The sequence below is a fragment of the Mustelus asterias genome, chromosome 3 (assembly GCF_964213995.1).
Source record: "Mustelus asterias chromosome 3, sMusAst1.hap1.1, whole genome shotgun sequence".
In the NCBI taxonomy this organism is placed as follows: domain Eukaryota; kingdom Metazoa; phylum Chordata; class Chondrichthyes; order Carcharhiniformes; family Triakidae; genus Mustelus; species Mustelus asterias.
This window is the reverse complement of record NC_135803.1, coordinates 101,976,057-102,048,145: the sequence shown is the minus strand read 5'-3', so window position 1 is coordinate 102,048,145 and position 72,089 is coordinate 101,976,057.

Sequence of the window (72,089 nt, the reverse complement as noted above, 5' to 3'; positions counted from 1 at the left end):
CCCCAACCCTAACCCCAACAGTAACAAGAGTAACATATGTACAAGTACCCATAGTGGTAACCATCTATGGTTCACCACCGTACCTAACCATACTATACCTATGTTTGACAAAGCTTTCTTCATTCAGCCCCTGTAGTGTACCTCTCCCCTATCCTGTCATCCTCATTTTCTCCTTGCCCCACATCAATGTTAACTGAAACCGTTGCTCCAGTTAATTGATTGACACAAAAGTTTTACCTTTAAATCAAATCACGTCTTTATTAAGGAAACTGTAAAACAAATCCTTAAATACTTATGAGTGCTATAAGACTGATTCTCTTACACTGTATCACAAGAAAATGGTTCTGTTCCCCTATAAATCTACTATATTAAGTTTACAAATATCAGTTTTAACTACTTATACTTATCTAATGGACCGGCAGGGGTGTGCTGGCAAGGCATGGAGAGGGGTCAGACTTCATCAAGCTTAAAGCTTGAGGTTTCCTCCTCTTGCTTCTGTTTTTCTTTTTCTAATTCTATTCTTCAAAACTCCAATATTTATCTCCTGACCTTGGCTGAAAAACATGTATTCTGACACATAGGCACTGGCCATAGATATATCATTCAAATTGGTTTATTGCACACTGCCTGACCTTAGAGAGTTGTCCTCAGTCTTTCTGACTCCATTTCGTACTTGGTTCCTGTCCATATAATCATTTGGAATGAGCCTATTATTGAGGATGCGTGTTACAGCTTCTCCCCTGAAAACAACCATTATCCAGAAACTTGTTGACTTTATTACTTATCGTAAAACCAAAGACATTTGCTGCAAGTAAGTGCAGATCACTTTTTCTTGCAGCCACACACTCACAGCCTGGAGTCACAACCTTTTTTTCTGAAGTTTGCCATATTTCCCATCAGGCCATAGTAGTGTCCTTTCTTTGCTTGGCCATTTTGTATTAGACTATAACTCGTCACTACACCAATATCCAATGACATCACTAAGCAAGTCAGCCCATAATAGTGATGCATGTTTAAACAATGTTCGAAATGGACTGTTCAATCTCACACTTAATAGCGTCCTTCCAGCCAGCAGTCAGAGGAGACATCCATCACATCGTTTGAGGAAGTTCTTCAGGTTCAGGTTCCAAAGTTGAAAGTCTGGTGTTGAGTCCACTGGACCACCCGATCCTGTTGAAGAATAACCTGTCAAGTATCAAAACACATCAAACAGAAAATTCGAATGAACAACTTAATAATGGCAATAAAATGCAACAGATTATAAAATATTGAGTAAATATATCAATGTTTGCAGATTGTCTAACCCGAGATCAGTAAATTAAGAATGCAACCAGTTACAAATATTTCTCACTTTTAAAGCTGTAGTTCAAGGTTTAATCTTAATTATAGGATATAATTAAGTTAGCTGAGAGAGTAAGTGTAAACTGGAATATGGATTGCAGCACTACTAATGTTATTTTGAGCAGGTGTAAATGGTGCGAGTCATTGAACATTATAAAAACTAACAGTGGAGAAATTGCTTCCTTTCAAAACAGATGGATGTCTGATCTCAATAAATTTTAACTCAGTATATTGCGACCTCTGTGATCTTTAGCTGACATTTCACTAATCCATCACATTGCTGAACTATAGCCTGGAATTCACCGGCTGCTCACGTTGGTGGAGTTCTCTGGTCCTGCCAGTGGTGCACCGCCTGCCACGGCTGTCCCGACAGTGTTGGTGGCTTCAATGGGAATTTTCATTGACAGTGGCAGGACCAGAGCTTCCCGCCACAAGCGAATGGTGCACTGCCTCCTGCTGCTGAGAAAAATGCTGAGGGGAGGCCAGAGAATCTCACCCAGGGTATGAATTTTCCTAAGGCACAGTAAGAAGTCTCACAACACCAGGTTAAAATCCAATAGGTTTATTTGGTAGCATGAGCTTTGAAGTGTGTCCTGATGAAGGGGCAACACTCCGAAAGCTCGTGCTACCAAATAAACCTGTTGGACTTTAACCTGGTGTTGTGATACTTCTTACTGTGCCCATCCCAGTCCAATGCTGGCATCTCCACCTCATGGCTTTTCTTAAGGCAATAGCGAAAATTATATTTTTTTATAAACTATATCATAGATTAAAATATGATTTTTATTTTGGCATATTTCCAGCATGTTTGTTGCGTGATTCAAAACCTCTGTCTTTATTTACAGGACTTTAACATATTACCAGTTAAATGGAGGTGGCTGTCTTTCTACTAGACAGGAGCTACAGAAAAAGGCTATTGTATTTTTACCAATTAATTAGAATAGAATTATTTTGATGGTTAATGAATGAATCATAGAATCCCTGCAGTGCAGAAGGAGGCCATTCGGACCATCGAGTCTGCACCGAACACAATCCCACCCCAGTCCTATCCCCATAACCCTACTTATTTACGTTACTAACCTCCTGATACTAAGGGGCAATTTAGCATGGCCAATCAACCCAACCTGCACATCTTTGGAATGAAGTGTGCTATCAGATTATCAAATATTGAAACAAGCAACTAATTTAGTATAACAAGATACAAACTTGAGTATTGCTGAAAAAAGGCACATATTGTCAAAACCTTTTATCTTGCACTCATCAGGACAAATCACAAGAATCCCAAAAGTAAAGGGAACAACAATTTATACTGCATGAGAAGATAGTGCTGATTGGTTGGTGAGTGGATTCTGATTGACAGAGGCATTGTCATGGAGAATGTATTAATTAACTGTCAAGTTTAGTTTAAATTCAAACCAGGCAGGTTGATTGTGATTTGTCAAGGCATTGCCATGGGGAATGAACCAGAGAATGGTTGTCCTTGCTGAAAAAAATGCAAAGTGTGTACATGTTCTTTCTGTCTGCAGAGGATTGGGCTATGTTCATTAATATATGCAGATTCTAGCAGATATAAGGGAACCACATTGTGAGCCTGACTGAAATTGGTCATCTGTGTAATTCTTAGCACACTCAGGATTGTTTAACAAATGTTTTACAATCACCGAATTACATCTAGAACCACATCATGAGCAGGTCAAAGTATCGACATTGTCAAAACTGCCTGCTGGAAGGAGCTGTAAGTATATGCTATGAAAGAGTTAGCCCAATTTGTGTAAAGTGCAAGTTTCATTATGGTATTCATTATAATGATGCTTTCAGCTTCAGTTTATATTTTTATCAATAAATATTTCCAAACAGTAGTTTGCTTTATATTTGCCTTGCAAGTGGTGACAACATCCTATCAATGGAAAAGAAAAATCACAGCACTCTTCACTGGCTCAGTTCATAGGATGTGGTCCTGCCTATCAGCTGGGCGATCCTGCCTCTGCCAGCCTTGGAAGTCATGACTGGTTTTTATGATTGGAAGACAATTGCCTGAGGTTGTGGCTTCCCTTGCCAGGAAAGAGAATGTCACTCTTCCAATAGCTGCTGGCCAATCAGATGCCCTGGTAGTTCTCCAGACCCAGCAACGACACTGAGAGTGGTGGCTATTGCTGGGGCTGCAATCAGTCCCTGAGCAGGAGCAGCGCTGGAGGCCAAGGTTCAAAGTAAATGGGGTGGCCTCTTCTGGGTCAGCCACGCAAACCCAGGCAAAGGGGTATTGGGGGGTTGGTGGCGATCGGGAGATCTGAGGGTGCAGTTCAAGTAGTTTTGATCCTTTTCGCTTGGGGTAAGCCCTCCATGGTGCACAGAGCGCCTGAACAGCAGGCACCCACCCGCTACACATATGAGCCTACAGGCAGGCTGACAGGGGATACCATGCAGCCTCACATGGGCACTCCCCACTGGCAATGCAACGAGTACTTAAGGGTCTCAATTGGCCCAACACAGGTGGACTGCCCAAAAACTACCTTGCCACTGGTAAAATATCAGTGGAAGCAGGCAGACAACAGGCATGGCACCCCATGCTATCCTGCCAGAATTGACACCCCCTGTCTGCTAGCCTATTCCAAGGAAAATGTCAAATTTTAGCCAATGTTTCAGTCATGATAGATTATTTTATCATTTGTAATGGGTTAGCCTGACAGAAATGATGCTTTTATCCAGACTTCTATGTCCAATAGGATTTGCTGGTTTTTACTGGATAAATAATGAATTAGGATTTGGGCTTTTGATATGCTACCAATTCCATTCTAAATGATTAGTGACATAGGAACAGGATTAGTCCATTCAGCCGATTGAGTCTGTTAAATTAGATCACGACTGATCAGGATCTTAACTTTATTTGTTCCATTCACCCTTTATAAACTGTGGATCCGTAGATGGGCTCCTGACTTCAACCTTGGCTGTAGGAAGGGTTTACAATGGATTTTAGTTGGTGAGGAGAAAATTGTCCAGTTCACTTGTTTTTATCACAGCTAGGTAAAGTAAAGTAAAGTTTATTTATTAGTCACAAGTAAGGCTTCCATTAACACTGCAATGAAGTTACTGTGAAATTCCCCTAGTTGCCACACTCCGGTGTCTGTTCGGGTCAATGCACCTAACCAGCATGTCTTTCAGACTGTGGGAGGAAACAGGAGCACTCAGAGGAAACCCACACAGACACGGGGAGAACGTGCAAACTCCACACAGACAGTGACCCAAGCCGGTAATCGAACCCGGATCCCTGGAGCTGTGAGGCAGTAGTGCTAACCACTGTGCCACCGTGCCGTCCCACAGTGTGTGGAGATAGCAGGAAGATGATGTTGGCTATGGCAGCAACAGCTATCTCACCCTTACTCCTCCAACCTTTTGTATCAGTAAACATCTAAACCTTCAAACCATAGGATAGAACCATAGAATCCCGACAGTGTAGAAGGAGGCCATTTGGCCCATCGCGTCTGCACCATCTCTCTGAAGAAGCATCTAACCCACATATCCCTTCCTCCCATCCCTGCATTCATGTGGCCCATTTCGGAATCGAGAATACAATTTCTAAATTTGTGAATGGTACTAAATTTGGTGGGGATGGGGGGAATGGTTGATGAGGACTCACAAATTGCAGGCAGGCATTAAATAAACTTGCAGAATGGACAAATAAATGGCAAACAAAATTCAACACTGATAAATGTCAGATAGTACATTCTGGTAGGAAGAATAGGGAGGTAACTTACTCCATTGGAAGGTGCAAGTCTATTTGGGGTGGGTGAACAAAGGGAACTCATGGCAGTATTTTCCAGCCGCGCTTACCCCAGGGCCGGAAATTCCCACCTGAGGTCAACGGACCATTGCATGGTCCACCCTGCCCACTACGATTCTCATGGTGACAGGATGGGAAAATTTCACCCTCAGGGTACTTCAAGCACTTAACTATGTGCAGTTCTCATCACAGTATTACTGAAAGGATATAGCGACACTGGGGAGGGTGCAGAGGAGATATGCAAGGATGATACCAGAAATGTGTACCTATATACATATACCAGGACAAGGTTTGCCTCTTCTCTCTTGAAGAAAGGCTGACGAGTGACCTAATAGAGGTCTTTAAATTATGTAAGGTTTTGATAGAGTAGATACAGAGAGAATATTTTCTCTTGTGGGGAAGAGTATAACCGAGAAATCCAATAGTGAATTATCATGAAATCCATTATTTTGTCCCTGTGTGCTCTGTAAGTGAGCAAATGTGAGAACTGGAACATTCAGGGCACAGGATATTCCAATACTTGTTACTTTTGATCCACTTAGTACCAAGTACGGGACTCTATTGGAGGGTTTTGATAGGCTATCCAGATCAGATCAGTTTAGGAGTCAGCAAGTTTTAGTCAGAGAGAGCTAGTCAGAGAGGGAGAAGAAGCCACATGCTACTAAAGTGCTGCTGTTAGCTTTGGAGCTGGGTTGATAGGCTCCAACTAGTGAGGGGTCTGGAGAAGACTGGGAGAGCTGAACAGGCAGCTGAATGTCATTTACTCCATGCTGCAAATGATGGGACAAATGTAACACTCTGGAGGAGTGGTGTTCCACTCAGCATGGTGAGCTGGAGTTGTGCCGGTGAGTCGGCACTGCAGTGCAGACTCAGGAATCCAGGAGAACATAGTCTTAGGGGATAAAATTGAATCTCTTGGAGATGAACAGTTATTGAGGCAGTCTGAGTCAGAGCAGCTTTGAGGGAATTCACAGGGTAGATCTTCAAAGTAGAGACTTGAACTCCCTTGTGAGGGAGATAGAGTTTTAATGAGACTGTGTGACAAATAGTGTTCACTGACATCTGGGTGGGTTGCTGAGGAATCTGTGGGATTTGTCTTGGTCACATCTGCCATCAATTGTGAAGTGTAATGTGCTTGAACACAGTTTGTCTGTCAATTCACATATAGTTAATTCTGAACATTAGTTACAAGACAGATATTGTAAGGTGTTTTGCTTTTCTGATTTTGTATAGTAAAACATAGAATCCTACATAGAATCCGAGAATCCTACAGTGTAGAAGGAAGCAATTCGGCCCATCGAGCCTGCACGGACCACAATCCCACCCAGGTCCTATCCCCATCACCCCATGCATTTACCCTAGCTAGTCCCCTGACACTAAGGGGCAATTTAGCATGGCCAATCCACCTAACGTGCAGATCTTTGTAAAGTGGGAGGAAACCAGAGCACCCAGAGGAAACCCACACAGACACGGGCAGTACGTGCAAACTCCGCACAGTCAGTGACTGATGCGCGATATAACTCACGAGGCTAGAGATGCTCGAGGAAATAAAGGCTTTTATTGACTACTACAATAGAGCTACCATATATAATACACGATCCCAGACTGAAGGGTCCCAGACAGAGCAGTGACCTTTATACCTCTCCCAGGAGGCGGAGCCCGACTGGGATGTACCATAAGAACTATATTACAGGTAGAACAGCCCAACCCTAACCCCAACAGTAACATGTAGAACAGCCCAACCCTAACCCCAACAGTAACATATATACAGACTCATAGTACTGGCCAGACCCTGGCTCAGCACTACCTGGTGGGAACCAACGATGGTTCATCACATTCACCCCTCCTTTGAAAACAAAGGCCGGCGGGGTACAAAACACAGAACAATTGTTCATCAGTCTATAAGTTCAGACGGTCTGGGGGACCGCACCGTCGTTGTGACCTCCTCAACACCGGTGATGACACCGGCGTAGGCACTCGCGGTGGCGTTCTCCCCAAGGCAGTGTCCAACGGCTCCTCCAATGTCTCACGGGCCGGTAGACCCCGAGGTGGTGACAATCCGCTGAACTCGGGCACGCCTTGAAGTGGCGACCATCTCCTGGACTCAGGCAAGCTGTACACGGGAGTAAAAGGGTTAAGTGATGGTCCCGATGCTGCCCGTGCCATGTCAGGAGGGGAAACAATAGTTGGGGGGTCTCTAACAGGAGGTATGGGAGCGACAGGGGTTTCCAAGCCCCCTGCTAACGCCAGGTCTCGAATCGAGACCGTGTCCTCTCGCCTGTCAGGGTATGCCACATAGGCATACTGAGGGTTGGCGTGGAGGAGATGGAGCTGTTCAACCAAAGGGTCGGACTTGCGGGTCCTAACATGTCGCCGCAGGAGGACAGGTCCTGAGTACGTCAACCAAGACGGTAATGAGGTCCCAGAGGAAGACTTCCGAGGGAAGAAAACAGTCTCTCATGGGAAGTAGCGTTGGTTGCCATACACAGGAGTGAGCGTATGGAGTGGAGCGCATCAGGGAGCACCTCTTGCCAACGGGAGACTGGAAGGCCTTTAGACTTCAACGCCAGTAAGACAGCCTTCCAGACTGTAGCATTCTCACGTTCAACCTGTCCGTTACCCCTAGGGTTGGAGCTCGTGGTTCTACTAGAGGCAATCCCATATGAGAGCAGGTATTGCCTCAAGTCATCGCTCATGAACGACGAGCCCCTATCGCTGTGGATGTAACAGGGGTAACCGAACAGGGTGAAAAGATCACGAAATGCCTTGATAACCGTGGCAGCGGTCATATCAGAACAGGGATTGACAAAAGGGAATCGTGAGTACTCATCAACCACATTGAGGAAGTACACATTCCGATCTGTCGAGGGAAGGGGGCCCTTAAAATCCACACTCAGTCTTTCGAAGGGACGAGTGGCCTTGACGAGTTGTGCCCTGTCAGGTCGGTAAAAGTGCGGTTTGCATTCCGCGCATACCCTGCAGCTTCTTGTTATGGACCTGACATCCTCCACCGAGGAGGGTAGATTCCGGGCTTTTATGAAGTGGTAGAGCCGAGTGACCCCCGGATGGCAGAGGTCATTGTGGAGAGCCTGCAATCGATTATCCTGCATACTGGCGCATGTTCCACGCGACAGGGCATCCGAGGGCTCGTTGGGTTTCCCTGGACGATACATGATGTCGTAATTATAGGTGGAGAGTTCAATTCTCCACCTCAAGATCTTATCGTTCTTGATCTTGCCCCGTAACGTGTTATTGAACATGAACGCCACGGACCGCTGGTCCGTGAACAGGGAGAACCGTTTTCCCGCCAAGTAATGGCGCCAATGCCGGACGACCTCCACAATGGCCTGGGCCTCCTTTTCCACCGCCGAATGTCGAATTTCGGGGCCTTGGAGGGTGCGAGAGAAAAAGGCGACGGGCCTGCCCGCCTGGTTAAGTGTGGCGGCCAGGGCGAAATCCGATGCGTCACTCTCCACCTGAAAGGGGATGGACTCATCGATAGCGTGCATCGTGGCTTTCGCGATGTCGGATTTTAGTTTTTCAAAGGCCAAACGAGCCTCTGGTGCTAGGGGAAAAGAGGTAGACTTGATGAGCGGACGGGCTTTGTCCGTGTAATTGGGAACCCACTGTGCGTAGTAAGAGAAGAAGCCTAAGCATCTTCTCAGTGCTTTTACGCTAGTGGGCAAGGGAAGTTCGAGGAGGGGACGCATACGGTCTGGATCAGGGCCAATGACCCCGTTTTCCACCACGTATCCGAGGATAGCTAGGCGGCGCGTGCGAAATACACACTTCTCCCTGTTGAAGGTCAGATTCAGGCGAGATGCAGTGCGTAGGAATCTAAGAAGGTTGGTATCATGGTCCGGCTGGTCATGGCCGCAGATGGTGACGTTATCCAGGTACGGGAAGGTAGCCCGCAGTCTGTTATGGTCCACCATTCGGTCCATAGCACACTGGAAGACCGAGACCCCATTTGTGACACCAAAAGGAACCCTTAGAAAATGGTACAAGCGACCATCCGCCTCAAAAGCCGTGTATTGTCGGTCCTCTGGGCGAATGGGGAGCTGGTGGTAGGCAGACTTTAGGTCGATGGTGGAGAACACCCGGTACTGCGCAATCTGGTTGACCATGTCAGATATGCACGGGAGGGGATACGCATCCAGCTGCGTGTATCTGTTAATGGTCTGACTATAGTCTATGACCATCCGGGGTTTGTTCCCACTCTTAACCACCACGACCTGCGCTCTCCAAGGACTAGCGCTAGGTTGTATGATCCCTTCCTTGAGGAGCCGCTGAACCTCAGATCGAATGAAGATCCGATCCTCAGCGCTGTAACGCCTGCTCTTTGTCGCGATGGGCTTGCAGCCTGGCACGAGATTCTGGAATAAGGAGGGTGTGGTTATCTTAAGCGTCGAGAGGCTACAAGTGGAGCGCGTTGGGCAATTTAGAGGCTGCGAGTCTCCCACTGAAAGCGGAGGGAGTGGCCCACCGTACTGTAGGGTTACACTCTTCAAGTGGACCATGAAATTTAGTCCGAGGAGTATTGGCGCGCAAAGGTGCGGTAACACCAGGAGCTTGGAAGCTCTCATAAACCGTGCCCTGCACCATTAGATTTACCACGCAACTCCCTAGCACGGTGACAGACCGGGACCTTGACGCCATCGAAATTGTCTGCTTGACAGGCTGGATCTGGAGGCCACACCGCTTCACGGCGTCTGGGTGAATAAAGCTCTCCCTGCTCCCGCTGTCAAACAGACAATAAGTCGTGCATTTGTTTACCTGTATGTCCATCATGGACTTGTCGAGTCTGTGAGGCTTTGCCTGGTCCAGGATGATCGACGCCACCGTTGGTTCGTGGGCGCCACTGCAGGCAGCTGAGATGGATGATGATGACCCCTGCTGGTCATTCGCGGTCGGTGCCGACCAAAATGGCTGCTCCCATAGGTCGCACGTGGGCGATGGCGCCAAGATCAGCGGCCCCTGGTGGTCGCGCATCTCTTGCGACTCCGTCGTCTGGAATGGCGACGCCCTGGCCTCGCACGTGGAAGAAGCCCTTGACGATGCCGACGACGAGGAAACCGGCTCCGGGGAGTCACACGCCGCACTGCTGTTCCTGGATGGAAGTTTGGATCGACATACCTTCGAATAATGCCCCTTCTTGCCACAGGCGGAGCACAACACTGCTTTAGCGGGACATCGCTGCCGAGGGTGTTTCACTCCCCCACAGAAGTAACACCGCGGGCTGCCTGGAGCTGCTGCCGTCGTCAGGCCCGAGGGTGGGAACGCAATCACGCAGCTTTTCGGTCCCGCTGGATGAAGTGGGGTCTGTGACTGCCCCTGCCACGCTGTCTCCACGTGGTCGTCGGGATACATCGCCAGACTTTTGGAGGCCGTTTCTAGCGCATCCGCTAGCTCTATGGACTTAGTGAGATCGAAGTTACCTTGCTCCAACAGCCGAAGGCGGATATAAGACGAGCCGATTCCCGCCACAAACGCATATCGAGCGAGGTCGTTCATGTTCTGGTCTGCCGACACTGCTTTGCAGTTACAGCCCCTGGCTAGCTGTAGGAGCTCGCACGCGTACTGTTCCGTCGTTTCGCTGGGCTGCCGCCGTCGAGTGGCTAAGAGATATCGAGCATGCATGTCGTTCAGCGGTTTAATGTAGTGCTTCTTAAGAAGCTTGAGGGCCCCTTTGTAGTCGGTGGCCCCACGGATCGCTAAATATACAGCGTCACTTACCCTCGCGTGGAGGACCCGGAGTCTGTCGGCGTCGGTGGTGACCGCTGCGGAGGCTTCGAGGTAATCCTGAAAACATTTCAACCAGTGATCAAAGGTGTTCGAGGCGCCCGCCGCACGTGGGTCCAGCGTAAGCCGTTCGGGTTTAAGCATTTGCTCCATGCTCTCTGTGTCGTTTTCTTTTTTTTTCAACGATGAGAGTTCAATTAGTAGTCAAAATTGATGCGCGATATAACTCACGAGGCTAGAGATGCTCGAGGCTACAAGTGGAGCGCGTTGGGCAATTAAAGGCTTTTATTGACTACTACAATAGAGCTACCATATATAATACACGATCCCAGACTAAAGGGTCCCAGACAGAGCAGTGACCTTTATACCTCTCCCAGGAGGCGGAGCCCGACTGGGATGTACCATAAGAACTATATTACAGGTAGAACAGCCCAACCCTAACCCCAACAGTAACATGTAGAACAGCCCAACCCTAACCCCAACAGTAACATATATACAGACTCATAGTACTGGCCAAACCCTGGCTCAGCACTACCTGTTGGGAACCAACGATGGTTCACCACAGTGACCCAAGCCAGGAATCGAACCCGGGTCCCTGGTGCTGTGCAACAGCAGTGCTAACGACGTACCACCATCCTGCCCCAAAGTTCAAGATGTTTGTTTAAAAATCATGGAATCTTGAGGCTTTATTGTGTTATTAAGTAGCTAGGATCGTAAACTCTGTCTACTTCAAACAAAAGGTTATTGGTTCCTAACATGATTGATCATCCCAAAATTTGATGGTCTGGTCTGGATAATAAGAGAATTTAGAAGAAACTTCTCTACCCAAAGATTGGTGATAAAGATGAATTTACTACCACAGCAAGTGATTGAAGTGAATAAGAGAATTAGGTGTATGTTTTGCAATTTTTTGAGGGAAATGGAATTGATGGTTGTAATGGTAGATTTAGACCGTAAGACCATAACACATAGGAGCAGAATTAGACCATTTGACCCATTGAGTCTGCTCCACCATTCAATGAGATCATGACTGACCTGATATGTTAATCCTCAACTCCACTTTTCCACCTTATCCCCATAACCCTTGGTTCCCTTATGAATTCAAAGTCTGTCTCAGCCTTGAACATACCTAATGACCCACCCTCTACAGCCCTCTGTGGTGAGGAATTTTACAGGTTCTACCCACTGAGAAAAGAAATTCCTCATCATCTTAAATAGGCACCCGTTACTCTGAGATGATGCCTTCTGGTCCTACACTCTCCCACAAGGGTAAACAATCTCTCAGCATCTGTCTTATCAAGACTCTGAGAACCCAATACATCTCAATAAGGTCGCCTCTCATTCTTCTAAACTCCAATGAGTACAGTTCCAACATATTCAACCTCTCCTCATAATAAGATCCTTTTAAACTGGGGATCAACCTAGTGAACCTTTTCTGGACTGCCACCAATGCCAGTATATCTTTCCTTAGATAGGGGGATGAAAACTATTCATGGTATTCCAGGTTTGGTTTAACTAGTGCTTTGCATAGTTTTAGTAAGCCTTCCCTTTGAAATAAAGACCAACATTCCATTCACCTTTCTCATGAAGATATTTAGATGAGGAAAGATGAGGGTAGGCTTGAGTGGAGCATAAACACTGGAATGGACTGGTTGGTCTGTAAGTGCTCTTTCTGCACTTTATATCCTACATCATCCTACATAATTATTGGCAAAACTCACATAGCCATCCAAAACCAGAGAACTACTGGCATCTGTGAATCAGTACCCAAACAAGGAGTCCACACCTTCAGGAAAGAAAAGGAGAAAATTAACGGAGAAAATAGAGCAAAAGAGGCTTCTGGATTAATATTTATTACATTGTGAATATTTGTGTCAGCTCAAGTAATCAACTTTCTTGCCATTTACAGGCGTTTCTGTGTACTTCCCATTAATGTGCCAATTTCCTTTACTTTTAGAGTTATGATGAGCAATTTATTAAATGCTTTCATTTCCAATTTATAACAATATTGGGAACTGAAATGAGAGCTTGGTTCAAATTTGACACATTGCTAATATGAATTATTTTATTTGCCTGGATGTTCAAGGGAACCTATGAGTTGTACAGGCAAAGGCTCCAACAAATTAGTTGAAGCACAGTTAAAAAGCCCTTGAATTTAATATGCCAAACTTGTTGCATAAAACCACGTATTGCTCCTCTTTGTCAGTTTGTTTCAATGACAGCAAATCGTTCCAGGACATCGGGCTGAATTTTACGTGGCCCCAATGGGTGTGTTTCCCTGGGGGTGGCCGGGGAGGGTGGGGGGAGGGGGAGTACAGTTACATAGAATGGAGTAGGCCAGGAACATTCCCCCAGCCATACTGCAGCCACTAGAGTAGTACTGCTTAGGAGCACTATCACTGGAAAAGCACTTGGAAAATGGGCACTAAGGGAATACATAATGGTGATTAGAAATATAGAAACATAGAAAATAGGTGCAGGAATAGGCCATTGGGCCCTTCGAGCCTGCTCCACCATTCATTATGATCATGTACGATCATCCAACTCAATAGCCTGATCCCACCTTCCCCAAATACCCTTTGATCCCCTTCATCCCAAGTGCTATATCTAATTCCTTCTTGAAAACATATAATGCTTTGGCCTCAATTGCTTACTGTGGTAGTGAATTCAACAGGCTGACCACTCTCTGGGTGAAAACATTTCTTCTCATCTCAGTCCTAAAAGGTTTGCCCCATATCCTTAGACTATGACCTCTTGTTCTGGACACCCGCATCATCGGGAACATCCTTCCCAATGTTATTAGTTGACATTGTATAGACTATCGAATGGTTTGTTGAATAATGTTGATTTGGAATGGTTGTTCTTCGTTCAGCATTGTGCCCAAGAGAATGACATGATGCTCCACAACAAAGGAATGATAAGATTTTAGGCTGTTGTTGAATGGGATATTGGGGTTGCTTTCTCTGATAGCTCAGCCAGAAAGGGGTGCATTGGTTGCCTTCTCCCTTCCTCCTGCTCTCCCTCCTGTTCTAACTGCAAGTTGACAGTGCCTGGAGTCATACCACATGCTGATTCCACCTCTATACTGCCTTCTAGAGTGCAAACAGTGCCAGTAGCTGAGTCAGTGGTTGCCAATGTGAGATCAAGTGATAGTATCTCTTCATTGTCACTTCTTCCTCTTCCACTTCATGTTCGTGTACCACTTCCTAGCCAGATTACAGTTCTTGGGCATCTGAAAGGGAAAGGCACAGAGATGCATTGAGGAGAGCATTGGAAAGGGTTGCATGCTTGCACCCAATTTGTAAATCGGAAGCGACTGTGGGAAGAGGGGGAATTAGAATAAGAAATGAGGATATAGTGGCCTCAGTCATGGCCTCAGTGGTAACCACTTCAATGATGGCGAGAACCATTGAAAATGGAGCTGTGCCTGTCTCCTGTTGGTTAGGTGTTTTTGCATTTGGTCATGCACTACCTTGTCTTGCAAGAAAGTGGGGAATATGCCAATGATTGTGATGTGACCTGCCTATTGTGGTTGAATAGCTGCCTGTGTTCAAACTATGGATCTCAGGTGTGCGGCTTGCAGCAAAATTAAGTATATGAGGATAAGATGAGGCAAAAGTCATGATTAATATTGTTGATAGGCAAGGGATGGGATGTGGTGCCTTGAGAAATGTGAAACCAGTGATGCAGTTGGTGGAATATGGCATTTGAAGATGTTATAATTTACCTTGACCACTCAGGTGAGTTCATTGAACTTCTGTCAGCACTACATTCTGGACCTCAAGGCTATGCTGTTGGGCTTGACAATGAGGGTTATCTGCTCCTATTGCCTTCTCAGCATTTGCCTGGTGAGTGTCCATGTGCTGTGTGGGTAGTAGATTCCTCTTGTCCTGTCAAAACCTTTTGATTTTTTTCCATTCATCAGCTGGCTCAAGAGACAAAGACATGGGGAATGTCTAACCAATTTGGATTAGTATCCACCCCCATGAAGTATAAATGCTGCTCTGAAATTTCCTGATTACTTGCACAATCTAAATCATTATACTAGAACCCAATGCTTCAGGAAATGATAGCTACATGATTTATGGGGGGGAAAATAGTGATGATATGAAAATACCAGGAAAATCCAAAAAATTGGAATGTTTTCAACTGGTTGTATATTTTAAACACAATGGGAATATGTAAGCTGCTTAACGAAGGGGCAATTTGGTTATGTTAATGGTACCAGTGCTTTTGATAATGAGTGTAGCAACACTGCAAACAGATGTTTACCGAAGGAAAGTGCTAGCAAGGGGGAACAGAACATGAAGGGTTTTTGAATAAGGTGCTAGAGGTTCAAAAGAGGAGACAAGGTGAATTTTGCATCAACACTCTAAAAGCTAGATTCATGAATTGGCTTCTTAAGAGGTTAGTTCAGATAAGGGAGATCAAAAGGGGAAAATTGTATATCAAGAAATGATTAAGCCTATGAGGTAGCTGTTTTAGACCTCAACCACAGTAGCAGTAGCTGTTTAACTTCCAGAAAGCAGTGTCTATGAAGAAGGTCTGTCTTGAAAAACAAGCTGTTTTGTCCCATCTCAGCAGCAAGCCCCAGAGAAATATAACTGCCTGATGCGGTAACAGTTACTAGATTTTTATAATAGTTCTTAAAATCTATAAAGTATTGTGGAGCATTTGGAGAGGATTAGCTCGGAAGGTAGTGAAATAAAGGTTGTTTGAAACTAGGTAAAATTAATGATACCATGAATTGTCTTCATTCAGAGTATTTCTAGTTTATTTTCTCGTTGGCTATTTCATTGCAAAATAAAGATTTATTAAAAATCATCACAAAATGTCTGGGCCATCATTTTCTGAATTTCAAACCTTTCCTAACATTATGTCAGATTGTGAAATATGGCTGAAGGCAGTTGTTTCAAGTTTCCCTCCTTGAATTTGGAATAAAGCAGCTTTTACCATCAGTGGCAGTCTTAACATATGCCATGCCACAACGTATCAGTCAAAAGCAGGCAAAATGGACATGAAAGCCTCACTCCAATTCAAAATAGCAGCTATCCCAAATTTACCTGCACTGTTCTATCTGTTGCAGGAACACTTGCTGCAAAGTACTGGTAGACTCAAATGTCTGCAGTATTTGAAGGTTGGAATGGTATTTAAAAGTTTGCTTTGTAAAATAACTTTTGTTTGTTTTATGATGATGTAAGAACAAAATATATATTTTTATAGATGCTGTGTGAGAAGTTTTAACCACCAAGTATGGATGGGTTAGGGGCGGGCAGATAGATGTTCTGAACAGTCACTGCAATCTGGCTCCAATGCACCCACTTCTAGGGTTTAGCAGGAGTGCATTTGGATGCTTGCAAGTTGCATGCTTACTGTAGCTAAAATCTTAATTAGCGCAGGTGGTTGCTATTATCGCAGCAATTAACATCCCTATGGGACATTAATGAGATCTTTTAAAATTTAATTTCAGTGACTTTTAAATTTAACATTTCCAGCATGGGCTTCTGGCGGCTTGTGACTCTTACCGGAGAAATGGAAGTGAGATTAAGCCACAGTTCCATAGAATCCCTACAGCGCAGAAGGACGCTGTTCAGCCTATCGAGTCTGCACCGAATCTCTGAAACAGCATCCCACCCAAACCTTCCCTTCCACCCCATTCCTGTAAGCCCGTGCATTTACCATGGCTAATCCACCAAACCTACATATCTTTGGACACTCGGGCAGTTTAGCTAATCCACCTAACCAGCATATCTTTTGAACTGTGGGAGGAAACCGGAGCACCCAGAGAAAACCCAAGCATTTACAGGGAGAGCGTGCAAACTCCACACGGACAGTCACCCAAGGCCGGAATTGAACCTGGGTCCCTGTTGCTGTGAGGCAGCAGTGCTAACTACTATGCTACTATGCTGACCACATCTGAGTGTTTAGAGCTGTGATTGAGCAAATGCTGTGGTGGGATCATCAGATGTGCAGGAAGGAGTTATGCAAGAAGAGATGCATTATGAGAGCTACACATGGGGTGTTGATCAAGGGGGGGTGGGGGTATGCGTTCACAGAGGCAAGATGCACAAGAGGGATGTGTGCACTGGAGTGATGTAAAAAGAAGGATGATGTCAAAGAGATAGATAAACTAGAGAGGGACTCAAGTTGCAGGAGGCACAGCCCATGTAATGATGTGTGAACAAAGGCTCAGCTTCCTTGACCGAGCTAAAGACCATTGCTTTCGAAGGCTCAGGTTGTTATGTTAGATGGTTGCAGACATATGCGTCTTGTTATCATCCCCATAAAGATTTCTAACATTTAAAAAGAGATATAAGAGAGGGCAGCACGGTGGTACAGGGTGGCACGGTGGCACAGAGTGGCACAGTGGCATAGTGGTTAGCATTGCTTCCTCACAGCGCCAGGGACCCGGGTTCGATTCCTGGTTTGGGTCACTGTCTGTGCAGAGTCTGCACGTTCTCTCCGTGTCTGCATGGGATTTTACTCCGGATGCTCTGGTTTCCTCCCACAGTCCAAAAGACATGCTGGTTATGTGCAGCGGCCATGCTAAATTCTCCCTCAGTGAATCCAAACAGGCACCAGAATGTGGCAACTAGGGATTTTCACAGCAACTTAATTGCATTGTTAATGTCAGCCTACTTGTGACACTAATAAATAAGCTTAAACTTAAATTTTCCAATAATCAACTCAAAACTTCAAATGACAAAATCTCATGCTTTAAAACTTTGCCTGCAACAAACACATTCAGATCAATATAGACTAAAGATTACTTAGTTGGCAACTAATACATTAAACTATAGAAAAAGGCTGTTCCCATTAAGTTCTGCACCATATTTATACATTATGCTACCCTCTCAGCAGAGATGTAGTCATGTTTCAAAGACCCTTAACTTTTACAGGATCTCTTATCCCCACCCCATGAAGTTGAATTTTCCCATATCCATTTCAACAAATTCCCTTTCATTTCTGAGAATAATCAAATTGACATCCAGTAGCAAGGTAACCTCTGGTGATTCCATGATATTTAATATTTCACAAGCCTTGTTCCTGCAAACCAGGAATCGGTCTTAACCAGCATTCTGCCTGGTGATTAACCCTAAACAAGTCCTTTTTTCCTGGTTGGCACAGCAGCACCTGTTCTGAAACTTCTTTCCCAAACCTCTCAGTCTGACTACCTTTAAGAATCTGAGTCTATACGCCTTCTCTTATGTGCTCAGCTCTTAAACTTTTAAACATAAATCCCTCTCAGTCAATATCTTTGTGTCCTGACAGTATTGGTGCTGGTGGTGGAAGAAGCTAAAGAATATTCTTTGTGGTGCTTACCTGTATGAGTTACCACTAGGTGAACAATTGTGCCATACTTTCAAAAGGATTTGACCTGGGCCTGTTCCCATGTCAGCCAGGTCACATAGGCATGTCTCTAGGCAGATTTAGTATGATGTCACATGAGCTTGTCACTGGGCAAATTCCATAGGAGATCACATCCCTGACTCCAAACTAAGGCTGAGGGAAGGGATAATTTGCTGATAGAATGGTATAGTTAGTTAAGAAATGAATGAGAATGCTAACACATATGCTGTCATTCCTTAGGTCTCAAGTGAGTAATTAATGTTCCCTCTGTATCCCCTGTAATGCACTGTTTCATGCCACTTCACTGGCAAGGGGCCAGTAAGATTGGAACTTGGAAACTCGCCAGCATAAATCACGCTTTCTGGATTTTGAGCACGCGCCACCATTCGGGCGCATGGAGAGTACAGCTCAAAATCGCCCTTTGGTGTATCATTGAGAGAGGCGCCATGGCACACTGTGGTTCTCAATCTCCAGCATATGTCCTTATTTACTTGAGAGTCGGAAATTTGGAAGGGTTGTTTGACCACAACAAGGAGTTTTTATAAACCTGAAGGGATATTCTTCCATCAATGGACAAGAAGAAGTTTATGGTGGAATCTCGTGACATCAGCGAGGAACCCTACCAATGAGGCACGGGAGCACTCCAATGTGAGCCACAAGGTTACCAGCTGAGTTATAGAGAAATCCATTGGAATGACCTCCACTACTCATCATTGAGGGTCTCCAGAATGATTGCACTTGTACTGATTCTTGCGGAACATTGCATAACATTGAAAAGCATGAAGGAGCTCATCAGGCATTATTGAATGAAGAGAACATTGAAGAGGAATAGGGGTGTGACGAGAGAATATGAAGATGATACAACCATCACCAGAACAGCCATGAGCAGAGCAGCACCACTAATGGCACAATTGTTCACCGAGTGGTGACTCATACAGGTAAGCACCACAAAGGATATTCTTTAGCTTCTTCCACCACCAGCGCCAATACTGTCAGGATACAAAGGTATTGACTGAGAAGGATTTATGTTTAAAAGTTTATTTATTTATTAGTCACAAGAAGGCTTAACATGAACACTGCAATGAAGTTACTGTGAAAATCCCCTAGTCGCCACACTCCGGCACCTGTTCGGGTACACTGAGGAAGAATTTAGGATGGCCAATGCATCTAACCAGCACGTCTTTCGGACTGTGGGAGGAAACCAGAGTCCGGAGGAAACCCACGAAGACACGGGGAGAACGTGCAAACTCCACACAGACAGTGACCCAAGCCAGGAATTGAACCCGGTCCCTGGCATTGTGAAGCAACAGTGCTAACTATTGTGCCCAATGCCGCTGATGGATGGAGATAGGAGGGGGATGTGCAGCAGGCAAGAAATGCGCTGGCTTTTAAAGTCAGAATGCTGGAGTAATTCCTCAGTTAATTGCTGATGTCCATATTTTAATTACATACCAGGCAGCTCCACTGGGGCTTCCTATGTACCCGCAAACCCATCCAGGGCAAAGCCGGAAGTCCAGGTCCCAACCTGAAGCCATTTTTGGCGGCTTTAATTCCCCACCCGCACCCAAACCTGCCCCCTTTCAGCATTTCAAATCCTGTCCATTAATTCTGTTCCTCTCTCCACAGAAGCTGTCTGACCTGTTGAGTAACTGCAGTATTTTCTGTTCTTGTTTCAGATTTCCAGCATCTGCATTATTTTACTTTTTCATTTTAGATGAGGTTTCAGACTTGGTTTGAAGCTATTCTGCTAAAGTTTCCTTTTGCAGTCTTGTAATCAGCTGTTTGTTAACCTCCATCTGATGGAGTTTGACTTGATTTCTCTGTTTGCTTGGAAATTTATATGATTGTGCCTCACCTATAAAACATGGTAAATCTCAGCACAACTGAGAGCTGGTGAGCAATGATGCATCGGGAAATGATTCCACAGGTAGCTTCTCAATTGTCCAAGATGTAAATATTTTCTCTATTTACTGCCTGTACTGATTGTTCTATCTTATTTTATTTTGCAGGGAAAAAAACTTAGTCTGATGAATAGGCTCTCTGTCTCCCATTCTTAAACCATGTATTATAATGATGATTAATTCGCAGTGGCTGCAGCAATGAAGGAACCTAATGTTCCAGTATAATCTAGGCTGCTCAGGTATTGGCTGACAGTAGTTATTCAATTTATCACCTCTTTAAAATCTTAATTTTCATGTGGTATGGGAAAAGTACAAACATTTCTTTGTTTTGTTTAAAAAAATCCAATTCCATACAAATCAGTCCAATTCAAAGAGTTGGTTCTGGCAGCTTTTGTTCAGGGATAGAACTCATTCCTGAGTCAGAAATAAGTCTCACAACACCAGGTTAAAGTCCAACAGAGTCCTTTGACTCACTAGATGAAAGAGCAGTGCTCCGAAAGCTCGTAACTCCAAATAAACCTGTTGGACTTTACCCTGGTGTTGTGAGACTTCTTACTGTGCCCATTCCAGTCCATCTCCACATCTGAGTCAAAAAGTCTGAGCTTCAAATCCAACTCCAGGCACTTAAGCTGGGCTGGTATCCCAGTATAATATGGAACCGGATTTTACAGCCTTGCTTGTCCCGAAACTGTAAAATCCCACCCAGGTCAATGGACCTTTCCATGGTCCGCTCTTGGCCCACTCCGATTCCCGTGACAAGTGGAATGGTAAAATTCTGGTCACGGAGTCAGGTTACAGTTCTGGTTGGACATCTCCTGTAATGTTTCATCATGTGACCTTTTACCTTCTCAGATAGCCTTTTTGTTCCCATCCCCAATGATTTTTATAACTTTTCAATGAAGAAAATGAGGAGGAAATCCTATCTTTTAATGCCCTGATGATTTTCCTGCTGGGGTGGGTTGTAGTAGGGCTGGGAGATTTCCTGGAGTCTCCAGAGCAACGATGGGGTGTTAACAATCTTATCTTTAAGGAGTGCTCCATAGTCTTGGGGTGTTGCCATTTTTAGCAGAAATTAACTTGACACAGATTTGTCTGTGCCCTCAGATGACAGAACTAAAACTCGGGCTGGAACTCTCCCACCCCGCCCACCACTGCAATTGTAGCCGGCAGGTTGCGGACAATGTGAAGGCCCACTGATAGTCGGGTAGGAATTTCCGGCTTTTAGACCAGCACAGCCAGAGAATCCTGCTGTAGATATAGAGTCATAGAGGTTTACAGCATGGAAACAGGCCCTTCAGCCCAACTTGTCCATGCCGCCCTTTTTTTTTTAAAACCCCTAAGCTAATCCCAATTGCCCACATTTGGCCCATATCCCTCTATACCCATCGTACCGCCATGTAACTATCTAAATGCTATTTAAAAGACAAAATTGTACCCGCCTCTACTACTACCTCTGGCAGCTTGTTCCAGACATTCACCAGCCTCTGTGTGAACAAATTGCCCCTCTGGACACTTTTGTATCTCTCCCCTCTCACCTTAAACCTATGCCCTCTAGTTTTAGACTTCCTACCTTTGGAAAAAGATATTGACTATCTAGCTGATCTGTGCCCGTCATTATTTTATAGACCTCTATAAGATCACCCCTCAGCCTCCTACGCTTCAGAGAAAAAAGTCCCAGTCTATCCAGCCTCTCCTTATAACTCATCCCATCAAGTCCCGATAGCATCCTAGTAAATCTTTTCTGCACTCTTTCTAGTTTAATAATATCCTTTCTATAATAGGGTGTCCAGAATTGCACACAGTATTCCAAGTGTGGCCATACCAATGTCTTGTACAACTTCAACAAGACATTCCAACTCCTGTATTCAATGTTCTGACTGATGAAACCAAGCATGCCGAATGCCTTCTTCACCCTCTATCCACCTGTGACTCCACTTTCAAGGAACTATGAACATGTACTCCTAGATCTCTTTGTTCTGTAACTCTCCCCAACACCATACCATTAACTGAGTAAGTCCTGCCCTGGTTCAATCTACCAAAATGCATCACCTTGCATTTGTCTAAATTAAACTCCATCTGCCATTCGTCAGCCCACTGGCCCAATTGATCAAGATCCCGTTGCAATTGGAGATAACTTTCTTCACTGTCCACTATGCCACCAATCTTGGTGTCATCTGCAAACTTACTACCCATGCCTCCTATATTCTCATCCAAATCATTAATATAAATGACAAATAACAGTGGACCCAGCACTGATCCCTGAGGCACACCGCTGGTCACAGGCCTCCAGTTTGAAAAACAATTCTCTACAACCATCTTCTGGCTTCTGTCAAGAAGCCAATTTTGTATCCATTTAGATACTTTACCCTGGATCCTGTGAGATTTAACTTTAGGCAACAACCTACCATGCGGTACCTTGTCAAAGGCCTTTGCTAAAGTCCATGTAGACAATATCAACTGCACTGCCCTCATCTACCTTCTTGGTTACCCCTTCAAAAAACTCAATCAAATTTGTGAGATCAATCAAATATGTGGGCCTTGTGGTTAAGATCAAGCATTAGATCAAGCCCAAAATGGGATGCAATGCCTTTTCTTGTCAGCTTGCATCGTGTTTGTCTCTCTTGTGGGGACCATGAGTTGGATTCAATTTGAACTTGGTGTTTGGAGCAAGCAAGGAGATGGATTTAATCTGTCCAGACCACTCTGTGCATTGACTTTGTAAATTTAAGAACGGAGTAAGAATTTTTTTTAAAAAAGGTCTGTAACTGGGTTATGTGGATGTGATGCTCATTCTCCATTGCAGGTAATAACTTGCTCATCAAGTGTGAGGCACTCTCGGTGTTGTTGTGCTTTGCACAGGTCTGGCCCATTACTCACTCTTGGACTGTGGTGATCACCTGAGCCATTTTCTGCTTCATCTGGAGATCGAAAGTGGATCAGATTCGCAAGGATGTGATGCACAAACCTCTAAAAAAAGGGGTAAAAAACATGTCACATTGCCCTAATCTTGATGTCCACCTTTGTGTGTGGCAGCTGCAAGCTGTGCATAGATCCTCAGTACGCAAACACCAAGGGTGAGATTTTCCAATCATGCTCACACCAAAACTGGAAAATCCTGCCTGAGGTCAACCAATGGGTCTTTGCACGGTCTGCACCCACACCCACAATGATTCCTTTGGCAGGCGGGATGGGAAAAATCTCCCCCAAGTATCACCACATGCTGAGCTTCTACCTGTCATGCTTCCATGGAACACACCAAGCAGCTGGACTGTTGCATACTATCTGTCCCTTGTGGAAAAATTTATGTAGAGAAATAGCTTTGACCACAAGTCCATCAGGCAGTGGTCTGCAAGTAACACCCTAGAGGCACTGCTGGAAAAGGAGATGATGGATCCTGTGGGATGGTTCCATGAGCAGTGTTATGGTTCAAGTCAGAAACTCCAAAGTGTTTTAGGAAGCCTGCCCGTATCATAAGTTTTGCATCTTGAATTTGGCTGGCATAAGAATGTTATGTTCCACTTCAGGTATGATTCAAAAGACTCACTAGGGAGCTTTTATCAAACAAAGTTTATTTAAGAATATAGTTAACATGTATAGTAAGAAAATTAGTAAGGACTTTTAGCAATTACAAACAAGAAACAAAACAACCACTATAATGTATAACTCTTAATGAATATCTTTAATGTGTTCCAATTGAAACCAAAACCCATAGACAGCAAAAACCCTTTTCACAGGTTTAACACAACATAGACTAATGGTCACTTGATACTGGGAGCGAGGCCGTTAGTTGAATTCTGCAGTCCAATGCTCTTGAGACTCAGAACAGTTTGAAGATAAGACAGCTTCCCAAAACACCAAAGAGACTCTGGTCCAGCCCCCAAGAACGACAGATTTTCACCCTTCAGGAATACAACAGAACTTTGAAAACAATAGGGAGAGAGGGAAAACACTTATTTTTAGCTTGCTGTCCCTTCTAAAACTCAACTCAACCCTGCAAATCCAAACTCAAACTGAAAATAAAATCCCTGTCACCTAAGCTGCCCACAGTTTTTTCTCCTCCCAACAATGACATCACCTAAGGCTGTGAGCATGAATTTAAAAAAAACTCTTAAAGGTACACTAACATCAGAGCAGACTGTCAAAGTTATATGGCAGAGTGCCTCATCAGCAGAACTTTCAAACAAGCACCAAGAGTTAGTGTGGCTGGTGGTGAGAAAGGCCCTCGCCATCAAATCCTTCCTCCAAGCCCAGAGTGTCAACCTATCTATGCGTTGCCCTTGAGGTGACTGTTGTGGGGAAGAAACTATTGCCTACCTGCTAGTAGAATGTGCCTTTGCAAAGAAGGTCTGGAGAGAGATGATGTGGTTTTTATGAGGTTTGTTCTCAGGGATGCACACTGAGGCAAACATCAGTTGTTGCTTGAGGATCATCAACTCAGTGAAAGACCCTGTGGTCTGCCCAAAACTTGTTGGTCTTCCAGGAATTGTCGCCAACTGAGTGTTTGCAGACTGGCACATTCCAAGCCCAGGGCTACAAGCTGAGGGATGCACTAAAGCTTGGGGCGGCTGCCACAGAGGCACAATGGGGAAAGTTGCTGACTAAGATCTTTTATGATGTGGAGATGCCGGCGTTGGACTGGGGTAAGCACAGTAAGAAGTCTCACAACACCAGGTTAAAGTCCAACAGGTTTATTTGGTAGCAAATACCATAAGCTTTCGGAGCGCTGCCCCTTCATCAGATGGAGTGGATATATCTGTTCTCCAACAGTGCACAGAGACACAGAAATCAAGTTACAGAATACTAATTAGAATGCAAATCTCTACAGCCAGCCAGGTCTTAAAGGTACAGATAATGTGGGTGGAGGGAACATTAAACACAGGTTAAAGAGATGTGTATTGTCTCCAGACAGAATAGCTAGTAAGATTCTGCAAGATCAGGGGGAAAGCTGTGGGGGTTACTGATAATGTGACATAAATCCAACATCCCGGTTTAGGCCGTCCTCATGTGTGCGGAACTTGGCTATCAGTTTCTGCTCAGCGACTCTGCGCTGTCGTGTGTCATGAAGGCCGCCTTGGAGAACGCTTACCTGAAGATCCAAGGCTGAATGCCCGTGACTGCTGAAGTGCTCCCCCACAGGAGCAGTTCTCTTCCTGTGGGGGAGCACTTCAGCAGTCACGGGCATTCAGCCTTGGATCTTCAGGTAAGCGTTCTCCAAGGCGACCTTCACGACACACGACAGCGCAGAGTCGCTGAGCAGAAACTGATAGCCAAGTTCCGCACACATGAGGACGGCCTAAACCGGGATGTTGGATTTATGTCACATTATCAGTAATCCCCACAACTTTCCCCCTGATCTTGCAGAATCTTACTAGCTATTCTGTCTGGAGACAATACACATCTCTTTAACTTGTGTTTAATGTTCCCTCCACCCACATGATCTGTACCTTTAAGACCTGGCTGGCTGTAGAGATTTGCATTCTAATTAGTATTCTGTAACTTGATTTCTGTGTCTCTGTGCACTGTTGGAGAACAGATATCCACTCCATCTGACGAAAGGGCAGCGCTCCGAAAGCTTATGGTATTTGCTACCAAATAAACCTGTTGGACTTTAACCTGGTGTTGTGAGACTTCTCACTAAGATCTTTTAGCCATAGTGCACTGAGGGGCTGGAAACTGCATAGAACCCCTCAGGCTGTCTGACTCACATTGAAAGTAGACAGTGAATATTACCTGTAACACGATACTATTGAAGCACCTCAGGGTGCAACTTGATCCATGTCGACAACTTAAATACCATTGCACTTTTTCTAATGACCATTTTGAAATGTCTGCAATATTCCTTTGACTGTATTAAAGCCTCATAGTGCGACATGATATATGTGGAAAACTTGAGTATCATTGCATTTTCCATGATGGCCATTTTGAAATGATTTGTAGTGTTCTTTCAGATATTTTATAAATTAAGTATATTTTTGCAACAAAAAAAACAGATCCGACAGCACTAGCCCAAAGAAAGCAGGCAATTTTTCCCAATGTTCTGATTAACAATTACTCCACAATCAACTTCACTTAAAAGGCAGATCTGGTGTCAGAAAACCAGTTCTCACGTTCTTAGCACTGCAGCAAAATATTAGTGCAGTGTTACTGCCCTGTAGAGGGCTCAGTGTGTGCATAAGTAACTCGACAGCAACACTTTTTAACTCAGTAAATTCCCCCATTTTGCCACCATTTCCTTTTGTTCATATTTAACTTGCCAGCTGATGAAGGTAATATCATTGCTTTGGTTACCGGAACAGAGTCTTAAACCAGAATCCATGCAATCGGCTGTTAAGCTGTGTTAAAAAGGTAAGGGGTTAAAAAGATAAGCAAGTGGACCTTTCTGAGAAGCCTGGAAACTGCCAGTTCGGTGTAGAGTCTATGTTTAAGTTTTTAATCATCATCTTAAGTGCATCTCAATAAGCGTCTGTCATCATGAAGTGGATCATTACAGTACTTGCATTAGTTAGATCAACGTGCATATCCTAAGCACGCTCCAGCCTGCCAACAAATGTTGGCTCTGTGCCCAGAATAAGCTCAAAATCAGCTTTTATTTTATCTCAGGACTTTCAATGAATGATTTTGCAAATCGCATAGAAATCACAAAGGAATGGGGAAATGCTGAAAGTCAATAAAATACTGATAGCTGTGACTAGCTAAAAAAACTCTCAAATCATTGTTTTTGTAAAAACATAGAATCCCTCCAGTGCAGAAGGAGGCCATCCGGGCCATGGAATCTGTGCAACTCTAAGAAAGAGCATCTTACCCAGGCTCACATTCCCTATCCTATCCCTGTAACCCTGTGCATTTACCATGATTAATCCCCCTAACCTACACATCTTGGGGCACTAAGGGGCAATTTACCATGGCCAATCCACCCAACCCGCACATCTTTGGACTGTGGGAGGAAACCGGAGCACCCAGAGGAAACCCACGCAGACATGGGGAAAACGTGCAAATTCCACACAATCACCCAAGGCCGAAATCAAACTCAGGTCCCTGGTGCTGTGAGGTAGCAGTGCCACAATGTTGCCTCTAGTGCACATATGACTTGCCCTATAAGGAGTTGTTACGTACAGGAGGAGAATTACTTTAAACAACTGATTTCACCTCTCACTACCAATCCATAAATTGAAAGCTGTATTTAATTTTTGATTTCCTTCTTTATCCATGGTGACATATTTTCCCCAATCCTTAAATTTGGAGTGTTCCAATCCTCTATGAATAACTCATACAACAAACTTAAGATAAGATAAAAATAAAAGGGTTGGTGTATTTCACACACACGCAACACAGAAAAGGGGTTTCACAACGTCCACTACTTTTGCACTCATACAATAAAAGAGGGATAAGGGAAAGAAAGGGGTTCAAGGCAAGATCACAATAAATGCGAGTTATGGTTGTACGTGAGTTTAGAAAGGTGCAGTGGGGTATTCTTCACGAGGTGATAGACTGACTATTGCAGGTTTATCTGTCTTTCCAGAAGTGAGTACTTCATGATGGGAGAAGACATGTAAAGTTGAAATAGTCTTGAAGGCAGAAGTTTCAATATTCCAACAAGTCACAATGTAGATGAATGCCAGCAAATTTATCTGGACAGAATGCTTTCTGATGTTATCTGTGAGATGGTCAGTGGTAGATGGAGCAAATTGCTGCCTGGAATCCTGATCTCTTTGGAGGTCGAACAGTTACCCAAGATAATATCCAAAACCTTAGCAATTGAAGGAATTCAGACAGTCTTGGTCATGTGACAGGATGGTTTTGGGATGACTAATGGGGCTTCTCATTGAAACCCATTCTGGTGTGGAGCAGGTAATGGTCAGGCCATGTTGGAGATTAGTTGGTGATTCATTTTGGTAGGAATCAAAGGTAGGGTTCTGAAGACTGTGGAGGAACAGAGAGATCTTGGGGTCCATATCCACAGATCTCTAAAGGTTGCCACTCAAGTGGATAGAGCTGTGAAGAAGGCCTATAGTGTGTTAGCTTTTATTAACAGGGGGTTGGAGTTTAAGAGCCGTGGGGTTATGCTGCAACTGTACAGGACCTTGGTGAGACCACATTTGGAGTATTGTGTGCAGTTCTGGTCACCTCACTATAAGAAGGATGTGGAAACACTGGAAAGAGTACAGAGGAGATTTACCAGGATGCTGCCTGGTTTGGAGGGTAGGTCTTATGAGGAAAGGTTGAGGGAGCTAGGGCTGTTCTCTCTGGAGCGGAGGAGGCTGAGGGGAGACTTAATAGAGGTTTATAAAATGATGAAGGGAATAGATAGAGTGAACGTTCAAAGACTATTTCCTCGGGTGGATGGAGCTATTACAAGGGGGCATAACTATAGGGTTCATGGTGGGAGATATAGGAAGGATATCAGAGGTAGGTTCTTTACGCAGAGAGTGGTTGGGGTGTGGAATGGACTGCCTGCAGTGATAGTGGAGTCAGACACTTTAGGAACATTTAAGTGGTTATTGAATAGGCACATGGAGCACACCAGGATGATAGGGAGTGGGAAAGCTTGATCTTGGTTTCAGATAAAGCTCGGCACAACATCGTGGGCCGAAGGGCCTGTTCTGTGCTGTACTGTTCTATGTTCTAGAACCAGAAGATCCTGCTGGTGGGAAGATTCAGAAAATCACCCCCTAGGAATCACAAAGAGGTGCCTTTATAATTGCTGGCCACAGCAGATAGCTCATCTGCGAACCATGGTCTTGGTTTGGATGGAATGTTTATGTGATGCAAGGAGTGTTACATTCCAGGGTGTTTGTGGTGTTAGCCTTTGTTCGCTTTCCAACTGCTCAGAAACTTCCAGTATGTGGCCACCTGTATTCATTGTATCAGCCTAGCAATTGTTAATTTTGAAAACCAGGGGAAAAAATAATTTTATTAAGTAGCCAGGCTGATTGGGATATATATCTATATATCTTTTTCTTCCTGACTCCTGTCTAGAACATAAGAAATGTGTTTTTACTCATACATTTTATTATTTTTAAGTTTGTTTAAATATTATCCTGCTTTTTATTATTTCTGTGGCGTTGTTCATGCAAAATATTGAGTCATATCCTTTCTGAAGAAAATAATTTATCCACAGCAAAAATAACATCAGCTGTGCATTCCACACACTCCCACAGACACACAGACACGTACACACACGCTCATACACACACTAACATACGCACGCACACACACTCACGCACATACACTCACACACACACTCACACACACAAACACACACACATACACTCACACACACACCACACATGCGCGCACACACACATACGCACACACACACATACAATAACACCTGCTATGCAGCTGATCCCATCAGCTTATCAATCGGTGAGTTAAATTAAAATCACCCCCAATTTCTCCCAGTCTGTGAATCATGGGTAAGAACTCAGTGTTGGAACAATATATTTTCCTCTCAGCAATGTTTTAAATTTGGAAGATGAACTGCTTCAGAGAATCAGTCAGCTCAGTAGGAAGCCATCCTGTTTGGACTTTGAAAGAGCCAATTAGTCCCACTTTTCATCTCTTTCTCTATAGTCCTACAAAACTTCCCTATTTGGGGAAGCTGTGACATAGTGGGATTGTTACTGGATGAATAATCCGGAGACATAGGGTAACAAAGAGATCTAGGGGTACATGTTCATAGCTCCTTGAAAGTGGAGTCACAGGTGGACAGAGTGGTGGAGAAAGCATTCAGCATGCTTGGTTTCATCGGTCAGAACATTGAATACAGGAGTTGGGACGTCTTGTTGAAGTTGTAGAAGACATTGGTAAGGCCACACTTAAATACTGTGTACAGTTCTGGTCATCCTATTATAGAAAGGATATTATTAAACTAGAAAGTGTGAAGAAAAGATTTACTAGGATGCTACCGGGACTTGGTGGTTTGGTTATAAGGAGAGGCTGGATAGACTGGGACTTCTTTCTCTGGAGCGTAGAAGACTGAGGGGTGATCTTATAGAGGTCTATAAAATAATGAGGGGCACAGATCAGCTAGATAGTCAATATATTTTCCCAAAGGTAGGGGAGTCTGAAACTAGAGGGCATAGGTTGAAGGTGAGAGGGGAGAGATACAAAAGGGTCCAGAGCGGCTATTTTGTCACACAGAAGGTGGTGAGTGTCTGGAACAAGCTGCCAGAGGTAGTAGTACAGGCGGGTACAATTTTGCCTTTTAAAAAGCATTTAGACAGTTACATGGGTAAGATGAGTATAGAGGGATATGGGCCAAACGCGGGCAATGGGGACTAGCTTCGGGGTTTAAAAAAAAGGGCGGCATGGACAAGTTGGGCCAAAGGGCCTGTTTCCATGCTGTAAACCTCTATGACTCTATGACTCTAATTCACCGAGGAGCTAGGGCTCAGTTCCAATCAGTTGGAGGCCGAGCTGCATACACCATGAGGAATCTGGTACGGAGAGAGTTACTCCAGAGGACAGTCACATCTCTTTGGGTAGGGTTGTCGGGGACAGGATTTGATTTGATTTGATTTATTATTGTCACATGTATTAGCATACAGTGAAAAGCATTGTTTCTTGCGCACTATACAGACAAAGCATACCATTCATAAAGAAGGAAAGGAGAGAGTGCAGAATGTAGTGTTACAGTCATAGCTAAGGCATAGAGAAAGGTCAGTTAATGCGAGGTAAGTCCATTCAAAAGTCTGATGGCAGGAGGGAAGAAACTGTTCTTGTGTCGGTTGGTACGTGACCTCAGACTTTTGTATCTTTTTTCCCAACAGAAGAAGATGGAAGAGAGAATGTCCGGGGTGCATGGGGTCCTTAATTATGCTGGCTGCTTTTCCAAAGCAATCGGAAGCATAGACAGAGTCAATGGATGGGAGGCTGGTTTGCGTGATGAACTGAGCTTCATTTACGACCCTTTGTAGTTTCTTGCAGTCTTGGGCAGAGCAGGGGCCATACCAAGCTGGGATACAACCAGAAAGAATGCTTTCTGTGGTGCATCTGTAAAGGTTGGTGAGAGTCGTAGTGGACATGCCAAATTTCCTTAGTCTTCTGAGAAAGTAGAGGCATTGGTGGGCTTTCTTAACTATAGTGTCGGCACGGGGGGACCGGGACAGGTTGTTGGTGATCTGGACACCTAAAACCTTGAAGCTCTCGACCATTTCTACTTCGTCCCCATTGATGCAGACAGGGTCATGTCGTCCACTACGCTTCCTGAAGTCAATGACTATCAAGAAGGTAGAAGTGGAGGTGCCTCAGCCTTGCAATTGTCCAATTGGTTCGATAGTTCTTGAAACTTGTATGGAAGAGAGCCGGGGTAGCATGGTGGATGAGAAAACTGACCATGTACAGGAAACCATTCAAGTGGGGAAGTAAATAGGAATGCCGTGGTTGTGGGAAACAGTGTGGAGGGATGGATGCCTTTCTCTGCAGCCAAGAATGAGAGTCCAGAGGCTATGTTGTTTGCCCAATGACAGTGCCATAGTGCGCCAGTAGTTAAAGGAACATGGCCCATATTTCAAATTAAATGTCTGAATTATTGTTTAAATTAGGGAGGATGTGTTTGCTAGCGTGCTGTCACAGCATATTTCCTTATGTTATCCTGGACAGAGGATATTACTTTGAACAAGTAGATTAGTATTTTAATTGCCATTTTACTTAACAGACTTGTGTTAACACTTATTAGCAGAAGCATACCACAAGGCTGCGTTCTTGTTACATTTGCATCTGATCATAGATCGCTAACTGAGTAGGACTGACTGGTACTGTTGCTGGTGCAAATGGGTTGAATTAGTTCTTAACAAACAGCTGGTCTGTAACATCATCACTTGTGGCAGCATGAATACTATTTTCCACAAGCTAGCCATATCTGCTGAACATGATAGCGTTATTTTCACTATCACTTTGACAAGCTTGCTGACAAAAATATAATTAAAAGTTTTTCAATTAAAAGTTTTTCTTGTCAAAATATCTTTGCGTGAAAGATTTTCAAAACTGCAGTACTGTTAAAGTTATCGATCACCCCACGTTTTTTTTAAAGTAAATAAGAAGAAATGTTTTCCATTGAGTCAGTAACCAGAGGAGTTTTGAGATTTTCTTTTACATTCCATCATTTGTGTCAAAGTCTGATTGTCATATTTGGATATGGTGTAGTGAAAATGGCGAGCACCATCTGATACCTTTTCACCTGCTTTTGAATACAATGACGTAAAGGTTTGGAGAATAATTAATTTGAACAAAGAACAAAGAAAATTACAGCGCAGGAACAGGCCCTTCGGCCCTCCAAGCCTGCACCGACCATGCTGCCCGACTTAACTAAAACCCCCTACCTTTCCGGGGACCATATCCCTCTATTCCCATCCTATTCATGTACTTGTCAAGACGCCCCTTAAAAGTCACTACCGTATCCACTTCCACTACCTCCCCGGCAATGAGTTCCAGGCACTCACCACCCTCTGTGTAAAACATCTGCCTCGTACATCTCCTTTAAACCTTGCCCCTCGCACCTTAAACCTGTGCCCCCTAGTAATTGACTCTTCCACCCTGGGAAAAAGCTTCTGACTATCCACTCTGTCCATGCCTCTCATAATCTTGTAGACTTCTATCAGATCTTCCCTCAACCTCTGTCGCTCCAGTGAGAACAAACCAAGTTTCTCCAACCTCTCCTCATAGCTAATGCCCTCCATACCAGGTAACATCCTGGGAAATCTTTTCTGTACCCTCTCCAAAGCCTCCACATCCTTCTGGTAGTGTGGCGACCAGAATTGAATACTATATTCCAAGTGCGGCCTAACTAAGGTTCTATAAAGCTGCAACATGACTTGCCAATTTTTAAACTCAATACTCCGGCCAATGAAGGCAAGCATGCCGTATGCTTTCTTGACTACCTTCTCCACCTGCATTGCCACTTTCAGTGACCTGTATATCTGTACACCCAGATCCCTTTGCCTATCAATACTCTTGAGGATTCTGCCATTTACTGTATATTTCCTATCTGTATTAGACCTTCCAAAATGCATTATCTCACATTTGTCCGGATTAAACTCCATCTGCCATCTCTTCGCCCAAGTCTCCAACTGACCTATATCCTGCTGTACCCTCTGATGGTCCTCATCACTATCCACAAATCCACCAACCTTTGTGTCGTCCGCAAACTTACTAATCAATCCAGTTACATTTTCCTCCAAATCATTTATATATATTACAAACACCAAAGATCCCAGCACTGATCCCTGAGGAACACCACTTGTCACAGCCCTCCATTCAGAAATGCACCCTTCCACTGCTACCCTCTGTCTTCTTTGACGGAGCCAGTTTTGTATCCACCTTGCCAGCTCACCTCTGATCCTATGCGACTTCACCTTCTGCACCAGTCTGCCATGAGGGACCTTGTCAAAGCCCTTACTGAAGTCCATGTAGACAACATCCACTGCCCTACCCTCATCAATCATCTTCATCATTTCCTCGAAAAACTTGATCAAGTTCGTGAGACACGACCTCCCCTTCACAAAACCATGTTGCCTCTCATTAATACGTCCACTTATTTCCAAGTGGGAATAAATCCTGTCTCGAAGAAACCTCTCCAATAATTTCCCTACCACTGGTGTAAGGCTCACCAGAGTTTGGCCCTTTAACTATTTGTGCACTATGACCCTGCAGTAACATATACAGAAATAGACACCTATTGCCTGATTTATTTAAACCAGTGAAAGAATACGCGTTTACTTTATTTAGAATGGAAAGTTATGAGCTATGTAACTTTTCTAAGTTGCTGAATAGCTGGAGAAATTTGCAGTTATGCCTGTGTGGTGAACCATAGATGGTTACCACTATGGATACTGAACCATAGATGGTTATCACTATGGGTACTTGTACATATGTTACTCTTCTTGCTGTTGGGGTTAGGGTTGGGGTGTTCCACCTGTTGGTGTTGTTCTGTGATACACTCCGGTTGGCTCCGCCTTCCTATAGGGGTATAAAGGTCACTGCACTTCCTAGTGACCCTTTAGTCTAGGATTGTATTGTTAAGCTGTATGCTCTATTCTTGTTGCTAATAAAAGCCTTTAGTTCCCGAGTACGATCCAGCATCTCGAGTGAATTAATCGCGCATCAATTTTATTAGCAACAATTTTTGTTTTGAAAAAAAAACACCATGGAGCAAATGTTAAAACCAGATCGACTTACCTTAGATCCGCGTGCCGCTGGAGCGTCGAACACTTTCGACCATTGGTTGAAGTGTTTTCAGGATTATATCGATGCCTCAACAGCAGTCCAAACCGACGCCGACAGATTGCGGGTCCTCCATGCAAGGATAAGCGACACAGTGTATGCTACAATCCGTGATTCTCAAGACTACAAAGAGGCCATCGAATTACTCAAGAAGCTGTACCTTAAACCGCCAAACGAGATACATGCTCGTCACCTACTAGCCACTCGACGGCGGCAGCCCGGCGAAACGACGGGTCAGTACCTGCGCGAACTTCAGCAGCTAGCCAGAGCCTGCAATTGCAAGCCAGTGTCGGCCACTCAGTACACTAACGATCTGATCTGAGATGCGTTCGTGGCGGGAATCGGCTCATCCTATATTCGCCTGCGGCTGCTAGAGCAAGGTAATTTGGACCTAGCTAAGACGGTGGAATTGGCTGATGCAATAGAAACGGCCTCCAGAAGTCTTGAAACATACCCCACCGACCACGTGGGAACATCGTGGCAAGCACAGCCACCGACTCAACTCTACCCAGCGGTTCCTAGGAACTGCGCGATCGTGCTTTCAACCTCGGACCTGACGGCGGCGGCAGCTCCAGGAGGCCCACGGTGCTATTTCTGTGGATTGGCGAAGCACCCTCATCAGCAATGTCCGGCCAGGACGGTATTTTGCTCCGCTTGTGGAAAGAAAGGGCACTATGCTAAAGTGTGCCGAGCGAAGCCACCTTCGAAGCCAAACAGTGCTGCGTGTGACTCTCCAGGATCCGTCTCCTCGTCTCCATCTTCGTCGATGTCTTCAAACACGTGCGATCCACGGGCGCCGCCATTTCTGAGGACGACGACGCAAGACACGTGTGACCTCCGAGTGCCGCCACTTTCAATGCCATCGACCACGTGCGATCCATGGGCGCAGCCATTTTGGTCGACACCGGCCGCAGACGACCAGCAGGGGTCCTCATCATCGATCATCTCAGCTGCCTGCAGTTGCACTCAGGATCCAACAGTGGCGTCAATCATCCTGGACCAGGCCAAGCCTCACAGACTCGACAAGTCCATGATGGACTTAGAGGTAAACGGACGCCTGACACATTGTCTGTTTGACAGCGGGAGCACGGAGAGTTTCATTCATCCCGATACCGTGAAGCGGTGTGGTCTCCGCGTGCAAACTGTCAGGCAGACAATCTCTATGGCGTCGAGGTCCCAATCTGTTACTGTTCTTGGGAGCTGTGTGGTAACTCTAACGGTGCGGGGCACAGTTTATGAGAACTTCAGGCTCCTCGTGTTACCGCACCTTTGCGCTCCGGTACTCCTGGGGCTAGACTTTATGGTCCACCTGAAGAGTGTGATCCTGCAGTACGATGAGCCACTCCCTCCACTTTCAGTGGGAGAACAGCAGCCTCCAAATTGCCCAGCGCGCGCCTCATGCAGTCTCTCGACCCTCAAAATTACCCCACCTTCTTTATTTGAAAATCTCGTGCCAGGCTGCAAGCCCATCGTAACTAAGAGCAGGCGTTACAGCGCTGAGGATCTGATCTTTATTCGATCTGAGGTTCAGCAGCTCCTCAGGGAAGGGATCTACCAACCTAGCACTAGCCCATGGAGAGCACAAGTTGTGGTGGTCAAGACTGGAGACAAGCCCCGGATAGTCATAGACTATAGTCAGACCATTAATAGGTACACGCAGCTGGACGCGTACCCTCTCCCGTGCATATCTGACATGGTCAACCAGATTGCGCAGTACCGGGTGTTCTCCACCATCGACTTGAAGTCAGCCTACCACCAGCTCCCCATTCGCCCAGAGGACCGCAAATACACGGCCTTTGAGGCGGATGGCCGTCTTTACCACTTCTTAAGGGTCCCTTTTGGCGTCACTAATGGGGTCTCGGTCTTCCAGCGTGAGATGGACCAAATGGTGGACCAAAACGGGCTACGGGCTACCTTCCCGTACCTGGACAATGTCACTATCTGCGGCCATGACCGGCAGGACCACGACGCCAACCTCCTGAAATTTTTACGCACTGCGTCTCGCCTGAATCTGACCTATAACAGGGAGAAGTGTGTATTCAGCAAGCACCGCCGAGCAATCCTCGGATACGTGGTGGAAAACGGGGTCATCGGCCCCGATCCAGACCGTATGCATCCCCTCCTTGAACTTCCCCTACCCACTAGCATCAAAGCACTGAGGAGATGCTTAGGCTTCTTCTCGTATTACGCACAGTGGGTTCCCAATTATGCGGACAAAGCCCGTCCACTGATAAAATCTACCCCTTTTCCCCTGGCGGCAGAGGCTCGCTTAGCCTTTGAAGGGTTAAAAGCTGACATCGCGAAAGCCACGATGCACGCTGTCGATGAGTCCATCCCCTTCCAGGTGGAGAGCGATGCATCTGATTTCGCTCTGGCCGCCACACTTAACCAGGCGGGCAGGCCCGTCGCCTTTTTCTCTCGCACCCTCCAAGGCCCTGAAATTCGGCACTCCTCTGTGGAAAAAGAGGCTCAGGCCATTGTGGAGGCCGTACGGCATTGGCGCCATTATTTGGCGGGAAAACGGTTTACCCTGCTCACGGACCAGAGGTCCGTGGCATTCATGTTCAATAACACGTTGAGGGGAAAAATCAAGAACGATAAGATCTTGAGGTGGAGAATCGAACTCTCCACCTACAACTATGATATCATGTATCGTCCGGGGAAGCTCAATGAGCCCTCAGATGCCCTGTCGCGTGGAACATGTGCCAGTGTGCAGGAGGACCGGCTACAGGCCCTCCACAATGATCTCTGCCATCCGGGGATCACTCGGCTCTTCCATTTTGTAAAGGCCCGGAATCTGCCCTACTCCATAGAGGATGTCAGGTCGATAGCTCGAAGCTGCCAGGTATGTGCTGAATGCAAGCCGCACTTCTACCGACCTGACAGGGCACAACTCATTAAGGCCACTCGCCCTTTTGAATGACTGAGTGTGGATTTCAAGGGCCCCCTTCCTTCGACAGATCGAAATGTGTACTTCCTCAACGTGGTTGACGAGTACTCACGATTCCCTTTTGCCATTCCCTGTTCTGACATGTCCGCTGCCACGGTCATCAAAGCCCTGCGGGATCTTTTTACCCTGTTCGGTTACCCCAGTTATATCCACAGTGATAGGGGTTCGTCGTTGATGAGCGACGACTTGAGGCAATACCTGCTCTCTAAAGGAATTGCCTCAAGTAGGACTACGAGTTACAACCCCAGGGGTAACGGGCAGGTCGAAAGAGAAAACGCTACAGTCTGGAAGGCTGTCTTACTGGCGTTAAGGTCGAGGGGTCTTCCAGTCTCCCGTTGGCAAGAGGTACTTTCTGATGCGCTCCATTCAATCCGGTCCCTCCTGTGTACGGCAACCAATGCTACCCCACATGAGCGGATGTTTACCTTCCCTAGGAAGTCTTCCTCTGGGACCTCACTGCCATCTTGGTTGACGTACTCAGGTCCTGTCCTCCTGCGGCGGCATGTTAGGACCTGCAAGTCCGACCCTTTGGTTGAACAGGTCCATCTCCTCCACGCCAACCCTCAATATGCCTATATAGCATATCCTGACGGGCGAGAGGACACGGTCTCTATCCGAGATCTCGTCTGGGCAGTGCTGGGGGCCAATTTGTGGAGGCATTGGTGCTGAAAGAGTGCATGGGACGTAGGCAGATTGTGATGTCAGTCAGTCCATTATGCTTATTTGACTATAGCTGTGCTTTGTTGACCAGGGTGCTCTGGCTTTCTCTTAACCCTGTATTGCTGAACATGTGCGGAGCAGAATTAAGACCCCGCCACCAGTATTATTTAAAAGAATTGTCAACCACTTTCATTTAAGTTGCTGATTGCTTTCCATGACTTGTCGCTGAGTTAACTGATGTGTGTTTTAGTCAATTTTTGGGTGGCTCAGTGCTTAGCACCACTGCCTCATAGCGGCGGGGACCCCGGTTCGATTTCCGGCTTGGGTCACTGTCTGTGCGGAGTCTGCATGTTGTCAGCACGTCTGTGTGGGTTTCCTCCGGGTGCTCCGGTTTCCTCCCACAGCCCGAAAGACGTGCTGGTTAGGTGCATTGGCCATGCTAAATTCTCCCCCAGTGTACCCGAATGGTGCTGAAGTGTGGCGACTAGGGGATTTTCACAGTAACTTCATTGCAGTGTTAATGTAAGTATACTTGTGACATTTCAAGGGTTTTACCATGACCACCCTCTAATGGGTGCTGCAGTTCTGAACCCCAATGGCCTGCAGGATGAAAGGGAGAATGAGCAGAGGCAACACAGAGGAGGACAAGCTGCTTGAAGAGGAGGAGGATGGGGGATAATGCCTTTCGGTAGGAGATCATAACCTCCTTCAAGCAGCAATTTTCCTATTCAAGCTAAATGATAAGCAGTTTGCACCATGTCATGCAGTGAGTGGTTTGGACCTGGAATGCACTGTGTTTGACAAAATATCATGTTGCTAATATTCCTTTTCTTGTTGTTATAAAACCCAAGTTTTATAATTAAAATGACTTTATTTATTGAGTGAGCTGAAACCACTGGATAAGTAAACAGGCTGAATGATAACATTTTAAAGTGATCTCAACAGCAGCTTCTAGGATGGCTGAACATTACCCCTCAAATTTCAAAGCCTTTTTTAAAAGTTATTTTCTGGGACTTGGGTGCAACCAGCATTTGTTGCCCATCTCTAATTGCCCTTGACTGGGCAGTTAATAGTCAACCATACCATGTATCTGGAGTTACATGAGGGTCAGACCAGGTAGATTTCCTTCCAAATGGGTTTTTACAATAAATCGACAATAAATTAGACTTTTAATTCTAGACATTCTTTTTATTGAATTCAATTTTCACCATTTGCTGTGGGATTCAAACCCAGGTCCCCAGAGCATTTCTCTGGGTCTCTGGATTACTAGTCCAGCAATAATACCACTAAGCCATTGCTGCCCCTTAAAATGGAGTCAGCCTAGATATAACCCTCCAGAGGCAATCAACTGAGATGAGTGTGAATGCTCCATCTCCTGAGTATTTCCAAAATATTCAGGCATCACCTGGGTATTCAGTTGGGTGTGGAACAAGTCTTCAAATTCAATGAATGGGATTTTCCATGCCTGTGATGATTTCCGTGGTGGACGGGGACAGCACGATTTAGGTCAATAACTTTGGACAATGGATCCTGGCAGAGATGGGAACTTCTCCAGCCATGATCCAATCATTTCTAAGGACCTGGAAGCAGCTTGCTATGACCATGTTTGGATAACTGAATCGTGTGATGAGCAAACTCAGCCTTTTTATGTTTTAAGAAACTGGTTTTCACTGGGTGAGTCAGACGAAGAGGGGAGATGGTCTAACCATGAGATCAGAGAGACCCTGGGTGGGATTTTTCACTCCCCATGGTTTGCTTTGTGGTGACAGCGATGGTCCTCCATTGGCCAGCAGTTGGATCTTCTGGTTCCGCCACTGTCAACAGGTCTCCTGTTGTTCACACCCTCCACCGCTGGGGAATCCCATGGTGGAGTGTCACTATTGGAGGGACCGAAAGGTTTGGCCAGTGGGAATTTCCTGAAAATCCAGGAAGGGTAAGAGTATGGATCTTTCAGTGGGAGTGAAATTTTAATTTGTGATGTCTTCCACTGTGAGCCACTATTGTCTAAAGGTTCAAGCTATTAGTGCATCCCTGGCATTTCCGGCAGCGCTATATGTGGCTAGTCTGGCAATGGGTGCCTAATCTTCATATTCTTCTAACTTTTCATCTCCTGCCCCCGCCCCCCACCCCCGCCTTCTCCAATATTCCCCTCTCCTGAAGTTGAGTGATGTTCTCCTTCAACCTTTTCCAGCTGTAATCTGCTCTGTTGTACCATGTTGTCCAGTAAGAAGTCTCACAACACCAGGTTAAAATCCAACAGGTTTGTTTGGTATCCTGAGCTTTCAGAGAGCTGCTCCTTCATCAGGTGAGTATTTCCTAATGAAGGAGTAGCGGTCCGAGAGCTTGTGATACCAGATAAACCTGTTGAACTTTAACAGGGAGTTGTGAGACTTCTTACTGTGCCCACCCCTGTCCCACGCCGGCATCTCCACATCATGTTGTCTGGGGCATAGTGCACAGACTATCATTCTGATGAATGGTGGTGAGTAGTGAAGGAAGCCTTCAGACCCATCGAGACAGAATTGTCAGCGCTGCTGGTTATGTGACTCCCATTGTAGTGTGCCAGGGCCTCTTGGGGTTCTTCAAATCTTGCATGAACCTGGGCATCCCCTGCACCTCTGACCCTACCCTTAACTCTGCTTCCTGGAGTGAAACGATCCTCCATGTTCAGCAGATCTTCTTCGAGAAGACCGCAAATAGCAGCGACTATATGGTATGACAATCCCAGCTTGCAGAAGCACTGTCCTTCTGAGAGGTCAAGAAAGCTGAGCCTCCGTCTGTGCAGTATTACATAGGTAGTGTCTCCTGTGACCTTCGCCCCTCTCCGGTCCATCTCTCTCCTGTTCACTTCCCTCCTGTGTACATGCTGATTCCGCCGCAACATGTCAGCGTTCTGATGAATGCTGATGGTTTTCCTCTTCTGAAGCTCTGTCAAGCGTAACTCCCAAGGCACCAAAGTTCTTAAAAAGCAGTCTCAACACAATAGCTCTCTGCTGTGAACATTAGCCAGAGGGAACCAGGACACTCGTTGCAATAACTGAGATTTTATTCACAGGTGGCAATTACAGCTTGAAATACCCACATGATCTGGAGCTCAGTTGCACCTCCAGTTACTTCATGAGATTCACAAGCCTTGGGAAACATGTGCTGGGGAAATAAAATTTAACAGTCATTGAAATTAAATTTAAAAAGCACTAATTAATGTCTCCTAAGGATGTTAATTGCTGTGATAAATACCCACCACTCGCAGTAATTAAAGCCCCGGCTTTGGTGGGTGGGTATCTCGGGAGCTTCCAAATGAGTCATTGTGAAACCCAGAAGTTAGGGCACATTCCAAATTTCTCAGTCCAAAATTCAATAGTTAGATTTACTTACGTGGCCCTAACCCAACTGTTCCATTCAAATCTCCACTCCCCATTCTGTGATTAAATCACCTCTCTATTCTGTTGCCAAGCCTTGTTTTGCTGCCACAGTGTGGTGTTTCCAATTACCATGCAGCTTAAGGTAGTCCTTAATGCAAGTGCCAACATAGGGCAGTCACATGGTGTGAAACAGGGCCACCTAAACCGGTTTCAGGCTGGTCAACCCATTTGATTTGGGATCATTGTAACTACAAGTGTGTAAGTCCCTTCTCTGCCAGTCTGGGATGGTTACAAGCCCACGAGTCAGTCATACAACATTCCTGTATTCATATCTATCATCTGCTTTGACTCCAGAAAGATTACCTCTTGAATCACATCATCTATATAAAGGTGGATAGGGTTTCAATCAAGTTAATAACCATTCCATGGCAATCAAAGTGTGCTCTAACTTGGTGGTGCATGGAAAAGTCTGTTGACCTCAGGCAGGATTTTACAGTTTCAGGACGAGTGAACCATAAAGTCCTGTCCAATTATTAAGTTAAAGACTTTACACCTTGCGGTTTTATTGGACTGCACTCTGCCACGGCATGTCTGTCATGCAAAGGGCTGAGAGTACGTACCTGAATAAATTTGAATCTGTTAGAAGGGTCCATATCTGTCAAAATGCCGGCTGTGACCATAAAGCCACTAATTACTTGAACTGCTTATGTTGAGGCATTAAATGACAAATTGCTCATATTCTGTATTCTGAAGGCACCAAGGTTTGTTACTGCTCCTTTCCCCTCGAGCTATTTCAGTGAGCTTCGGGTATATACATTGACATCTGCTGTTATTTTTCTCACAGTGTTGCACGCATGTGCTGTACACTTAGGTAAGTTGCATGCAGGTAGCAAATGCGGCATATAAGCTGTGCAGCTTGCAAAAGGCAAAAAAGACAATAATGGCAGAACTGGTCTTATCTAGCTTGAACTGGTTTTGTACTGCCCAAAATGGAACTCCAATTAAAGTGGCGCCAATCGAATTGGTTTTTTGACTGTGTTGAACTGGTCTGGATTGATCGGTGTGCAAGGGAACTTCAATTTCAACAGTAGGGCCGCTGCCACTATTTGGGCACTAACTGGCTTACTTACCCCTCCATGTAATGGGCAGGATGTGTGACCACACTCCTGGGACAGAAATGTAACACCATCCATATTGAGAAAGGAAAATAAAACTGTTGCTCAGCGTACGTGCCTGAAATAAGCACAGTAAGTAGTCTCACAACATCAGGTTAAAGTCCAACAGGTTTATTTGGTAGCATGAGCTTCCAGGTGATGAAGGGGCAATGCTCCGAAAGCTCGTGCTACCAAATAAACCTGTTGGACTTTAACCTGATGTTGTGAGACTACTTACTGTGCCTACCTCAGTCCAATGCCAGCAATTCCACATCATGCCTGAAGTAAGTATTAGGTGTTTAACATGCAGAAATAAAGAGCTCAACACATCTCTGGATACTGTGCTCTGCAAATTTCTGGAATCGAAAGCTGAAAACAATGGGCCAAATAACCGGCAACTGGGACTTTGGTGGTTGACAGTATCAGTCAATCCCCTTAACCAATGACAATTAAGGATTGAGAAAGAAAGGAAGAAAGGAAAGGAGAGGCAGAGAACAGAATTAAAAAGCTACCTACAACCCCTTTATTCTACTTCACACTTGGTGATGAAACAAATCCAGTCATTATTGTTCAAAACACCAATAAACTTAGTGGGCTTCAGTAACTGTGATGACTTGGAATAAATAAACATTCAATTGGCTGAGTGTTGAACATTTTTCTCCAAAATGTAAATACAAGGCACAGATGATCTATATCCTGAGACAGAACAAATCAGGCAATGCATTGTGCATTGGAAGCTGCTTCTAGCCTTGAGGCATTGATCACGGATAGAGCCCAGTATAACTAGGTTGTACAATGCCAAGACACAAAGCAATATTACAGTAATAGATTTTCCCGTGTGAGCCCATTTAAGTGACTAGGATATCCACATTTTGAGCTGTGAATGACAGAAGTGATTGCTGATGCCACCAAACTGACCCAGGCAGTACTAAGTTAATGGAGTGAAATTAATTACAGTTGAAATAAAGTGGAAACTTTAATCACATGTAGCATTTTTGACCATTGACACCAACTGTGCTTTGAGTTGGTACCATTTCAGCTCAGTGGGAAACCCAGTAAAATTCAAAGATTGTGATTTATGTAATGTCATATTTTGAGGTTTAAAACAGGTTGCTGATCCAATTTGCACTCGCACAGTCAAGCTCTACCCCAGCCTTTACGTGTATCAACTGATTTCCTTTTGCTTTAAACTGGTTTCCACTGTTTCTCTTTATTTCTGTCAACAGAACTGATGATTAATGCAATGTACAATTCTAATCCTGTTAACCACTTTAATCGTTCGCACCTGTATGCCATGAGAGAAAGAAAAATAAAAACAATAAGTTCAAAAGTAAAACTGGTTTCAATCCTGGCACAGTAGGTCTCACTGCTTAATTCTTGAATCTTCGGCCATTCTGTGCAAATCACCCCAAAAAAGAGGGAGCATTTCAGCTTTGCACCCATCCCACTGGGCTGTGAGCTTTGTCTCAGTGGAAAAGGTCATTCTGTCACCTTTGATCTAAGCGAGGTGGAATAGAATCTCGCAATCACCCCCTTCACCATGACTGACTTGCTGGGCATACTGACAACTGACATAATTAGCACCCACCTAATTTTCATCCCCATTTACCGTCATTACTTCTAAGCTTAGGTGTTAGTGTGCCTAATGAGGTCCTGTATGATGCCACGTATACAAGATAGTGAAACTGAAGGGCACATATGTTTCAGACTGAAGATAGTATCAAAGCTTTCAAAGTTTTACCATTTCCAACCTAATGATCTGTGATGAGAATTATATTACTGCTTGTGATTTAGTAACTTGGATTCAATTTAGGCCAGGGACCAAGCTACAAAAGAGAAATTGCCTAAATTTCACATATCTTGAGTTTTTAAGGTCCTGTTTTGGACACAATATTGTAGAATTACAGTTTGTTATTTTCAGATGCAGCATTTTTGCTGTGATGACTGAATATAATTAGAATAAACTGGGTCTTCTGATTACTATAGACAGGTAGATGTAACCTGCATCACATTATTTTGAAGAATTATTCTTTCAACTGAAGGATGTGACTGTTCATGTACCTTACCATTAACTTTAGATATTTTCACCACTTTTTGTTTTTTTTATTTTGGATTTTTGCATCTAAAAAGGCAAAACAAAAGGTCTTGAAAAGGAGAGCATTTTGCTTTTACCAAAATCCTGGACTGATTTAATGCCTTACAATCCTTGCTGCATCACAAGTTGCTTCACAGGCAGTGAAATCATTATTTTATTTGCTAGCCACAAATAATTGATTGAGGGAAGAATGTCAAATAGGTCAGTCGGGGCCCGATTTTACCATTTTCATACTAAATGCTGAATCTGGGTGTAATTCAGATCCGACTTAGAAATCTGTTTTCAGGCGCCCCCATGCACACTCAGCCTGAAAAACAAATCGCCAGTCCCATTCGCTCTGTGGGCGGGGCTTAGCGCGCCCGAAACGATCGGAGTTCTGAACTGCGCATGCACAGTTAGAAAAAAAAATTTGAAAAAGCGCACCCGTGTCAGATCGCTCCCGGGCCGCAGAAAGCAGAGAAAGCGGCCCGGGAGTGAACAGCGGGAACAATGGCCCCACAGACATCACTGTCCCCCTTATCCACCTGCACCGCTACCCAAGCCGATCGTGACCCCTTGCCCCCTTCCCCCACCAATCGCCCGCAGAGTGGCAGCGGACCCCGCCGACCCCCACCCCTCCCCCCACCAGAGATCCATCTGCCCCCCCCCCCCACCAGTGAGCGATCGGGCCTCCTCCCCACCCACCAGGGATACATCTTACCCGCCTCCCTCCTCCCCCCCTCAGAGAACGATCTGGCCTCACTCCCCCACCCCCCAGAGAATGGTCTGGCCTCACTCACCCCCCACCCCCCCACGAGACAACGATCTGGCCTCACTCATCTCCCCCCCGCCCCGCCCCCCCCCCCCCCCCCAGGGAATGGTCTGGCCTCACTCACCCCACCCCCCAGACGAACATCTGACCCGCCGCCCCCTCCCTCCCCACCAGACAACGATCGGCCCTCCCCCCCGCCCCCCACCAAAGATACATTTGACCCGCCTCCTCCTCCTCCCCCCCCCCCCCCCCCCCCGCAACCAGACAACGATCTGGCCTCACTCCCCTCCCTTCCCCCAACCAGAGAATGATCTGACCAGCCTCCCTCACCCCCCCACCACCGATCTGAGTCAGAGAGCCGTTGAAAGCACTGAACTCATCTCTTCAGCAGCTGGAGCACCCGAAACAGACTTTTATTCAGCAGATCCATTACAGCGTGGTTCCGTATTGGCAAACGCGGTGATAAAGGGGGAAATGCTGATAAAGTTGGGCGGGCAGTTCATTAATTCAATTTAAATGCATGCAAATGCATTTAAATCGCCATTGCGCCCGTTTTGGGCGCGAAGCGGATCGCCGCCATTCCTGGGTTTCGGTAAAGTGGCAATCTGCGTGGACGCGGGCGTGGATTGCGTTAATGGCCTCACACCCGACTTTACCATGTTTTCGTGCCCGAAAACGTGGTAAAATCGGGCCCTATGGGTGGGATCTTTTGTTCTCAGTGGGTGTTTCATCCGTTGCCTGAAAATGTAGTGATAAATCTGCACTGACTCCGAGGTGGAAGGCCCGCCGAGTCTCCTGCTCACCAGGCAGTTAAGTAGACAGTGGTGGGCCTTCCTCCGGACTGAGGAACCCAGAAGTCAATTTCCTGCCCGACAAGTGCAGCTGGCCAATCAGAAGTCAATAGCCCGTGGACTCAGCAGCATCACGGAGCAGTCTGTGGCTGCTGGTGGAACAACACGCCCCAGAGTCCCAGGATCACTGAGTAACCCAGGAAAAAGAGTGTTCGGGGGAGGAAAAGGTCTCGTGGGCTGGTGGTCATGGGGAAGGTGAACATGGGGGGTCAGCAGCAAAGCCAGTGGGGTGGCTGTCAGCAGCCATCCCCTGCCCCATATGTATGTCCTTGGTCATGCACAGATTAACAAGGAATTATGGACTTCATCCTCCAGCTGACATGTACATTTTTGCCAGCCATGCTGTTCACAGCTGTCTGCCCGGAGCTGGCCAGGTTGCAGCGGAGGTGGGTAGAGGCCCTTAAGTGGTCACTAAAATTGACTAGTTAAGGGACTGAAGTGGAAGCGGGTTGGGACAATCAACCATGGGCTTTCCTGTCTAGAACCTGCTTCCTGTGGAGGCAGGAAGGCATCAGGTATTCATCTCAACACCAACTCACCAAATTTCCGAGGGCAGAATATTTCTACCTATAAATTCTTACTTTTCTTTGGATAATATAATGGATCTTTTTCACTATCTTGACACCATCCAGATCATAACTGAGCCAAATTAAATGTTATTTTTACTTTGAGGACATTAGTCAATGATGCTGTCTATATATTTAAGTGGCTGCATGATTGCTTTAAGAGCAGGTCACATGACTTGGTCATTCATTTTCATAGGCTTTTGCCTAAGATTAATTTTCTATTCTGTGCAGAGAACATCCCCTTCAATAAATCTGTTGTCTGTTACTTTGAATCTACATGTGCAAACCACATCCTTTCTTTTTGTTTAACACCCACAACCCCTAACATAGTTAGAAGATCACAGATACACATTGAAGAAAACATACATGTTGGCTGAATGGGTAATTATATCTGTGCCTTTGCTGTAATCCATGCAGGTTTGAGGTTCAATTCTGGCCACTGCCGAATGGGCTGATTTCAGATGGAACAATAGTTGCATCATTACTCTGACTCAAGTTTCTAGGAGGTCAGCTATGGTGCAGTAGGTAGCACTCATGCTTTTGAATTAGAAGGTTGTGGGTTCAAGCCCCATGTCAGAGGCTTGGTCGCAGAGTCCAGGCTGACATTTCAGGACATGTAATTTAACATATTAAAAGTTCTGAAGTGGTTCTCGGAAGCATAATCAAACTCAGATCTTCCTCCTGATTAAATGAATGGAAGCAAAATAGGATGGGATGCTTTACGAATGTGTTGTCCTCCCTGACTGAATTTTCATTCCAATCTCTCCCTCATGAGTTGACTAGCAACCAAGCCACGCAAATAAAACTCTAACCCCAAGCCTGTGGATGTCATGTGAAAGTAATGAGGTGGTGCCTTTCATGAGCAAATAACTGGCAAACACTCCCCATCCAGTACATATGAGGAATGGTTAAAGAATCCCTACAGTACAAAAGGAGGCCATTTGGCCCATTGAGTCTGTACCAACCACAATCCCACCCAGACTCTATCCCGTAACCCTACACATTTACCCTGCTAATCCCCCTGACACTTGGGTCAATTTAGCATGGCCAATCCACCCAACCCGCACATCTTTGGACTGTGGGAGGAAACCGGAGCACCCGGAGGAAACCCACACAGACACGGGGAGAACGTGCAAACTCCACACAGACAGTGACTGAAGCCGGAATTGAACCTGGGTCCCTGGCGCTGTGAGGCAGCAATGCTAACCACTGTGCCACCGTTATTTGGGGAAGGTACCAGGTTGCTTCTGGAGCCTTGAGCCCAGCTCCTCAGGGGATGAGGAAAAAATACTGGACAAGACAGCTTCCTGCTTCAGTAACACTTGCAAAGAAAAATATACACTAAGCACGTATAAAATGGGAAGAGTTGATCTTCACCCATGGTGTCTCCTCATGCTTAAGGCACAATTGATGCTATCTGGATGTCTACTCCAGTTTGAAAAAAAAATCAAAGGCTTTCACCCTGAAGATAAAAAGCAAATTAAGAACATTCAGAATTAATTGTGCATCCTCCCCCCACTGAAGCAATGACTTGTTCCCATTAAGCAGGAGGTCTGTGAGGAACAGTCAACCAGAAAATGTCTACACCTACTCACATAGACTGATGTGATAGCACAGCAATCGGTTTTAGTTCAATTACCTCTAAAGCCAGGAACTTTACTGTGCAATATAAATTAAATGTTTCTGATGAGTAATGTTTAAATATACTTTAAAAAAATTGATTGAAGGAATTGCTAATTTCGCCCACAGTAATTTATGTTCATTTTGTAGCTGTTAATGCACTAAAACAATAAAAAATTTAAATAATTTCAGGTATGAAGAGGAGGATGAAAATAATTTTGAGAGATTGTAATGATCAATGTATTTGATTATTAAACTGTATAGTTAAAGGTTAACATTGAACTCAATTTATTTTTAATTGCCCTTGACATTTCCCTAGGCGGCATGGTGGCACAATGGTTAGCACTCCTGTCTCACAGAGCCAGGGACCTGGGTTCAGTTCCTGGCTTGGGTGACTGTCTGTGCACATTCCCCCCATGTCTGCATGGGTTTTCTCTGGGTGCTCCAGTTTCCTTCCACAGTCCGAAAGATGTGCTGGTTCGATGCATTGCAAATGCTAAATTCTCCCTCAGTGTACCTGAATAGGTGCCAGAGTGTGGTGACTAGGGGATTTTCACGATAACTTCATTGCAGTGTTAATGTAAGCTTACTTGTGACACTAATAAATAAAATGAAATGTAGACATTGCTGTCAAGATTGCACTTACTGCCCACCCTGAGTTGACCAGAGAAGTTGCTGGGCCTTCTCCTGAAACTGCCATAAACCTTGTGGTAATACCTGCTGACAGTGTTAGACAGGAGATTCCAGGCAAGATGAGAGAGAGAGAGTGAATATTAAGTCAAGAGGCACCAATCAAACTATGTCCTGGTTGTGTTAAGCTTCCAAAGGGTTGTCTTTGCTGCATTCACTTCGATCACTGGTAAGCACTCCATCACACTACTGGTTTGAACCTTGTGGAGGAGTTTTAAGGCATTCAAGAGGTAAGTTACTCATCACAGCCTTTGTGCTGCTTAATCATAGAAATCATAGAAACCCTACAGTGCAGAAGGAGGTCATTCGGCCCATCGAGTCTGCACCGACTACAATCCCACCCAGTGACTAGTTCAGGTTCTAATAGTATTGGCTCTTCCAAAAATGTACCAAACACTGCAATGGTGATTCATAAGCTAAATGAAGGGTTCTTTACTGAAGAACAATAAGACTCAGGACTGCTGATTAACCCTGCTCCAACAACTGTATCATGTGTTCAGTTACAACACTTCCAGTCTTCGTGTAAACGGAACTATTTCCATATTCGGTAGTATGTTAATCGTATTAAAGCAATATCACTCCACAGTTCAGCTACAGATCAATCATGTTCCCCAAGATATTAATGCTGGTGTGGGGGATTGGGAAGGCAGTGATTGTGATGCTGTTGAAAGTCATGGGGAGACAACCAGGCTTTCTTTTGTTGGATGAAAGCAAATTACTGCAGATGCTGGAATCTGAAACAAAAACAGAAATGCTGGAAGATTTCAGCGGGTCTGACAACATCTGTGGAGAGAGGACAAAGCTGATACTTCAGGTCTGGATGACTGTCATCTAGTCATGACTGTTCCTTTTATTGGAAATTGTTATTACCTGCCATTATGTAGCATGAATGTTATATTGCACTCATAAACCCAGGAAAGGATGTTATCCAGATTCTGCTGCAGATTGATATGGGTTGCTTTAATATCAGAGGAGTTGTGAACTGAACAGAATACTAGTGGAACAATGTAGAATGAGAGCATAATCTTATAATTAGAGCCAGGCATTTTGGATTGCAATCAACAGGTGACCATCAGCAGGAGGTTGCCTTGCCCGTGTTTGACCCGATAACTTGTTCCAATGCCAGACCCTAGCTTTTGTCCACATTAAATATAATCTACCATCCCTTATCCCATTTTTTTGTTGGTTCAAATTCCCTATTATTTCAATCAATTTCCCTTACTTGAGTTTTCTATATATATAACTTTTTGTCGAAAGCAGATGTTATAATATTACAAGAGATGCAATCTCCCAATGGTATTTACTGAATAGTATTAACAGTACAATCCCAGGTAAAACCCCTAAAGATCTGAATCCAAGCTGTACCATGTTTGGCTCGTCTCAGTCCACCTCTCAATACACATCTGTCTACAGAGTTTGGCCAAGTGGTTATCAATAGCCTAAAGTAAGACATATAACACTATAAGGAAGTAAGAATGTTCTACTGATCCTGTAATAGGTCTTCTTATAAAGTTAGGATATGGCTGCATTTCAGAGCAAATCAACGGAAGATTATGTTTGACCTCTGGAAGAACCAATCCACGAGTCCTTGTTCTTGTCACTGGGTGAACATCAGAAAAGCATTTCTGTTTCTCACCACTGTCATTTTCAACTTGATAAGCAGAAATCCACAAAAGAAATAACAGATAAGAAGTAACTGGAGAGCAATGTATTACTGCTATAGCCGAGTGCTTTATGGACACAATTTGTCAGGAGTCAGTCAGTGTAAATCATGACTCAGAATCTCATTTTATCGACGTTCTTACATTGAACTTACTCTGCAAGACTGACTACAGATAACTTGCCCTGCTCAAAATTATGTTGTAGTGATTTCACATTTGACAGCTTTAACCATCAAATTGTCTGCGGATTGAACTGTTATGCTTTATGTCAATGTTCATTTCCTTTTTCTGATTGAACTTTGAATGATATTTAGGCCTACCCAGGTCGGGTGAGCGTTTTAATGGCTCACAAGGTAACAGGCAAATCGAAAAGAATACCGCGGGTACTGGAAACCAGAAACAAAAACAGAAAATGCTGCAAGTACTCAGGAGGTCAGGCAGCATCTGTGAGAGGAGAACAGAGTTAACTGATTAAAGGTTATCGACCTCTGCCCTCTCTGCATAGATGCTGCCTAACGTGCTGAGTATTTCCAACATTTTCCGTTTTTGTGGAAGCCAGCACACTACCTGGCCTCTATGTAAGAGAATCTGAGGAGAAAACATGTTAAGAGAGAAAATCCAGATGCTCTTAGCTGAAGTTGACCATCCAAGAGGCAGCTGGGAATGAAGAAGAGTGGTTCAAAGGCCTTGTCAGCAATGGTCTATTGAAGAAAAAGAAAAAGTTTGTGAAGAGCTGGCGAATGCTCTAAGTTCAGTAGTCTCAGTTTAATTTTCTAGCTGTTTGACAGATAAAACTTCAGAGTAAATAAGCAATTAAAGATTGATGAGCAGAATTGTAGATGGATTTAGAAGGTTTGTCACAGGTAAGCCAAGCTTTCCCTGTAACAATGAAGATTAATACCACTGTGAACTGCAATGTCGCTGTCTCTTTTCAGTGACAGTATAAGAATCGACCAGTCTGTTTCATGTCCTTGTAGGAAATCAAGTGACTCCTACATTGGTCAAATGAATCAATACAACTTACATTTATAGAGCACCATTAATGTCTTAAAATGTGCTTCACAGAAGCACTATAACACAAGATTTGATGCTAAACCACATAACAATATAACAGGACAGTTAAGAAGTTGGTTCTAAAGAATGTGGGAGAAAAGAGAAGCAGGGAGGTAGAAACGTTTACTGGTGAATTTTCAGGGCTGAGGGCCCAGGCAGCTGAAGGCATGGGTTGCCAAAGACGGAAAAACGAAATGTAGGGACATGAAAGAGGCCAAAGAACACCACAAAACACTTCACCAAAGCATTATCAAATGCATTTAACTCTGAGCCCCATGCTATGTCAGGACTGCTGACCAACTGATTGTCACAGATGTGGGCTTTGAGGAGAATCTTGAAAAGGAGGTAGTGATTTAGAGAGGTTTAAGGAGGGAATTTCAGAGCTTAGTGCTTGGACTCTGTATTTGGGTTGGGTTTAAGCATGACCGTCAATAATGGAATTTTTTAAATTATGGAATTGGAAGTGTGCTTAAACCTTGGAAGATTGTAAAGATGAAGAAGATTACAAGGAGTGAGGCCATGAAAGGATTTGAAAACAAAAATTAGAATTTAAAAATTGGGGTGCTGTTTGACCAGGTGCCCATGTGGATCAGTAAACAGAGGAATGGTAAGTGAATGGGCCTTTGATGTGAGTTAGGGATATGGGCAGCGGGGTTTGGATTAACTGGTTTATGGAGGATAGAATGTGGGAGGGGCCATGATTGTGTTAGAATAGTTAAGTCCAGACATAGCAAAGAAATGGAAAAAAATTCGCCATATTCCCGGATGATCATCGGCTGCCCTCCCCTTTGAGAGAGGGAATTGATGGGTGGTGATTTAACCTGAGGGTCACTCAGGCAAGCGGTAAGGTTAGAACGATGGACACCTCAGCTGGTATGCAAATTGAACCTGTGGTGCTGGCATTGCTCTGCATCACAAACCAGCTGTCCAGCCAACCGGGGATGGACAAGGGTTTCAGTAGCAAATGGGTTGAGAAAGAAATGGAGATGGGTGATGTTACACTGGCGCAGATTGATGGTCTAAGTGATGGAGCAAATAATCCTGAGCGCATATCTGGTGAAATACAAAACCAAGGCTGTTCAGCCTCAGGCATTGGAGTGAAAAGTGATGGAGTTAATAGCAAGGAAACCAAATGTGCAGCAGACCAATCCTAAAACTTGATGGGAGAACATTTCTGCTCATTTGGTACTGGACATACAAGACAAGCAGTGCGACAAATCAGATGCCGTGGAGGGATAGAGCCAAGTGTCATCAGCCTACACATGAACCTGATGTTGTGTTTTCAAATGATATTGCCAATGGGCAGGATGCAGATGAGAAATAGGAGGAAGCCAACTATAGGTCCTTGAAGGACACCAGAGGTAACGGTGTAGTGACAAAAAGAGAGACTAGTGCAGAAAATGCTCAGGCTATGAGTTGATAGATAAGAATGGAACTAGGTGAAAACAGTCCCACTCAGCTGGCAGTGTAGAGGCATTAGGGGAGGATGGTGGGGTGAATGGTGTCAAAAGCTTTGGACAAGTCGAGAAGGAGGAGGAGAGAAAGTCTACCTTTGGCACAGTCACATAGAATACCACTTGTGATTTGAATGGACCCATTTTGGTAGTATGATAGAGTGGGAAGCTTGATTGGAGAGTTCAAACATGGAGTTGTGGGCAAGATGGGCATGGATTTGAGAGATGACATTCAAGGGCTTTGGAGAAGAAATGGAGATCATTGCTGGTATGGCCAAGAGTGGATATTGTAAGGAGAGTTGTGATGATAGCAGATGTGAAGGAAAAGGGGACAGTACCATTGGTAATTTTAATGATAATTATAATAGAGAGCCAGGAAGGGGTGGTGGGTGATCAGTAGTAAAGCGGAAATAAGATCCCAGGAGCAGGAATTGAGTATTATGGACAAGATACATTCAGAGAGGACATGAGTCGCGAAAGGAGTAAAAGTAGGAAAAAATGCAAGTCAGGTTGGAGCAATAGGAGAAGTTTGGCTTGAAGGGCCAATGAAAGGGATAGAAGTGGTCAAGGCAACTAAATGAATAGCCTCAATCTTAATGGTAACAAAATCCATAAGATCCTTACATTTGTTAAAGGTAAGGATGGAAGAGATAGGAGAGAGAAGTTTAAGATAACAGTTTGCAGTGAAGAAATATTTCTCTGATGACCCTTGTGGGCAGCAGAGACCAAATTGTGAGGGAATTATACAAAGGCCATCTCCATTTCATAAGCCAAACCTGGCTAACCGGAATCAAGTCATCTGGTACGACAAAGGACCCTGCAACTTTCCTTTCAAATTCTTAATGGTTGGAATATTTGGAACATTAACGATCTCAGGAACCCAGACAAAGGAATATATTTTCTTTGTCAAAGCCAAAGTAGAGGAGTGGGAATCATGTGATATAACCCCACCACCGCGACCCCCCCCCCCCCCCCCCGCCACCCCCCCCCCCCCCCCCCCCCCGCTGCCGCAGCCCCCACCTAGCTGGTGGAACCTGTAATATTGCCTTGTGGAGCTGCAAAGCTCAGTCTGGCATCAAAAGCCTAGCAAGCAGCAGCACAGAAAAATGATTCAGGAAAATGAACTACGTACAGCAGGTAGCTCAAAACTTTGGAGAAGTGCTGCTTCTGCAAGATGTTGCAAATCCATTGGCAGGATAGGCGCACCAATATCAGTGTTCTTGCTCAAGCCAACATCCCAGCATCAAAGCATTGACCATGTTCAATCAGCTCCATTAGGTGGGCCACATTGTCTGCATGCCTGACATGAGAATCCCAAACATGCACTCTACTTAGAGCTTCAACACAGCAAGTGAGCCCCAGGAAGGTAGAGGAAACACTCCAAAGACACCCTGAAAACCTCCTTAAGTGCAACATCCCCACCAACTCCTGGAAAACCCTGGCCCAAGGTCGGCCAAAGTGGAGGAAATGCATCCGGGAAAGAGCTCCAAGTCACCTCAAGTTTCATCGCCAAGTGTAAGCTGAAACCAAGCATTGACAGCGGAAGAAGCACGTGGCAACCCAAACACCCCACCCACCTCTCCTCCAACCACCATCTGCCACATCTGTGACAGAAACTGTAGATCATGCATTGGGCCTCTGAGTCACCTGATAACTCATTTTCATGTGGAAGAAAGTCACCCTCAACTCCAAGAGACTGCCTAAGAAGAAGAAGAAGACAAAAGGTGCTCTGTCCAGGCTTGAATACCTGGCCTATATCCACAATGTTTCTAGTGCAAGTGCTGAACCTCTATATCATTGCTAACAAGGCTAATTGATCTCTAAGTGTCCATTTCAAAGTGGAAGCCATCTCTACTGGAAAAAATGTATAACCCAGCATCAGTTTTCAGCCTGGTGACCTCTTTGAAGCAATACACCATTAGACTTTGATTCTGTACTCATGTGAAACAATGATTCTTTACTCTGTGGATTTTGCCCTGTAAATCTTTCTTTCTATTTCCTCCTCTTCTGTTGCATGAGTAAATAGGAAGCAATGTTGCTATTCTCCTCCTGCATTTGAGTGTGTGCAAATAAACTAACCCTCTTAGTTAATCATATCACGAGTTTGCTGTGGGTTCTTAATAGAAATTGGATCACACCAAAAACAGATGGGTTGAGTTTATAATTTGCAAAAGGGGAAATCAAACTCAAAAAACCTTTCTGTTTACGGAAGGGGGGTGAGAGATGAGATAAGGGCTGACCCTGAAATAGTGAATGATTTTGGAAGAGGACAGCAGGAACCTATGGTGTTTATGGGTCCAACCAGCCAGAGCTGGCAATGAGGACTTGTCATATCTGGGCTCCTTGGAATTACGAAAGCAGAAATGAAGGCTGGACCGAGGAAACAGGGTTTTAACAGGCTATCAAAAAATGGAGGTGTTATTTAGCATCCATGTTGTGGTTGAGCTATTCATTTGATAATATGTGAGTGGTATTGTAAGTGACTTGGGGAGAAGCTTATCAAAGGAGTCACAGAAGGAAGAGGCAGGAGTGTAAGAAGATCAAAGATGCTGTTGGGCTGGGATAGTGATCTGTGAGTTTAATTTAGTTTATTAGTGTCACAGGTAGGCTTACATTAACACTGCAATGAAATTACTGTGGAAATCCCCTAGTCGCCACACTCCGGTGCCTGTTCGGGTACGCTGAGGAAGAATTTAGCATGGCCAATGCACCTAACCAGCATGTCTTTCAGACTGTGGGAGGAAGCCGGAGCACCCAGAAGAAACCCACACAAATACAGGGAGAACATACAGACTCCACATAGTGACCCAAGCCAGGAATCGAACCTGGATCCCTGGCGCTGTGAGACAGCAGTGCTAACCACTGTGCCACTATGCTGTCCAATGATAATGGAGTACCAGAAGGGAGAAATAAAAGAAGGCATGACAACTGTTATGTAGTGTGGCACACTTCTGGCATCATCGAGAGACTTCAGACTTTGTTAGGAACAAAAGGTATTTATTGATAAAAGAGAAACTAGCTATGGGGGTTTACAACCCTCGGCTGCTCCTGTTTTTACACACTTGCTTCATAGCTACTAGATTGCATTCTGTCTGAGAGAGGGCTCCACCCTCTGGGGTGATTGCTTACTCTCGGTTCCCATTGGTCCCTTAAGTCAGATGACCATTTTTTGCTGTACATTCTTGATGTGCGATATAACTCACGAGGCTCGAGGTACTCAGGGAAATAAAGGCTTTTATTGACTACAACAATAGAGCTACCATATATAATACACGATCCCAGACTAAAGGGTCCCAGACAGAGCAGTGACCTTTATACCTCTCCCAGGAGGCGGAGCCCGACTGGGATGTACCATAAGAACTATATTACAGGTAGAACAGCCCAACCCTAACCCCAACAGTAACATATATACAGACTCATAGTACTGGCCAGACCCTGGCTCAGCACTACCTGGTGGGAACCAACAATGGTTCACCACATTCACCCCTCCTTTGAAAACAAAGGCCGGCGGGGTACAAAACACAGAACAATTGTTCATCAGTCTATAAGCTCAGACGGTCTGGGGGACCGCACCGTCGTTGTGACCTCCTCAACACCGGCGATGACACCGGTGTAGGCACTCGCGGTGGCGTTCTCCCCAAGGCGGTGTCCAACGGCTCCTCCAATGTCTCACGGGCCGGTAGACCCCGAGGTGGTGACAATCCGCTGAACTCGGGCACGCCTTGAAGTGGCGACCATCTCCTGGACTCAGGCAAGCTGTACACGGGAGTAAAAGGGGTAAGTGATGGTCCCGATGCTGCCCGCGCCGTGTCAGGAGGGGAAGCAATAGTTGGGGGGTCTCTAACAGGAGGTATGGGAGCGACTGGGGTTTCCGAGCCCCCTGCTGGCGCCAGGTCCCGAATCGAGACCGTGTCCTCTCGCCCGTCAGGTTATGCCACATAGGCAGACTGAGGGTTGGCGTGGAGGAGATGGACCTGTTCAACCAAAGGGTCGGACTTGCGGGTCCTAACATGTCGCCGCAGGAGGACAGGTCCTGAGTACGTCAACCAAGACGGTAATGAGGTCCCAGAGGAAGACTTCCGAGGGAATGAAAACAGTTTCTCATGGGGAGTAGCGTTGGTTGCCGTACACAGGAGTGAGCGTATGGAGTGGAGCACATCAGGGAGTACCTCTTGCCAACGGGAGACTGGAAGACCTTTAGACTTCAACGCCAGTAAGACAGCCTTCCAGACTGTAGCATTCTCTCGTTCGACCTGTCCGTTACCCCTTGGGTTGTAGCTCGTGGTTCTACTAGAGGCAATCTCATATGAGAGCAGGTATTGCCTCAAGTCATCGCTCATGAACGACGAGCCCCTATCGCTGTGGATGTAACAGGGGTAACCGAACAGGGTGAAAAGATCCCGTAATGCCTTGATAACCGTGGCAGCAGTCATATCAGAACAGGGAATAACAAAAGGGAATCGTGAGTACTCATCAACCACATTGAGGAAGTACACGTTCCGATCCGTCGAGGGAAGGGGGCCCTTAAAATCCACACTCAGTCTTTCGAAGGGACGAGTGGCCTTAACGAGTTGTGCCCTGTCAGGTCGGTAAAAGTGCGGTTTGCATTCCGCGCATACCCGGCAGCTTCTGGTTATGGACCTGACATCCTCCACCGAGTAGGGTAGATTCCGGGCTTTTATGAAGTGGTAGAGCCGAGTGACCCCCAGATGGCAGAGGTCATTGTGGAGAGCCTGCAATCGATTCTCCTGCATACTAGCGCATGTTCCACGCGACAGGGCATCCGAGGGCTCGTTGAGTTTCCCTGGACGATACATGATGTCGTAATTATAGGTGGAGAGTTCGATTCTCAACCTCAAGATCTTATCGTTCTTGATCTTGCCCCGTAACGTGTTATTGAACATGAACGCCACGGACCGCTGGTCCGTGAGCAGGGTGAACCGTTTTCCCGCCAAGTAATGGCGCCAATGCCGGACGGCCTCCACAATGGCCTGGGCCTCCTTTTCCACCGCCGAATGTCGAATTTCGGGGCCTTGGAGGGTGCGAGAGAAAAAGGCGACAGCCCTGCCCGCCTGGTTAAGTGTGGCGGCCAGGGCGAAATCCGATGCATCACTCTCCACCTGGAAGGGGATGGACTCATCGATAGTGTGCATCGTGGCCTTCGCGATGTCGGCTTTTAGTTTATCAAAGGCCAAACGAGCCTCTGGTGCTAGGGGAAAAGAGGTAGACTTGATGAGCGGACGGGCTTTGTCCGCGTAATTGGGAACCCACTGTGCATAGTAAGAGAAGAAGCCTAAGCATCTTCTCAGTGCTTTTACGCTAGTGGGCAGGGGAAGTTCGAGGAGGGGACGCATACGGTCTGGATCAGGGCCAATGACGTGGTTTTCCACCACGTATCCGAGGATAGCTAGGCGGCGCGTGCGAAATACACACTTCTCCCTGTTGTAGGTCAGATTCAGGCGAGATGCAGTGCGTAGGAATCTAAGAAGGTTGGCATCGTGGTCCTGCTGGTCATGGCTGCAGATGGTGACGTTATCCAGGTACGGGAAGGTAGCCCGCAGTCCGTCATGGTCCACCATTCGGTCCATAGCACGCTGGAAGACCGAGACCCCATTCATGACACCAAAAGGAACCCTTAGGAAATGGTACAAGCGACCATCCGCCTCAAAAGCCGTGTATTGTCGGTCCTCTGGGCGAATGGGGAGCTGGTGGTACGCAGACTTTAGGTCGATGGTGGAGAACACCCGGTACTGCGCAATCTGGTTGACCATGTCAGATATGCGCGGGAGGGGATACGCATCCAGCTGCATGTATCTGTTAATGGTCTGACTATAGTCTATGACCATCCGGGGTTTGTTCCCACTCTTGACCACCACGACCTGCGCTCTCCAAGGACTAGCGCTAGGTTGTATGATCCCTTCCTTGAGGAGCCGCTGAACTTCAGATCGAATGAAGATCCGATCCTCAGCGCTGTAACGCCTGCTCTTAGTCGCGATGGGCTTGCAGCCTGGCACGAGATTCTGGAATAAAGAGGGTGTGGTAATCTTAAGTGTCGAGAGGCTACAGATGGAGCGCGTTGGGCAATTTAGAGGCTGTGAGTCTCCCACTGAAAGCGGAGGGAGTGGCCCACCGTACTGTAGGGTTACACTCTTCAAGTGGACCATGAAATTTAGTCCCAGGAGTATTGGCGCGCAAAGGTGCGGTAACACCAGGAGCTTGAAGTTCTCGTAAACCGTGCCCTGCACCGTCAGATTTACCACGCAACTCCCTAGCACGGTGACAGACCGGGACCTTGACGCCATCGAAATTGCTTGACAGGCTGAATCCAGAGGCCACACCGCTTCACACCGTCTGGGTGAATGAAGCTCTCCGTGCTCCCGCTGTCAAACAGACAATAAGTCGTGCGTTTGTTTACCTGTATGTCCATCATGGACTTGTCGAGTCTGTGAGGCTTTGCCTGGTCCAGGATGATCGACGCCACCGTTGGTTCGTGAGTACCACTGCAGGCAGCTGAGATGGATGATGACGACCCCTGCTGGTCATTCGCGGTCGGTGCCAACCAAAATGGTTGCCCCCATAGGTCGCACGTGGGCGATGGCGCCAAAAGCAGCAGCCCCTGGTGGTCACGTGTCTCTTGCGACTCCGTTGTCTGGAATGGCGACATCCTGGCCTCGCACGTGGAAGAAGCTCTTGACGATGCCGACGACGAGGAAACCGGCTCCGGGGAGTCACACGCCGCACTGCTGTTCCTGGATGGAAGTTTGGATTGGCATACCTTCGAATAATGCCCCTTCTTGCCGCAGGCGGAGCACAACACCACTTTAGCGGGACATCGCTGCCAAGGGTGCTTCACTCCCCCACAGAAGTAACACCGCGGGCCACCTGGAGCTGCTGCCGTCGTCAGGCCCGAGGGTGGGAACGCAATCACGCAGTTTTTCGGTCCTGCTGAATGAAGTGGAGTCTGTGACTGCCCCTGCCACGCTGTCTCCACGTGGTCGTCGGGGTACATCGCCAGGCTTTTGGAGGCCGTTTCTAGCGCATCCGCTAGCTCTATGGACTTAGTGAGATCGAGATTACCTTGCTCCAACAGCCGAAGGCGGATGTAAGACGAGCCGATTCCCGCCACAAACGCATCTCGAGCGAGGTCGTTCATGTTCTGGTCTGCCGACACTGCTTTGCAGTTACAGCCCCTGGCTAGCTGTAGGAGCTCGCACGCGTACTGTTCCGTCGTTTCGCCGGGCTGCCGCCGTCGAGTGGCTAAGAGATAACGAGCATGCATCTCGTTCGGCGGTTTAATGTAGCGCTTCTTAAGAAGCTCGAGGGCCCCTTTGTAGTCGGTGGCCCCACGGATCGCTGAATATACAGCATCGCTTACCCTCGCGTGGAAGACCCGGAGTCTGTCGGCGTCGGTGGTGACCGCTGCGGAGGCTTCGAGGTAATCCTGAAAGCATTTCAACCAGTGGTCGAAGGTGTTCGAGGCGCCCGCCGCACGTGGGTCCAACGTGAGCCGTTCGGGTTTAAGCATTTGCTCCATGTTCTCTGTGTCGTTTTTTTTTTCAACGAAGAGAGTTCAGTTGTAGTCAATAAAATTGATGCGCGATATAACTCACGAGGCTACTCGGGGAAATAAAGGCTTTTATTGACTACAACAATAGAGCTACCATATATAATACACAATCCCAGACTAAAGGGTCCCAGACAGAGCAGTGATCTTTATACCTCTCCCAGGAGGCGGAGCCCGACTGGGATGTACCATAAGAACTATATTACAGGTAGAACAGCCCAACCCTAACCCCAACAGTAACATGTAGAACAGCCCATCCCTGACCCCAACAGTAACATATATACAGACTCATATTACTGGCCAGACCCTGGCTCAGCACTACCTGGTGGGAACCAACAATGGTTCACCACAATTCTTAAGAAAATAGACACCATAATCACTGCAAAGAAGCAGAAAGCAGGGTCTAAGAAGAATAAAGATAAAAGGGACCAAAAGGGGGAAATAGAGGTGATGGATTGAGTTCACAGTGGCACTCAAATTGCACATAGGGAGGTACTCAGGCAAGCTCAAGTTACATAGGTATGATTACATAGCAAGATTAGGATAAATATGCCCTGCTAATAAATGGGGAATAAAGAGAATATTTTGAGGGAATACAATTAAATTCATAGATCCAGGTCTGGGTAAATTTGAGGTCAGTAAGATTGAGTCAACTTGGAATATTGATGGACTAATATCTGGGTTTGGAGACAGGTCTGAAGAATGAGTGAATCCAAAAGCTATCTGCTGGATAGAGTATCAGAGGATGCACAGCTGGGAGCTTTTCAAGAGAGCAGTAGGGAAATGAATTTCATAAAGGTATTTTGCACACTTAGGTCTAAATTTGTGCTCCCGAGTCAGGAACTCAGAGCAGGACATTTCCCAGAGAGAGTTCCCCGGAAGTTGTGATTTTCATTCCGAGGTGGCGGACTGTCTGAGACTCAGTACAGGTGACCCCAGAATGAGTGCAGAGGCTGTCGGGTGCAGAGGCAAGCTGGGTGGAAGGCCAGCACTCTGGCCCTCACCATTCACACCCCACACACTCCCTATACCCTCCATGCCAACCTATGCCTCTCTATGCACACCCCTTAACTCCTCATGCCAACATGTAATATCCTGAGGGGACTTGGCACGGTGGCTGTGGAGAGAATGGTTTCACCTGTGGGAGAAACTAAACTAGGAGTCTCTGTTTAAAAATGTTACGATGTGGAGCTGATTTTTTCCTCTGCTTGATTTTGGAACCACTCAAAAGGATAGACCTTGTAATCTTGTACAAGTGTGTGTGAGGTAGTGGAAAGTTATTGGTTTTGGTAAATTAAAGCAGGATCTGATACTCCCTATCATGAACAATTAACAGAACTTTATTTTTTGAACTGGGGACAACCTTATTAAAACAATTAACAAACTGAATAAAATCCCAATAGAATGCTGTTTGAATACTACACAATTCAATCAGGAAAAGTAGAATAAATCATTGCAGAATTTAGTCACTCTCAAGTAAAATACAAATAGGCGTCTTTGGAAATATGACCTTTCTTCAATGATGCTCACTTTCTGGGTTGGAATCGCTCTCTATTCTGAGGGTGGTTTTATGAAGACAGACATGAAACTGCAGGATTTACACCAGAGCCTCGCCTACCCTCCTTCTGACACAAGAGGTGGTAAGCATACTCTGCCAGTTACCCCCTCTTGTCCGGGTTTACATACCTGGAATTACCTCACAGTATTCCTGCAACCTGGGTGGCTTGAGGCTGTCAACAACCCTCAAATTTGAATTCCATTGGTTCTGTGTCTCTGCGTGCTTGCTTTAAATTTATTAGTCCAATTCACAGAAGTCTATTTTGGTTAGGTTGGAACACTGACTGCGAGGCTTTGTAAAAATCTCTTCTGCAGCCTGCTCTCTGCAATTTAAAACCCACACATAAGACATCTGCTTTTAAAGAAATAATGCTATATGATTTCTTCTTTGTTTCAGCATTTCTTTTCACTATTTACACAAAAATAATGGGTCAACAATCTAATAACTCCACATCATTAATATCTCCACATCAACAATTTAAGACAGAGATGAGGAGAATTTCTTTCTCTCAGATGGTCATGAGTCTTTGAAACTCTCTTCCTCAGGATGGGCCGAATGACCTTGTTCTACACTATTGGGATTCTGTGGTAAAGGTAGGTGGAAGTAGAATATTTGAATATTTTGAAGGCATGCTAGATAGATTCTTGATAAGCAAGGGGATGAAAGGTTATCAGGGATAGTGGGAATGTGGAGTTGAGGTTACAATCAGCCATGATCTTATTAAATGGTGGAGCATGGTGGATCTTATTAAATGGTTCGAAGGGTCAAATGGTGGATTCCTGCTCCTAATGTGTATGTTTCTATGCCCCTCTACCAACTCCTCAACAACTCATCATACTCTCCATGCCAACCTTTGGCCCTCTACCCTCCACCATGGTCCTTTCCAGCGAGTATGCCAACTTAATGCCAATCCGTGTCTCCCACCCACTGGTCAAGTCTCCCAACTCATCCAGTATCCATCATGGCCATGCTGAGAGTGAAGTAAAATAAAGTTTTATGTGTCTATTGCAAACTCTATTTTTAAGAAAAAAAACGTATTCATAAAATACATTCACTACACTTACATGTTTTCAGCTACTTAATCCCTTATAAGAACAATCATTTCATTCAAGTGCTAATTCCTTATCAACAAAATAATTTAAACTCATAGTCTCAATGAGTTTATAATGGCTTGAAGCTTTTAATCAAACTGTGAAATGGAAGGCAACCCACTGTCATAGAGTGAGATTGTGATATCAGTCATGCAGCACAAATCCAGTAATGATAACCCTCAAATTTCTGTCAGAGTAAAATCGCAAGCAATTATTTTTAAAAACACTACACATGGGTTTTTCAAAGATTTAAAGGGTGGGGTTTTAAAAGACATAACATATTGATAACTACTTTTGACACATTTGACACTTTCAGCAGTTCTTCTTAATAGTTTCTCTTAACACTTCTGATTGCTTTGACAGTTCCAATAAATTTATGCACATTTTCTGCATATTCATGTCTACTTTTAACAATTCCAAAGGCATTATACCTCACCCAAAGGGTAGGTTTCCACTCCCAAATGTGTCCTAGGACAATATCCAAATTGTACCCTATCTCTCCAAAAGGTTACTCCATGTCTCCAAAGGAATCTGTAAATTTAGTCTTGCTCCTAGCAAGTATAATGTTATTTTTGCCACCGCTAGCTGATGAAAATTAAACTTGACTGGAGGCAGCTGTTTTTTTTTTGCACGGGCTGTTTCCTCCACGAAATGTCCAAGCACAAATTCTAACCCAGACTCATTCCCACCCCCAACAAAAATGAAAGGATCCGCGTTAGGGGCGGAGATTCCGTATTTCAGCCTCTCCCTTCATTTTTGCAGTGATGGTGAGGCTCTCTGTCATTGTGAAAATTTAGGCCTTAATATTTAAAGCGCTCTATTTCCAGGTATCTATTGCACTCTCACAAGCAACAAAGTAATCAGAGTAAATTGTGAAATGGTACATTCTATGTAGAAATCAACAAACCCAATTCAATAGTGATTTGACTGAAGAACACACACTGGGATATAACAAGCCTGGACAAACTGTATGTTAAATAATAGAAAATATTATTGCAAAGACATTTGTACTTCTTGCCTTTACTTTATTGTCTTTTCTTCACCATCAGACTGGGAAAGTTATCAGTTTGAGTAATAGGCATTATGTGAAGTTTAAATTAAAACTTCTGAAATATAACCACACTTCAATCACTGGCTTAGCAGATGTGAGATTTCATGCCTTCAGGACCACATCTTGCTCCTTCATCATCTGAGGAATTGAAAAGCAGTCAGCTTCTAAGCTTTGTTTCTTTTCCTTCCAAGCCCCTTCTGTGCTGTCACAGTAATGTTTCCATCCCTGTTTGCTAAACAACACAAATTATCTAGTCATGCATGTCAATGTGACATATGTTGGTCAAAGCTACCTTGCTAAACTATCATAAGGCTCAGCAAAGGAAACATTTGACTCAAAACTAACAGCTATTAGTAAGTGATGCAGTGTATCATCAATCAGCAGTACAACTAGGCAAGACACCATTCATTCCAGTTAGGTAGACGTTCAAAGAACAAAGAACAGTACAGCACAGGAACAGGCTCTTCGTCCCACCAAGACTACGCCAATTACATTGTCCTACCCAGACCAACCGCCTGTATCCCTCTATACCCTGCCTGTTCCTGTGCCTATCCAGATAAGTCTTAAATGTCGCTAACATATCTGCCTCAACCACCTCACTTGGCAGTGCATTCCAGGCCACCACCACTCTCTGTGTAAAAACATTTCCCCCGCACGTCTCTACTGAACTTTCCCCCTCCTTACCTTGAACTTGTGCCCCCTTGTGATTGCCATTTCTGCCCTGGGAGAAAGCTTCCAACTGTTCACCTTACCTATGCCCCTCATAATTTTATAAACTTCGAACAGATCGTCCCTCAGCCTCCATCTTTCCAAGGAGAATAACCTCAGTTTATTCAATCTCTCCTCATAGCTCGTCTGAACTCACAACTCCTTTCCCTCAAACTAAAACTGCAGTCGAGAAAAACATAAAATCTTAGCTCTCGCTAGAAAAAATGTTTCATACTTTAGGTAATAAAACTGTTCCAAACTAAAATAATTTAAAAACAAAATTTTAATCTGTTATCTAACAAAAGGTTTGCACCAGGTACAGATTCAGAAGAGACAACTGACACGGTTCTCACATTAATACCATCCAGGACTGTGTTTGACAGTATCCCTGCCACTGCACATGGTATCCATTCCTTCCACCAGCGCATTTGACTGCAGCGTGTTCTATCTGCAGTATGTACTGCAGTCGTCCTCAACTCCGAGTGTCTGCCTAAGAAGAAGATGCCCTGCAATAACTTAACAAACTTTGTCAGCACTTCCCACTTTTTGAATCTCTATCACCACTATCACGTCGAAGTCCTCTAATCGCACACCACCCTTCAACAGCAACCGATTATTTTATTGCAAGCCTCTTCCATCAGGGTAGTAACAATAACACAAAGATGACTGCAGTTCAACTAACAGCTCTATTACTGTCTTCTCAGAGCAATTGGGGACAAATTATGAAGGCAAAATTCCCCCATGGCTCCGCTGGCCATTGAACCCTGGAGGGAGGGAGGCAGAATTCATGGGAACCTCAAAAAGCATTTTCATGCCGTTGTCAATTTCCCACGGGATCTTCTGCTGATGTCCGTCACGGCGGATCAAAAATCCTACTGGCGGCTGGTGCGAGATTGATTTGCATCCCACTAATGGGATGCAGATGAAAACACCACCAGAATCTTTCTCCCATGCCTGATTCTCCATGAAGCCAACGGGAAAACACATCCGTCCAGAACATGTCTGGAATAACATGGGGTGCAAAAGTCAGGACCCACGCAATCAATGCCTGGGGCTGCCTTCTCAGTCCAGGATGGAGGCCCCACACAACCCTGGAACCTGGAACACCACAGCAGTAGGTGAGTGGGTGGGTGGAGGATGGGGAATGACATCTATCAGGTGGATCTTTCAGTTTCAGTGTCATTGAGGAGGTCCATTTTCCAGCCTCAGAGTGTTCCTGGAGATCCATCTCCTTCTTAAGAAAGTCCATCCTTTTTTGTCAATGCGGGTCAGCAATATTGGGCAGGTTTTAAATATGGCACCCAGATATGATGACAGGAAGCTCATCATCAAGCCTGCCCCACGACAGAATACAGTGTTAAACCTCCAGATGCATGATTAATGAGGTTGGGGCTGGAATATATGGTGTGGTTTCCTGTCAGCCAACATAACGGGAAACACTCCCATTCCCCATCCAAACCATGGGACTTAATGCCGGATGGGAGAATTCCACCCTAAATGTGGCTTTGCATTGTGAAAAAATAAAAATAATCAGAAACACTTTGATTTTAAAATTCATTGACCTCAGCCCCCCCAATTTTTTCTTTTGTCCATTTATGGGATGTGGGTGTCGCTTGCTAGGCCAGCATTAATTGCCCATCCTCCTTAATTGCCCTTGAGAAGGTGATGGTGAGCTGCCTTCTTGAACTGTTGCAGTCCGTATGGTGCAGGTATATCCACAGTGCTGTTAGCGAGGTGCTCCAGGATTTTGATCCAGCAACAGTGCTGTTAGCGAGGTGCTCCAGGATTTTGATCCAGCAACAGTGAAGGAATGGCAATATATTTCCAAGATGTGGAGATGCCGGCGTTATATTTCCAAGCCAGGATGGTGTGTGGTTTGGAAGATAACTTGCAGGTAATGGTGTTCCCTTTCTTCTGTTGTCCGTGTCCTTCTAGGCGGTAGAGGCCATGGCTCTGGAAGTTGCTATTGAAGGGGCTTTGGTGAGTTGTTGCAGTGCATCTTGTCGATGGTACACAAGGCTGGCACTGTGCGTCAATGGTGGAAGGAAAGATTGTTGAAGATGGTGGATGGGATTCAATCAAGTGGATTGTTTTGTCCTGGGTGATGTCCAGTTTCTTGAGTGTTGTTGGAGCTGCACTCATCCAGGCAAGTGGGGAGTATTCAATCACACTCCTAACTTGTACCTTGTAGATAGTGGACTGGCTTCAGGAAGTAAGGAGCTGAGTTACCTCTAACTATCTCCACTCCTACATGCCGTGAGATTTCTGCACTCTACCAATTCTGGCTTATTGCTTCATCATTGCTGGCAGTGCCTTTCAGGCCCCCACCACTCTCTGGCAGCTGCCCCTACCTTGAGCTTTGGTATTCCCCCCCAGTTCTCTGGCCCATATTTTCACTATGGCAGTGAAGCTGTCCATCACTTAGAATTTCAAGCCATTTCAGAATTTGTGTCATGATGAGGAGCCATTCCATTATAATGAAAATTCCAGAAATGGTCAGGAATTCTAAGTCCTACCCCGAAACACAGCATTTCCTATTTTTACAGGGACGGGGATGACTGGAATCAGGCTGAAATGCAGATATATGTGATTTATGGAGATAATTGGTCATCGAAGTCACCAGCTTCCTCTACTGAAGTGGCTAGGTCGAGAGTGTGAAATCTGAAGTGTGTAGATGAAATCAAGTAAGAGAAGATCTGAACTTGGTGGATTTATTCAGATCACCAGGGAGAGGTAAGGTACCACTTTTGATATTGTCCTTGGATACATTTGGGAGAGGTTAGACATCCTTTGGAATAGTTAAAGCACCCTTTGGGTGAAAAGTGAACCGCTAAAGCTGCCAAGGAAGTATCAAGCTGTCAAGGAACTGTCAAAGCTTTCAAAGGATTCCAGGTGAGTTGGCATGGAGGAGGTAATGGCAGAGAGTAATGGTTGGAGAGGCATGGGTTGCAATGAGTTGACACTAAGTTAGCCTGGAGCTATGAAGGGCCATGTGGATGAGGCAGCATTGAGGGTTTGAGGGGCCATGGGGACTGTCTAGAGGACCATAGGTTAGCAGAGGAGGTATGAGGGGCCATGGTAGGTTGGTGGATGGCATGAGGTAGCAAAGTCACAATTTTGGTTATCCGTTGGATCTACAGGCATTTAGAGATGCAAGAACTGATTAGGGACAGTCAGCTTGGCTTTGTGAGTGGAAAATCATGTCTCACAAATTTGGTTGAGTTTTTTGAAGGGGTAACCAAGAAGGTAGATGAGGGCAGTGCAGTTAATGTTGTCTACATGGACTTTAGCAAGGCCTTTGATAAGGCACCACATGGTAGGTTGTTGCATAAGGTTAAATCTCACGGGATCCAGGGTGAGGTGGCTAAATGGATACAAAATTGGCTTAATGACAGAAGACAGAGGGTGGTTGTAGAGGGTTGTTTTTCAAACTGGAGGCCTGCGACCAGTGGTATGCCTCCGAGATCGGTGCTGGGTCCACTGTTATTTGTCATTTATATTAATGATTTGAATGATAATTTAATAGGCATGGTTAGTAAGTTTGCTGATGACACCAAGATTGGTGGCATAGTGGACAGTGAAGAAGGTTAGCTAGGATTGCAACGGGATCTTGATCAATTGGGCCAGTGGGCTGACGAATGGCAGATGGAGTTTAATTTAGATAAATGTGAGGTGATGCATTTTGGTCGATCGAACCAAGGCAGGACTTACTCAGTTAATGCTAGGGTTTTGGGGAGAGTTATAGAACAAAGAGATCTAGGGGTACAGGTTCATAGCTCCTTGAAAGTGGAGTCACAGGTGGACAGAGTGTTGAAGAAGGCATTCTACATGCTTGGTTTCATATTGCTCAGAACATTGAATACAGGAGTTGGGACGTCCTGTTGAAGTTGTACAAGACATTGGTAAGGCCACACTTGGAATACTGTGTACTGTTCTGGTCACCCTATCATAGAAAGAATATTATTAAACTAGAAAGAGTGCAGGAAAGATTTACTGGAATGCTACCAGGACTTGATAGTTTGAGTTTATAAAGAGAGGCTGGATAGACTGGGACTTCTTTCTCTGGAGTGTAGAAGGCTGAGGGGTGATCTTATAGAGGTCTATAAAATAATGAGGGGCATAGGTCAGCGAGATAGTCAAAATCTTTCCCCAAAAATAGGGGAGTCTAAAACTAGGCGGCATAGGTTTAAGGTGAGAGGGGAGAGATACAAAAGGGTCCAGAGCGGCAATTGTCCCATACATAGGTTGGTGAGTGTCTGGAATAAGCCGCCAGAGGTAGTAGTAGAGGCAGGTACAAATTTGTATTTAAAAAGCATTTAGACAGTTACGTGGGTAAGATGGGTATAGAGGAATTTGGGCCAAACGCGGGCAATTGGGACTAGCTTAGGCGTTAAAAAAGGGGCAGCATGGACAAGTTAGGCCAAAGGGCCTGTTTCCATGCTGTAAACCTCTATGATTCTATGATTCTATGACTCATAGACTCCATTGCACACACATGAAAGGTTTAAATCTGTAATTCAATAAACATAAAAACGGTCTCGAACTTGTTTAAATAATGTCCAGCTGAATGTACATCCTGTCTATAAAATCTTACTGCCTGATGCTGTTCTTTGTTGTCACGTAGCCATTCAAACATTTTTCACTCTGAATCCCTGGATTGATAATGGGGATCACCTATGTAAACTTGTCCGGCTACAATTCCAGTCTCTCCCAACCTCAATCCCATGTCACCTGGAGTTTGTATTTAACTGGGATTTGACTCCCCATATGCTTTGCAATGAAAATATCGACAAATGCATTATGTGGCATTTTATATTTACTAGAAAGTTCTATTGTAGTCAAATATGTTTCCACACATACAATCTTGTCATAATATTTTGTCACAGGGTTAATATTTTCCACAGTAAGTCCACACTCACAATGGGAACTGGCTTGTAAACTTTCCACATCGTAATTGCTTCAATTTTTAATCTATCCATTCCTCATGCAAGGAAATCTCAATGTTCCAACCAACTTTACATCTCCACTTCCTGAGTTATGCTATTTAACTTATACGAGGCAGCAGGTTTCTGAGAGCATCCCCTTAGTGAAATGGGGATGTTGCATGCTTTGTTCCTCAATGTGATTAAGGGGAGAGAATTGCCCCCTGAAGACCCTGGGTTGATAAGGGCTCCCACACTCTCCTCCTCCTCCCTCTGGTTAGCACTGCTGCCTCACAGCGCCAGGGACCCAGGTTCGATTCCCGGCTTGGGTCACTGTCTGTGCGGAGTTTGCACGCTCTCCCTTTGTCTGCGTGGGTTTCCTCCGGGTGCTCCGGTTTCCTCCCACAGTCCGAAAGATGTGCTGGTTAGGTGCATTGACCATGCTGAATTCTCCCTCAGTGTACCCGAACAGGTGCTGGAGTGTGGTGACTGGGGAATTTTCATAGTAACTATATTGCAATCTTAATGCAAGCCTACTTGTGACACGAATAGATAAATTTTTAAAACTTTAACCCTTGAAGCAGCTCGCCCTCCTCTGTGTCCCCCCTCCTCATTCACCCCACCAAGCTGCAGGCCGAGGGGAATCAGAACTCTAGTACCTGCGGCTGGGAACAATCGATCTGAAGATTGGAGTCAAAGTTGAGTTCTCCGTGTGTAGCTCCTTTTGACTTCACTAACTTTGGACAGTTCCACAAACCACCAGACACTTCCACAAGCTTGAGCAGATATTAATCTGTGTCCTAATCAAGAGGTTGTTGCTCCTGTTAATTAACACTAATTGGGGTTCAGAGGTGTGGTTCGTTCCTGTGGTAAACCGCTGTTATGTCCTGATAACCACTGTTATGTTCTGATGACTGGACACACCCCTACCGGTGCTGCCTGAGGCTCCTCCCCTGTTCACTGGGGTATAAAGGTGGCTGCTCCTCCCCTTCGCCTCACTCTGGTCCAGTCCCTCGGTTAGAGTTTACTGTAGAGTTAGTTCCCTTTTATAGTTAATAAAAGCCTATTATTCCAGATTCCATTTCTGGGTGTTGATAGTGCATCAATTTTATTAACTATATTAAAATGTTCTTGTGATGGAGCAACTCTTGAAGCCAGACAGACTCGAGCTGGACCCTCAAGCCGTGGGAGCCTCTGATAGTTTTGATCACTGGCTAAAATGTTTCCAGGCTTTCCTCGACGCCTCTGCTGTCGTCCAATCCGAGGCAGACAAACTCCACATGCTCCATGCACGAGTAAGCGCCGTCGTGTATGCTACCATCCGGGACGCCAACACGTATACAGCCGCAATCGAACTGCTAAAAGGCCAATACCACAAGCGGCCTAATGAGGTCTACACAAGACATCTCCTAGCTACACGCCGACAACTGCCGGGTGAGTCATGTGACCAATTTCTGCGCGCATTGCGGGTACTCGCCCAGGCCTGCAACTGTACGGCAGTATCAGCCGCCCAAAACGCGGAGGACTTAATCCGGGACGCCTACGTCACGGGCATCGGGTCGAGTTATATCCGACAGCGGCTGCTGGAGCAGGGTGGGCTGGACCTGCAGAAAACCGTGGCGCTAGCCGAATCGCTGGAGCTGGACTCCCGTAATCTCGAAGCTTACACCCCCGACCACGCGAGCGCATCGTGGGCACCGCTGCCACTACCTCCCCAGTACTCGAGTGGGCCCCTGACCCACACCACGCCACGTGCAGTCCACGACTCTACCGCCGCGGCAGTCTCCAGTGGTCTGAAATGCTACTTCTGCAGCCTAGGAAAGCACCCCCGGCGAAGGTGCCCGGCGAAGGATTCGTTCTGCTCCGCGTGTGGGAAGAAGGGCCACTATGCGAAGGTCTGCCGGGCAAAGTCCGCCTCAAGGTCCAGTAGCGCTGCGTGCGACCCACAAGAGCCGCCATTTTGGACGACATCGGCTGCATGCGACCCGCGGGG